Source organism: Juglans microcarpa x Juglans regia, chromosome 5D, assembly GCF_004785595.1.
Source record: "Juglans microcarpa x Juglans regia isolate MS1-56 chromosome 5D, Jm3101_v1.0, whole genome shotgun sequence".
NCBI lineage: Eukaryota > Viridiplantae > Streptophyta > Magnoliopsida > Fagales > Juglandaceae > Juglans > Juglans microcarpa x Juglans regia.
Window position 1 is genome coordinate 22,037,946 of NC_054602.1, and position 72,089 is coordinate 22,110,034.

Below are 72,089 nucleotides of genomic sequence, written 5' to 3' on the forward strand. Positions count from 1 at the left end.
AAAGGTTTCACAACATGATAATGCCTGATTTGACCACCGGGGATAGCACAACCCTACTACGGGGGTTAAACATGGTATATAACATACTATGATACGATATGACATGATACGATGGAGATGTGCAGTTATGTTATGCCAAAGCGGTTTTTTTTTTTTTTTTTTAATATGAAAATGGTTTATGAATATGAAAAGATTGAAAAGTTGCTCTGATTTTTCTGGTAACACATTTCGAGATGTGCATGTAAAAATGAAATGTTTTATTTATGCATACCAAATCTTCTAAAAATGGCTCATGTTTACATATTAGTATATGTTCTCTGCTTATTGAGTTGTGGATAACTTACTCCTTATTTTCATATATTTTCATATGACATTGATTACCCAGCTGGGGGTCAGGATTCGAAATCGAAGCTTGGTTAGATATGGATAGAAGGTCGAGTCTCATTGTTAGTAGAAGGGTATAACTTAAGTATTTGAAGTACTTTGAGTTGTTTGGACCTATTGAGATTTAAAGATGTATCGTTTAATTTCGTTGAGATTATTGAAAATTTGTGGACCCCTTGATTTATGTTATTTTGAAATGATGACTTATGAAGTTTGTATTATAATTTTTTTGAAAATAGATTGTGTGCTATATTTATGATGCCCTTGGAGTTTTAGGTGCTTGGAAAGGCAAGTTTGCAAGTTACAGGTAGTAATTCTCCGACGCTTCCGGGTACGGGGGGGCGTTACATCTAGTCTCTTAACATTTCATTTATATATATATATATATATATATATGTGTGTGTGTGTGTGTACACGAAACCATATACGTGAATAAGTACGAAAGATAGCTCTAGCACGTGTTACAAAATGCAAATTTAAACGAACCCATCATGGCTTAGGCTATTTAAACCTCAACACATCCCATGCTGAAATTAATTTAAGGGCAGTCCAAAACACTCCTTTCCTTATCAAGGGCAGGACAGCTTTGTTAAAAATTTCATCCTCCTATTGTTCTTGGACATAGATAAATTAACGTTCTCGCTTGATTTATTATTCACTTTGTTTCAAGAAAAACCGAGTTCCTTAAATGCACTTAGTCTGCAGAACCAATTTCAACCTCAAAAAAAAAAAAAAAAAAAAAATGGAACTGGATTTGTTTATTTGATAACATTAACTACAACATGATGCTCGGCTCGAGCTCAAAAGTAAATAAGTGCCAGACAAATTGATCAAATAATTAGGAGTCAGAAATAAATGGGAACTATAAATATCTCTGGCAGATATTGGATCCAATCAGATCAGAATTTCACTAATAAGTTCCGATTGCATCAGTCTCTCAACAGATAAAAAATTGAACCATTTACAGGCCTAATTGGTAGAAAGAAATGTTAAGAGTTCCTTTGCTACGCTTTAGATCATCCTTCATCCATCTCAGTATCCACATTTTGCTGCTAATGTTCCAATAACGACGGACTTTTTTTTTCTACAAATGTGGGGATTAGAACCCACGACCTCATCTTCCCTTTTTGAGAACATACCAGTTGAACTACAAGTCAACCAATATGCATAAACAATACTTAAAAAATTGTTCTTGGAGTAAAATGAAAAGGCAAAAATGAATACAAAATGCAAGGCCAAGCGAAAAATCCAAAAGAAAAGTTCAAGAGTAATTTGGTGTAAATTCAGCCGACCCTTGCATTGCTATAAACCTAGCCTCCCATCACTGTGCCTTCAAAGAAAAATTGCTTCAGCAAAAGGATTAAAAAATTAATTGACCTAGGAATTCCGACTTAAAATCCAACTTTTCTATTTTTTCTTTTTTGGATGATTGAGTATACTTGATCAGTGTAACCAAGAAAAGTATTTACCTATTACAAGAATACGGTTGCATCTTTTCCATTCCGCTGTATTAGAATACTCAATTCTCCGGTAGGCTCAATTTCTGGAACAGTTTCAAGCTATCTCTGTGGCATGTTTTTTACTTCTTCATGGATAGAATGAAAAAGAACAGTGGGAATGTACCTCTCACCAAAGCTTGGAAATATAACCTTCAATGGACATGTCATGATAAAATAAAAGTGTTAAAAATGTATCTCCAACTCATGAGCTCGTGAGAAGATTGGTGATGCTGAATGATTCTATATATACTGAATGTTCCATACCATACTTCTAGTAACATTAGTAGTGAGGAGGAGGACTTGTCATATGGAGGCCACATTATTGAGGATATCAAAGCAATACTGAAAGGAAGAAATGTCTGGGAAGTGCAGTATATAGGATGAGAAGGAAATAGGGTGGCTCATTTGCTTGCTAAAAATGCTCCAAGTATAGAACAAGATCAGATACGGATAGATGAATGTCCAGAATTTATTTTTTTACAAGTTTGTAAGGATTTAAATTGTACTGGTTATTCTCTTGATAGATGAAATATACGAAGTTCTTTGATTCAAAAAACAAAAAAAAAAAAAGTAACATTAGTAATATGTTCAATCACTGCCAAATAATTTTTATAAGCACTCACTGTAATAAGTTTTCCAGCATTCTCAGGCCTTCTTGCTAAACTTATTGCAGCCGCTGCAGCAGCTCCTGATGATATACCAACCTGGGTAAAGGTAGTAAATATTAAATTATCAAACCAGGTTAAAGATTAAAGAGAGGAGAGAGGATGTCATTTCACAATTGCAGTGACATTGTGATAGCCAGCTAGCTTAAAAAAAAGAACAGAAGATGAAGTTTAAATCTACATGGCACCTTAGAAATAGGCTTCCCACAAGTGAAAAAATTAATAATTATAAAAAAAAGGAAAAATCACTGGAGATCAATTCTTTTGCCTGAAGTTAATCTCCTAGCCATTAAATAAAAAAGATAGTTTATGGCCCAGTAAATGTAGAATTTATCAAAAAAACAACTAAAAGACATTTCCCAAGTACATGGGAATATACAAAGATGAACACCAATCAAGAAATAAAAAGAGAGAAACAAATCCATTAAAATCTATAGAAGCTGCCCAAAGGAAGAAAGTATTGGGAAAAAAAAAATTTAAGATCCATTCACTCGTGATCATCAAATCTCTATATCTCTTCTCCTTGGAAGATAGCAAATTAGACCAAGGCTCGAAAAATCGGAATCGGGTAAGGACAGATTCAATGAATAAGGCAATTCATGAAAATTTTGAATCAGATATTTCAATGTTGATAAGTATTAAAAATCATATTTGATGCAATTCAAGTATTTTATATCATGTATAAAAGAGTATAAAATATAAATTTATTGACTAGTTTCAATAAAAATATGATAGGAATCTAAATAGTTTCATAGAATGTAATTTATGTATTTAACCTCAATAGTCGACTTTTTTTTGCCTTATATACGAAAAATATAAAGACCATTAAGTTATAAACACATGGAAAATGTAGTATTTTATGCACAACCATAAATTTAATATAAAATACTCATTCATCTCCTTAATTTTTTGTTCAACTAAAAAAAATAAAGAACTAAATGTTTTATTTTTCAATTTTTCTACAATTCTTATTGAATAAAATGATGAAAAAGTTAATATATATATTTAGTTCTGTCATATTTTTGTACAAAAAATTAAAAGAAAAACCCAGTTGCTAGACAACTTAAAAATAAATACAATTTTGAATCGGTTCAAATCGGTCTGAATCGATTGATTGAACCGGCTCAGTGAACAATTCAAAGTGTTCACTAAAATCGGTTCGTATTTGAATCAGCTTGAATCAAATTGTTTTTTCAAGCCTTGAATTAGACAAATGGGTAGCATCATCACTTTTGCGTATAACACTCTCGAATTGGAAAAATAGTCTACTATTTGTATGGCACAACCCAAATCATGCCAAGCCAACCAACTGAAAAAATCACTCTATTAAGGCACTAGAAATCTCATGATGAAGTAAAAAGTGGTCAACAGAATCTCCCACTCTTTCTGTACATATAACACGACTCTGTCACAATATATGATGTTTCTTGAATTATCCATAATAAGGGTCTTCCCTGAGGAAACTTTCTAATCAAAGAAAGCTGCTCTCAAAGTGCTTTATTCAGCCAAACCCCCATCCAAAGGAAGGAGTTACTATCCTAAGCTATAAGGAAAAACTATGGGCCACGCAAGAAAAGCTAATATTCTAACTAGGGAAGCCACTGGGTAAGTCCAATAAAAGAGTCACTGATGCCTCCTACGCATTGCAGTACTATAGGAATAATGCTAGATACAACTCCAGCGTGTATAAGACCCGCACAGTCCCTTTTAAAAAAAAAAAAAAGTTAAGACCCACCCATGAAAAAGTGGGCTTTTTTATATGGGGTCCCAAGTGTGCCCCACTTTTTTTCAAAGGGACTGCTCGAGACTTGCACATCTTAGGATTGTACAAATCATTTACCACATACTATATACACCATAGGACTGTACAAATCATTTTTCATAACGCCACCTCATTTTGCCTTTCTACCTCATTAGAACATCACTCGCCCCAAGCACAACCAAATTTAGAGTTCTTTACGGCCTTTCAAATGGCCTCCCTCTCATGTGGAAACGCCATAGCTACTTCCATATAAGGGCCGATTAAACAAAAACAAGTTTTAAACTCCCAAACCTCCCTTGCAAATCGAATAGCACACCCTGGCTCAGATTACTAGGTGAAATTTGAACTCTATGCCCAGGTTGCTCCAGAAGAAGTCCTGCTATAGCTTCTCTTCTCGAATGGCCATGCTAATCGGAAGAGGGAACAAGGATAGGAAATATGCAGGAACAAACGATGAAAGAAGAAAACTTTTTAGGGGATATTTGCTAACTTACCCTGCTATAAATAATATAATTTTCTTTAACTTTTTAGGCTTGTCAAAGTTTGTATAACATTAAGACGGTTCCTGATTTGCAGTTTTTGCATTGAAATTAGGGCAAACATACGAGCAGAACAGACAAATGTAATTAGTGTTCAGTTTATAAAAACTGCTTTTTTCTTTTTCTTTTTTTTTTTTGATAAGTGTCATAAAAACTGCATATAAACCAAAACTAGTTCAAAAGTGAACTGGTCCATATTTCAAATTGGTTTGAAACTAGACTGAAGTAGTTCTGTGGATTGGTACTTTTCTAAATGTTCTACAGTGACAAATATTCATATATTACCAGCAAACCTTCCTCCAATGCCAATTTCCTTGCCATTTCAACAGCTTCAACATTGGTAACCTACAAGTTTGTTCAAGAAATTTCATATGAGATAATTCATGTGACTAAGATTTGAAAACAAATAACTTCACAATAGGAGACTGTCATATTAAGAATGAGACGAATCTGACATATTTCTCATTTCCATTATATTCCTTTTTTAACCTATTAGGTATTTAATCTTGCACCCCATAGCTCGCTGTTATGAGCCTTAGTTGCAGGAAAAGACCTGCAGGAGACAAGTTGCAGGAGCTGCAGAAGAACATGCTGGTAAAGATTAAGACCTTAAAGTTCAATGCCATAGATCCAATGCTATTTGGATCCATCACCTCATAACCGCCGATTAAATCTGGGTAATCTTTACCGGTATATATATATATATATATATATATATATATATATATATATATGTTATTTGACAAATGGCTCCTGAGAAAATGATTTTTAAAAAGCAGCTAATGAGGCAAATTACTTTAGTATTTTAGAATCTATTTGGAAATGTTAAAAGACAAGTCTTCACATCCATAACGGTAAGGGTGAACGAAGACAGAAGATAGATGCTAGTCCCCTTGCTTCTAGTGATCAAAAGCATAAAATAATATTTAAAATAGGTGTTACAATAAGTTAAAAGGACTGAACAATAATAGAAGGATTCCATTTAATAGTGGCAAAGAGCTGGTAGATTTATATATATCTATATATTTATATATATATATATATATAAAGAGCTGGTAGATTTTTAACCATCTGAAAGCACTAATAAAAATAAATAAAAATAAAAAAACAACAACATTTTTCTGCAAGGTGTAGAGTACTTCCAAACTATAATCCAGGAAAAATCATGTATCTCAGTAAGTGATCAGAAAGACAGACTATTATTATAAAATGAATGGGAACACTCCATTAAGCTGGTGATAACTCAAATCTAGCAAGACATAGTAAACGTTTTCCAGTCAATTATAAACTGTTTTGATGACAAAATCAACTCAAGGAATACTTAAGGTGCAAAATGAAAAGCACAACTGATATCAATCACAACCATATAATAAATAAATACAACATATATATATATGTTCGTACTTTATCCAAAGTAAGATAATTTTTTTTCTTTTTTTTTTTTTTTTATGTCGGGGAACCTCTCCAAGGCAAGGCCCTTCGGACCCACCCTTGCAGAGTAAACCCCAGTCTCATGCACCGCACCCTCGGAAGTTTTCCTACATGGAACTGGTTAAATCGCTGGCTTTTCACCAGGGAGTGTGGCCCCAAAGGATTGTTTGCACCCATGAGGTGTCGAATCTTGGACCTTGAAGGGAATGATACCCCAAGGCCAAGGCCCCAAAGTATGATAATTAGTATGAATGAACAAAAAGATGTGGTTCCTAAGCTTTGGGTCATGCAGGTTGGAGAGTTTTATTACTCTAATTACCTCAATAGTTAAGAGTAATAAAACACAATATCAATAAATCAACAAAATACATAAATTTAGGAAATTTTGGTCAAACCCCCTTGTGCTATGGGGCACTATGTTTAAGATCCCATAGAGTTTTGTGAGAAATAATCCCATGTGGCGTGAATTAATTAGAAAGAGGACCCTTTGTTGATTCTGCTGTCCATTAATGCTAAACAAAATAAGTGACAGCTTCACAAAATTCCACGTGCCAACTTAAATTTTTAAAAAGAATTAAAACATATTTTTTAAATAATCATAATTAAATTTTGTTAATAAAAAATATTTTTATTTAGATTTATCGAACTTAAAAGAACAAATCAAAAACAAAAGACTGGAATGGCCACCATAGCGTGGCCAAAACTAGGCTACCCACATGGTGGCCGAGCTTTACTTAAACAGGGCATTTTTACATAATTCTCTTGTGCTTTGCTTGATATACACAATGATACTTGATAGCCACTCATCAAAAATATAATAATAACAATAATTATTTAATACCCACAATCAAATTAAAGTACATGGTTGAATCAAAATATACCGAAGAGGCCATGACCAAAAAAGCTCAAGAATTGTAGGTAGTGACTTCTATTCTAACGTAATCAATTATCAATCCATCTAGAAAGCCAACTTGGACTATTATATCAAGTTCAAAGCATATACATCACATCTGACAACATGTGGCGCCATGGTATGTAAATGATCTTCAACATCTCAACTATAAATATTTAAGAATATTTGCTTACATCATTTTCTGGGTCTTGAAATGATATTTTATAATTTTTTTAATCTAATTACGAAATCATGCTTTTTTGCACTTCGAGCTCACACAAAAAGCGTCAAAAAGCACACTTCAAGTAGCTTTTGAATATGCAGTTTTGGTAAGCAAAGCGCTTCATCCTTGGCACTATACACTTTGCACTTAAGCACACTTTTAAGTGCACTTTTATCAACACTATCAGCTGGATTGTGGGGGTATCCATGAGGGCCACAGATATTTCAAGTTTAAAAATGTGGTTAAAAGCTGATGGATTTATGGAAAATGTGAGACAATGGTGGTAATGTTATCAGATTGAGGGCCCTATGAGTTTTATATTTGGCTGGTAAGCTCAAAGCTATGAAAAGGACCAAAAGACGTGGAATGTGGATGTCTTTGGGAATGTAGATAGTCAAACAAAGGCTCTATTTGAGGAATTGCGAGGTTTGGAGGGTACGGAGGAGATTGGTGCACTTTCGGTTTAGGAGATTCAAGGAAAATTTATATTACTTTAGAGTTAGAGAAGGTGCTCTTACTGAAGATTTTGTGGAGACAGAAATCTGAAACTCTATTGCTGGAAGAAGGGGATATGTGCTCCAAGATCTTTCATTGGGTCACCAATTCTCATTGGAGGAACCCGTAGGGGTTGGATCAAGTGGTAAGAAGAGCCTTGCTTTTGGTGGTTTGCTCCCTCCAGGTCTAAGATTCGAATTCTTGGGTGCAAACAATTTCTAAGGGCCATCGGACTGGGGGAATTCCTCCTTGACTTACCCAATGTACGCTTGCAAGAAACTCCTTGCCGAGGCCTGAGTCGGGACTTTGTTCTGGGCACCCAGTGCCAATAAAAAAAAATCTCATCGGAGTAGCAATGCCGTTAAGATGCTTCACATTGACAATCATGCTCCTATCAAATCATGCCGAGATCAAGAACCATATCACCCAAAAGGACTACTTAGAGTAATTTACTTGGAGGCCTAAATTTGATGGTTTAGCCTTCAAGTCTATTGAACTTTTTTTTATGTAAGTAAACGATAGTATTAATAGGAATAGGCATAGCCCAACTACACAAGGTAGTATACAAGAGATAAAACCTATCTAGTTTGCTATAAAAGAAACAAGAAAATCATGTACATTTAGGCCATTAAAATCTATAGCAATAGCCAAAGAAATAAGGTGCGGAAAAATAAAGCTCTAAGTTCCTTTATTGTCCGATCCTTGTCTTCAAATGTTCGCTCGTTACGCTCTCGCCATACACACCACATAATGCAGATAGGAACCATCTTCCACACAGCTTTGATATGTGGCGCACCACCCGGCATTACCCAACTAGCCAATGACTCTACCACTATAGCAGGCATCACCCAGTTTAACCCGAGTCAACTAAACACTTCGCTCCGTAAGGCTCTAGCTGTCTCACAATGTAACAAAAGATGATCCACCGTCTCTCCAGCTTTCTTGCACATACAACACCATTCTAGAATAATTACTCGGCGCTTCCGCAGATTATCAGTAGTCAGGATCTTACCCAGGGCCGCTGTCCAAGTGAAAAATAGTGCTTTGGGAGGCGCATTATTCCTCCACAATCTTCTCCAAGGGAAATGAGTGTTTGGGAGCAAAGTAAGGGACTTATAGAAGGAGCGAACCGAAAAGGTACCCTTACCTGCAGGTGTCCATCACAGCTTATCTTCACGCAAACCAGGTGGTGGACACCTGTGGTGGACTCAGCTTATGGTGGACACCTCAAACAACCTTTCCAACTAATTGGGACTCAACCTTTGAGTCTATTGAACTTCTGAGTCCCAATTGGTTGGAAAGACTGTTTGAGGTGGAAGAAGTTCAAAATGTGATTGGTGGGATGGCTAAGGACAAAGCTCCTAGTTTGGAACTTTGGATGGTTTCTCCACGGCTTTTTTCCAGGCTTGTTGAGACATTGTGAGGGAGTAATTTTTCATTAACTTCATTATTACCAGAAGTTTGAGAAAAGCCTTAATACAACTTTTATAGCTCTTATCCCAAAGAGAATTAGGGCTTTGGATGTGAAGGATTATCGCCTCACTAGTTTTTTTAATGTATAAGTTTATATCCAAGTCCTTGCCAATTTGCATGAGCACAGTTATGGAGAAAATTATTTTGAAGCCCCGGAATGATTTCGTGCTTTCGTCAAAGGGAGACCAATTCTGGACTCATTCTCATTACCAATGAATGTTTGGATAGTAGAATCAAAGCTAGAATGTTAGGTATATTATACAAATTAGATAGGGAGAATGCATATGATCATGTAAATTGTGATTTTTTGTATTACCTTCTTGGGAGATGTGGACTCAGGAAGAGATGGTGTTCTTGTATTAAGAATTGCATATCCACAGTATGATTCTCAATTTTGGTGAATGGCTCTCTGGTGGGTTTCTTTAACAGTTCTCGGGAGCTGAGAAAATGGGACCCCCTATTCCTTTTTCTCTTTGTTATCATTATGGATACACTTAGTCACATGCTAGAAGCTGTTGTTTGAGGTGGTTTTCTTTCAGGCTTTTCAGTGGGAAGCACTAACTTTGGTTCTGTCAATATTTCTCACCTCCTTTTTGTAGATGGTACGTTGTTTTTTTGTAAGACAAATCTTGGCCACATTCAATCTTTGAGGGCACTCTTACTCTTGTTTTGCTTTGAAGCTGTGCAAATTGAAACTGAATCTTGTGAAGTCCAAATTGGTTCCGGTGGGCGCCATGAGAAATATTCCAAGCCTGGCAAGCATTTTGGGTTGCAAGGTTGCTTCACTACCCATGAAATACACCCATAAAATACTTTGGCCTCCCTTTGGGGGCTACTTATAAGGCAAAAGGTATTTGAAATGGTGTGGTGTGATAGAGCAGATTAAGAGAAGGCAGGTTGGAAAAGGGTCTATTTGTCATAAGGGGGAAGAAATCAAAAGCACACTCTCTAAACTCCCAACATGCTTTCTATCTTTATTTTCCTTACCCATAGGTGGGGCAGATCGTGTTGAAAATATTTTCCGTTCTCTTTTTGTGGGGAGGAATTAGGGACATGGCCAAGTTCCATCTTATCAATTGGGACAAGGTTGGCTTTCCAATTTCTAGTAGAGGGTTGGGAGTTCGTAAGCTGAAGGTTAAGACTGCATATGGAGTGGGGTTGTGGAAAAATATTAGAAATGAGTGTGGGCAGCATTGCTAGTTCCTAACTTGTATCTAGGTGTTCTCATTGTATGTGTCATGTGTACTTGGGCTACACCTATTTTTTCATCCGTCAATAAAATCTTATTTTACCTATAAAAAAAGACTAGAATGACCTCGCAATGAATGTGCCTAGATTCTATTCTAGAGATCTTTGTATGATTGGATATTTGCTCCTGGTAATATTTCTACCTATTTAGAATTGCTTGATTTACTAAACTTTTGCTAGCCATCTTTAGGAGAACCTATTGTATACTCCCTGGTTAAGTATTTCTCTCTCTATTAAAAGATTTTACTAAAAAAAACTTACAGAGATGCAAAAACAAAGCAAAAAAAAAATAGAAATTTTCCTTACCTTGATGACCTCATCCAGAATTTTAACATCCAAAATGCTTGGCAGATAACCTGCACAAAGGCCTTGCATTCAATAAGCAGAAAGCCACACATCTTTTTTAAAGCATAAACGAAAAAAGAAAATTGAGTTGATTAATTTTTTCTTTTTTGAAAAAAAAAAAAAAAAAGCAAGAAATTTCTATGGTTTCCACCTGGGTTTCCTCCCGATATTACACTTCTCTCTGCAGGTTCAACACCAACAATCTAAGCAAAGAAAAATATAGCATTCAGTCATCCAGAAACAAGAAATCAAGATTAAAGGAAACAGAACATTTCTGTAAAAACAATCAACAAGATAAATTAGATTTGAGAGATACATCCATGTATCCCCATAAAAAAACAACAAACAACCACTTTTTTCACTTGCACCCTAAACAACAAAAAGTTTCAATTTGCACCCTAAATGACATATTTTTCAATTTACACCCTTGCTTAAGATCTAATCGTTAAGATGAAGGAAAAGATTGACCACGCGAAAAAAACTTAGTGTATAGATTTGAATGGGAGTGCAAAGTGAAAGCAATTAGTAGTGTTGCAAACTGGAACTTGTAAATAAGGGGGCAAAGTGAAAAACGGGTGGATGTGGTGAAAAGTGTAATTTCCAGTGATAATTATACCACATTTCAAACGATAGCAGTTACAAATTTTAGAATTTGAGTTCCGGTTTGTGAAATATAACACTCTGAACTTCGAGTTAAAGCAAAATGCAGATATATCTGAGTGCAGATGCTTTATTTATCATCAAGTAGAGATGAATGCTATATTGTGGTGTCAGAAAATTCTTTTATATATATTTAATCTGTTAAGGTTAGAGCTACAATTGTCTTACTGATAAAGTTTGTGATGGTCATTCTGTACTTTTAATACGCCAATTCTTTTAAATGTAAAAAGATTTAGTAGACATTGATTCATGTTCTTGGCAAGGCCAAATCTTCCCTTTGAATAAGAAAGCACAGTTGCAAACATGCTTTTAAGAAACTAAATTAACTGTTTCAGCCAATCACCACTATGTTCATTTTCTATTTGCTTCAACCATTATATGTTTAGAGAAAACTTATCTGCTTCAGCTAAATTTCACTTGCTGATTGAATAGGCATATGATGAAGCCATTCAAATTTAAAGGTCCTGCAAGACGTGCCACTTAAAAATTCCATTATAGTTGTGTGACTTTAATTGACTTAGTAAAAGCACTTACTCACTTTAGTATATTTCTTAAATAAACGAATCCAGACTAGAATGTCTTGGCCATTTCCTGTTTACAATAACAATGTCACTAAATGACCCATTTCCCTTGTGATGAAGTAAATCTACCAAAAACAATGAAAACTCTCAACTTAACCATCAAACAGAGGATCTGTTTTTCAGAAAAATATATGTCTCTGCTAATTTGTTTGGATAGTGAATCACCCAGTCCAAAATCCCATATTGTCCAAGAGCGCGCATGCATACACACACGTTTAACCTAGCTCCTTTTTATTTTGAGCCAAAAGCTCTTATATCCTTCAAATAAATATCAATAAAGTTACTCAAGGAAGAGATGATACTGGAAGTCAAGTCTAATGATATTCCTATTAAGATGGATCATAAAGTTGGAAAGAGAGGAGTTATGCAGGCTAATTTAGGGGAGGTTTGGATAGTGAGTTGAGATTAAATGAAAGTTGAAAGTTGAATAAAATATTGTTAGGATATTATTTTTTAATATTATTTTTGTTTTGGGATTTGAAAAAGTTGAATTGTTTATTATATTTTGTATGGGAGTTTGAGAAAGTTGTAATAATTAGATGAGATGAGATAAGATGTGTTGAGAGGCTCTCTCAATCCAAACAACCCCTTATTCATACTAGTGTGGAGAACTACATAAATTTAGAAAAGTTAGACATGGTCTGAGTGATAAATGCTCCTAATGTGGAGAACTTGGCTCTCATTCTAAGGTGTAAAGCTTTATCCTTGCCAATGAAGTATCTTGGCCTCCCTATGGGTGCTTCTTTCAAGTTAAAGGCTATATGGGATGAGGCTCTTGAAAAAAATGGAGCAAAGGTTGGCTAGTTGGAAGAGAATGTACTTGTCCATAGACGAAAGGATAATTTTGATCAAAAGCACCCTTTTCCAACTTGCCTACTTATTTCTTGTCCCCATTCCTTCTTCCCACGAAGGTGGCTCACCGTATGGAAAAGCTAAAATGTGACTTTATGGGGAGGGATGAATGATGATTTTAAATTCCATATGGTTAAATGGTCCACGGTATGCTTTCCAATCTTAGAAGGAGGCTTGGGAATTCGCAATATCTTGGCTTTTAATAGGGCTTTATTGGGAAAATGGTTATGGAAGCACCAATTAGAAAGGGGGGCCTTATGAAGGACCATCATCGATTCAAGATTTGGTGAGGATTGGGGTTGATGGTGCACAGATGAGGTGAGTGGACCATATGGGGTGGGGCTTTGGAAGCACATAAGAAGAGGGGTAGCGGACATTCTCTAGATACACTCGGTTTGAGGTGGGCGATGGGTCTAGAATCAAGTTTTGGTATGACCTATGGTCCGATACAAGCCCCTCAGAATTTCTCAAAAATAAAATTGAAGGAGATGAGAGTCGCTGAAAATAACAGAGTCAACAGCAAAAAGGAGATGAGAGACCTTTACGCTACCATGAGAGTCCCCCACCGAAAAACCTGACAAAAAACTTCCATCAACAGTTGTTTCAATCACTCTACTCAAAGCATCCATGACAAGTATGAAGAGAAAAGGAGACAAGGGATTTCCTTGCCTCAAACCTCGAGAGCTATTAAAGAAACCAGCCGGGGAGCCATTCACCAAAATGGAGAATCTGACCGTCGAGATGCAATGTCTGATCCACGCACACCATTTCTCTCCAAAACCATATCTCCCAAGTAAATATAAAAGAAACTGCCCATTAATATGATCAAAAGCCTCTTCCATGTCCAGCTTGACAAGAATGCCAGGAACTCCCTCTCTAATTTTGCTTTCCAAGCATTCATTAGCAATTAAAACCGAATTAAGGATTTGTCTCCCCCTAATGAATGCATTCTGAGACTTCAATATAATTTTCTCCATCACCACACTCAAACGGTTGGCAAGAACCTTCAAAATGATCTTGTAGACCCCACTGACCAAACTGATAGGACAGAAGTCCATCTCCACCGCCCCTGCCTTTTTGGCAGGAAACATGTAATGCAAGATTCTGTTGTTTACAATGTAGATAAATCCAAATACAGACCCCTCTAGCATATGTTATATAAATTTTGGCTACTGCATCTTGGAGATAGGAAGGACTTGGTATATAATATGTGCCTTCGTTCAGGCTGTAGTCCATTGGCAAGCAAGTAGAAAAGTAGTGCAGAGTTCATGAAAATTGGTGTGATTTTCTCACCAACAGTCACCATAAACCAACAAATTTTAACAATCTACTTACTGTGCAAGCAATATCTGTCAGTATGATATCATAAGATTTGTCAGTGCAAGCAAGATTATTATTTTTCTGTGTATCTTTGCATGTGTATATATCCAGAAACCATGAACTAGAGTAGAGTGAAAAATGAAGAGAGAAAAACCAAAGAAAAAGCAGAAAACAGGGAAAAAATGAGGAAACAAACAATGTAACAGAACAGAATGAGAAGAAGTCTGCATAAGTTATTTTGGCCTATATATATAACACATAATTTTATTAACACGCGAATCATTTTCCAATTTCTTCAGAAAAGACTAATCCAACCTTTATGCTTTTGCTCATCATTTTCAGGTAACGCCCAGTGCCTGTAACAGTGCCACCAGTGCCAATCCCAGCAACAAAGATGTCAACACTACCCATAGTATCCTCCCATATCTCGGGCCCTGTGGTTTCATAGTGTACCTGTAATTCATGCATGAGGATTTTAATAAAATCTCAATCATATTATATTGCATTACATTTGCATATATGCCTATCACCTCACCCTAGTATATGAGGGAGGAGATGCCATTTGGTGTAAGACCATTGCATATCTAATATATGTTTTTTGACCTCACCCTGATCAAAAATATATACACAAAGAAGCGTAAGGTCTTAGGAACAATCCTGTATTGACATATTTTTTTAGGTTTACCTATAAAATAAGGGGGAAACCTTTCACCCACAAAACTACCACATGTTTTTCACTTTGCATCCCAAACTACTAAAAGTTTCAATTTGCACCCTTGATAAAGTTTCGACAGTTAAAATTGTGCCAGGTGCCCAATTTTATTCATCTTAATGGTCAGATTTTCACCAATGGTACAAATTGAGACCTTCGGTAGTTTGGGGTGCAAGTTAAAAAACATTAGTATATGGCTGAAAATGTAATTTTATGAAAGGAATACTACATATAAATTTGTAAAAGTAATTATGTTCAACAAAATCTTTAAATGTCATCTTTCAGGTTAAGAAACAGAAGAAAACCTTGGTATTAGCAGTATTATCAAACTGTTGAAACATATAAGCATCTGGCATGCTGAGAACAATCTGTTCGGCTTTATCTACAGCCCCTTTCAGACCCTTCTCTGGGTCAGTCAAAACAACATCCGCACCAAATGCACGTAAAAGAACCCTCCTTTCAACATTTATGGATGCAGGCATTGTTGCTATAAGTTTATATCCCTTAGTTGCAGCAACAAAAGCAATACCAAGTCCTGTATTTCCACTAGTTGGTTCAACTAATATAGTCTGCATAATTACAGAAACAAAAATAAGACGAACTGAAAGGAAACTTCAGAATAACAGGAGACATATTGATCGATATACCAAAAATTTTCATATTACAGCTGTGAGCCAGGACAATACTTACCTTCCCAGGAGTGATTGCCCCTCTATCCTCAGCATCAGATATCATACTATAACCAATTCTGAAATGTCGACATATAACACTAAAGTCAGTTTGTTGGTTGTGTATCTTCAGTTATCAGATGATAAGGAACTGTCGGAAACATGCAGAACAAAGTTTTTCGTAAAGCATCTATTACTTATTAACAGGAGCCTTTGGTTCCATTAATAATTTGATTAGCTACCAGATGACCGACTTTACTTGTAAAGAAAACTGCTACAGGACCAGCCATGTCCCTAAGTTGTATGGATAAAAAAAGAATCCAATCCTCTGATGGATGGTGTACCATCAGATGATTGGATTGAAGAGTACATAATCCAACAAAGAGTTTGGACACAGCATGAAATGCCATTACCTGTCCTTCACACTTCGGCAAGGTTCCATAGATTCAAGTTTTGCCGCTATATTAGCTACACAGCCTTGTGTAACTTTGTTGAGGTACACCATTGGCGTTCTCCCAATCAACTATTAAACAAATTTACTCACATTAGTAAAAACTTGAAACGTGATTAGTTTTTCCTAACATTAAGGGCATGTTTGGACAGGCAAAGAGTTCTCAAAATACTCAAAATTTTCAAAACTTTTCATAATTTCATTCCCAAGCATCACTCAAGCACAAAACACATTTTAATTTTAAATTTTCAGCTTTTCAAATTTTTCATCTAATCATTACCTAATCATTATCCAAACAAAAAAAACTAATACAACTTTTACAACCTTAAAAACAAAACACAAAAATCAATACAACTGTTACAAACTCCAAAACAAAAATAATATTAAAAACCTATATTCAAACAATTTTTAACTTTATAATATTTGTATTCAACTTTTTCTCTCATTGCCCAAACCCCAATAAAACATCTTTACTCAAACCATTTCATTACTATTCACAAAATCTGAAATACTCCGAGTGTCCAAACATACCCTAACACTTCAAAACTAGTTACATATTAAGAATTAATTGATAACAACAACATTTTCTTGTCTGAGCAAACTGTTACTGAATTTCCAATACCAGAAACATTTTTTACAGCACTTCACTGATATTATTCCCGACCCATGAGTACAGAATTTGAACTTGTTTCAAAAAATACATAAACAGAACACATTTTTCAGAATAGGAAAAATTGAAGAAAAAAAAATTAATCTATCAAGATTAATTGAGGAGCAAAGCCAATGACGTTGATAGTTTTGAATGTTCGACAAATACAAGTACTATGGTAAAAAAAAGTAGAGTTTTCAAACAAAAAGAATATTAAGCCGTAAACGAAGAAGCTCCACTTTTCTGAGCACAAATATTATCAATTCCAAGGACACATTCATTCCTTCAAATGGAAATGTTCCCACCAAAAGGGATAACCCTGTTAAACTAGTGGGGAAAAAGGTAACCTGGGTGACGTCTTCGGCGATGTTGACGGAGTCGAGGTCACTTTTGACGGTGTAGAAGGAGGAAGCTTTGGTGCCTATCATTCTTCTGCGAGCAAAAGCGCCGGTAACGAGTGAAACGCTTAAAGCTTTGAAGGAAAGAAAACGGCGACATTGGGGCGGAGTAAGGAACAAGGAATGAGGAGGGAGAAGCAGAGGAGATGATAGCATTATCGTCATTGGTGTCGCAGAACATAGAAATAGATTGTCCGAATGGGGAGGGGAGGTTTTAGATGGGTTTTGTTCTCATTTTTCGAGTTTTTTCTTAATATTTGTTTCTAACTTACAAATTTATTTATCTTTATCAATGGTAGGCAGGTTATACGTAGTAATGATATTGTAGATTTTTAAGCAAAAGGTTAATTAAAAATTTTCAATTCGTAATAAACTTGATTGATAAATCACATTTAAGATCATTTTTATAAATAGAATTTTTGTGGGAATCAAGTAATTCTCATTTTTCTTAACATATTTATATAACCACACCAAATAATCGTGCTATGTTTTTCATTTAAATTTCTTTTTTATAAGGACAATGTTAGGGAGACCAATGATGGTGCCCCTCCATTGTACCAATAAGTGCAAATATAATTTTTTATTTTTCTTTCAATTATTTTTTAAATATCTTTTAACAATTTTTAAAAAAATTAATTCATTAATAATCATTTTTTTAACTATTAAATAAAAAAAATTACAATCGTTCAATTTTATCAATCTAAGTAGCATTTTCTTTTTTATAAATATATCTTTTAATTTAAAACTTTAATTTTAGAAAAAAAAAAAAAAAGGAAGATAAGTTTTATTGTATTTTTATTTCTTTTTTGAGGTTTTTGTGAAAGCAAATAAATAATAACATATATGTTTAAGCGTGATTTTATGGGAATTTGAAAAGGCAACAGACTCCACAGAAAAATATATGAATTAAAAGTTCTCTTAAGTTGTTGCCCCAAGTTGAAAGTCTTAAATGGAAGAAAAATAGATAGACACCTTGTGTCACGACCCAATACCATTAAAAAAAATAAAAAATAAAAAAAATAATGATAAATACATAATACTTTATATAATAATATTTTAAAATGAGAGGTATTTTTGTAAAATACCTTATAAAACTAACATTATTTTACAAAAATATCCTTATTTTATAACATGTGTTGTAAAAAGTATTGTATAAAATGTTGTGTGTTTATCACTATTTAAAAAAATTAGAACCCACGCCTAGTGGCGATCGCTTTGTTCTCTGTATTACTCACCTACCGCTCGTACTTAGTCCCTATTTACATTCCTCGTCGAGGTGTTCAACCAGAGCGACCATTATTCCTCCCCATGTTGTATCATGTAATTCTCGCCTAGCGATAACAAATTTACAAGAATCCATCACGAGGCCATACCAAAATAAAATAAAATGATAACAATGACAAGATGATCAAGGTTAAGGTAATTAGATTATCAAATAAAAATAAAGGTTAGGCGTTAGTCAAGGTTATAATAAACTGTTGAACGGTTAGTCGAGGCTGGCAAATTAACAAATAAATAACTTTTAGGAATATGATAAAATGGAATAACAATTGGATTAGCCAATATTAGCAAACTAAATAACAATTAGGCCGTTACTCACAGTTGACAAAAATAATGAATAAATAGCTTGTTAGCCTACTTGCCCAGTTTTCAGTTTTCACTAAACACAACTTGTTACACGTGTCCCCCTTGCTAGCCTACTGCCTAGTTAAACATTCTCGATGGCTTACGTATTATACCAGAAATGTAAATTATTTAAAGAATTATTCAAAAAATGAGTTCAATCTGTTTATGTAAAAGGAAATTAAAATACAATTTGCTACAGTAACCGTCACATGTAGTAGGTACTGTTTATCTTGTAAATATTTTTTTATTATTTATATTTCATTTACTCTCTTTTTTTTTTTTTACTTTGATTTTCACCATGTAAGCAAATTTTTTTTATTGTTCATTATTTAAATCACCTTTATTTCATTTTCTTCTAAAAATATTTTGGAAATATTTTTTATCTAATTTTTTCATATTTTGATTTTATTTTCAATTTTTATTTGGCTTATATGTTTTTATTTTGTGTGTATAGGATTAAATTATATTACATTCTATATAAAATTATATTGCAAATATAAAAAGAAATATGAATTTTGTAAATTTATTGGTAGAAATGAAATATTTAAAAATAATAAAAAATATTATTTAAATAATATGAAGAAAAAATAGATAAATTAATGTATGATATATTATAAAAATTAAAAAAAAAATTGATGATATTTTTTAAATAATAAGATAAAAAAAATCTATTGTGAATGTTATTCTGACGTTCTATGTTTAAGCTGGCAGCATTTCAACCGTCTGCCTCTTTATCTCTGTTCTCATGTCGATACTCACACTTCTGTTACTCTTCATTGCTTTTACTTTTGAGCCGTAGTCCGACAAAATGTCCCGGTAAGGCTAAATGCTTTTCTTTTTTTTCAATTTTTTATATTTTTAAATATTTTAAAAAAATTATAATATCATTAAAAAAAATTTACTTAACCACTGACTAAAAAATAAAAAATTATCGCTGGGACCCAAGATGAGACCCCAAGCATTCTTTTTACTTTTACCAATGGAACGTCCTTCACCCTTGCTCCACCTCTCTTAAATAAATAAATAAATAAATATGTATGTAAATAATAAGATATATAAAGGGAGAAACTTTTTTTCATAAAAAAAAATAATATTTATAATTATAAAATATATAAATATTATACAATTTATTTGAAAAAAAAGTAAGTAAATATAAGATTTATATGAAAAAAAAATAATTTTTTAATAATAGACTCAACTTTTTTTTTAAAATAATTGCATAATACTTATACACTCCACGATTATACGTAGCATTACTCTTCAAAAAATAACATTAAAGCCTAATTTGGATAGAAAGATACTTACATTTCATCTCATCATATTTCATCTCATATCCAAAAATCAGAGACACAAATACTTTTTAATTACAAATTTTCATCTAATCATTACCTAATTATTATAATTTTTCTAAACTTTTAAACAAAACACAAAAAATAAGTCAATTTTTTCTAATTTCAAAACAAAAATAATATTAAAAACTTATATTCTAGCAATACTTTAATTTTATAATATTTTTATTCAACTTTTTTTCTCTCATTTCTCAAAATTTTTTATAAAACATTTTAAGAAGGGTCGAATGAGTGAATTTCTTTGTTTTACACCCACCAATAATCACATGACACGTAAGGATTCTACCAAATTGAATAATAGAACAACTGTATGTAGAGAATCTCAATTAATTTCATCCTCTCTCTCCCCCAACCCATCTCTCTTCTCCCCCTTTCTCTCTCTCCTTCCTCCCCCTATCCTGTCGATCTCCATTTCTCCCTCGTCTCTCTCTCTCTCTAAAATACTCTATCTCTCTCTCTTTCAAAGGCCTGAATTGAAGCCCTCATCTCTCCCTCTCCTCCAAATGTCCGATTCTCACGCCCCTCCCCCCTCTCTATCTCTCACTCAAGCATCTCAACTCTCTTTCTCACCACTCAGCCGCTCAATCTCTGTCGGCCAACGGGTTACTCTATAAGTACGGTTAATATTTGATGCTATGGTGTATTTTAGTGTCGGCTGTGTATTTGTTGCTCTATAAGTAGTTGATTGGGTGTATTGTACGGGCTGGGTGGGTGAATTTGTTGCTTAGAGGTTCTAATTGGATGAATTTTTTGGTGTCTTTCTTGCTTAAAGGTGAACTTGTTGCTTATGATAACTCATGTTTGGCTGCAATACAGGGAGAGAGAAAATGGAGGGTTCCAGAGAAATGGGAGGGAGGAGTCTGAAGGGGAGAGGAGTCGGTCGAAAGAGTAAGGGGAGAAGGGAGAAATAATTCCCAGCCATCGCACTGACTAATTTTTATGTAAATTCCCTATGTGTTGGCTTATAATTGGAGGGTGTAAAACATGAATAAGCACCCCATCTTGTTTGAAGTTAACTCAACATTATAATTGGTCGTTTCGGTCTGTATCGGATCAGACTTAGACTGAAACCGGTCGGTCTCGGTCCATATTTTAGAGGACCGAAAATTTTTGGTCCGGTCCCGATCCAGGATTTTTCTACCTTGGACCGGACCAGACCGAATAAAAAATAAAAATAAAAAATATATTTTATACATATCATTTATGTAATAAATGTATAATTTATTATGTAATTTTCACATAACCTATCACCATTAACAATATAAAATTTTAAATATGTTATAAACACTTGTTAATATTCTATCAATTAACTAATATATTATATCAATCAGCTAATTATATAGTAATTATATAAATTAATAATGTAATTTTCATCTAATTTATTATCATTGACCATATAAAATATTTTTTTATTGAGTTAGTTACATAATCCACATTAATAAGTCACTTAATTTTAATTTAGTATTCTAAATAAAATTTTTTATTAATTGATTTAAAATAAAAAAATAAAAAATAATTAGGCTGGATCGATAGCTACCAGTCCAGTCCCTATAGGTGTTCGGTCGGGTCCGGACCGAGAAAATGATGGACCGAAAATGTTCAGTCCATCTCCAGATCGGACCGGATCAGACCGACTGATTTTCACCCATATCTAAACTTAAATATCTCACTATTATTCACAAATCATTTCAACTCTTCTCATCTCAACTCACTATCCAAACTAAACCTAAATTTCAGCAAAACTTATAGAGTAAACTAGATATATTATTATATATGCGTGTTATTAGCTTCAAAATAATATTTAAGATGCATGTCTATGTTTTTAATGAAGTTAATCGATCAGCACCTATTTATTAAATTATATTTATTAAGTTAGTGATTAATGTACTGGATATCACACTTCAACTAGTCCCCCAAGGGCTAACGTGGCAGGGGATCTTTTTTGCTCTGCTAGGGCTAGATAGAACTTCAAGTGTGGCATGACAACCGCCAAGGCACCATAGGGCACCTCAGCTCCAGCAGGAGGGCACAGATCTTTTGGAGAAATGGTGAATCAAATCCCTCAACCAATCCCAGAGGTAGAGATACCGTTAAGACCGTTGAAATTTTTCGATGGGGTGCCGTATGTTTTTTTCTCAAAAGAGGAGATAGATTGTTCTGCTCAACCCTTTAAGTTTTCTCTAGTAATGAAATTCTTGAGGCAAAGACCTTCACTGGACACTATTAGAGCTTTCATCTGAAGCAGGTGGGGTTTGGAGTCTCAGTCGGTGATGTCTGCAATGCTCAAGGCCAGGTATGTTTTTATCCATTTTTCTAATGAAACTAATTACATTAAAGCTTTTTCGAGAGAAACTTGTGATGTAGTGAGGGTGCCTTACCGAATCTTCCAATGGTATCCTGAGTTTGAAGAAGAAAACGAGCCCTCCGTGGTTCCGGTTTGGATCACTTTACCAGGTCTACCTTCGAATTTTTATCATGAGGCTTTCCTACGGAATATCACACTACCGCTGGGACAGTTTATTAGACGGGACAATAACAAAAGATGTGCAACCTAAACAAATGGAGCACGCGTTTGCATTCATATTGATGTTGCTAAAACTCCACTTGAGTCGTTCTAGATAGGTATGCCCCATCAAGCTTCTAGTCGATTACAAGAGGTAATCTATGAAAATCTCCCAACTTACTGCTGTCGATGCGGAACGCAAGGCCATAATGAGTTTACGTATAAAAGAGATGAAGGTTTGAACTGGCAGCAAGAAGAACAGAAGAAGAAAGTTTGGGTAAAGAAAGAAGCTGGAAAAAAAAAAAAAAAAAAGAAGGATCAGCATGACAGGGCGAAGACAAGTAGACCAATCGAGTTGGTGTTTCTTGAGGGTTGCATTGGTATTGTGGAAAAAAAGGATAGTATTGTGGAGGAAACATGGAATGAAAATTCAGAAAACAAAAACCAGAAACACAAGGGAGGAAGAGATGGAACTGCAGAAGAATTAGTTTCAGAGAAAGGCAGTGGTATGGTGTTAGAGAAGGATCGAGTATGCTCTGAACCGTTATTACAATAGCAAGTTACCAATGCTGATGGTACAAATGCGGCAGAAACAAATACCAAAAAATTTGTTGAAGCAGGAGAAGGAAGTTGGTGGTAGAACAATCGTTTCGACCTGGGAGGGATTTAAAATGGCAGGGGTATTAGAAGATAATGCCGGCCTAGGGCTTATGTCCGAAGAAGAGGTTTGTGAAGAGATTTTGTGTGATGTAGTGCCGACTATAAGTCCTACTCTGGTAATATCATATGTCCAACATGTAGAGAAGCATCTAGCAGCTGCAAGCTCTACCGCAGTACTGGGACAATGTAAGGGTGTCAATGAAAACTTGGGAGCGGAAGGTGGGGTGGCTCAAAGTAATGTGCAAGAGAGGATGTCAGATTTGGCAAAAGAAAAGGCTTATGAATCTGATGGGGAAACCCAAGGTAGGTCAAGAAATCACTTCAATGTGCCAGTGAGAAAATATGTGTGGGTGTCTACCTGTCCTAAAAAATTATTCTATGATTGACACCTTTTTAGTATGGAATATAAGGGAGTTAAGGAGCTCTAAAAGAAGGCTTAGGAGTCTAATTCGAAAGCATAACACCGCTATGGTTGCCATTTCTGAGCCTTTTGCTCAGGAAGATAAAATGTATAATCTGAGATGTTTTTTGGGTTTTCCAAAGTTTTGTTGTAATGAAGCTAAAGGTGGCAAGCTTTGGTTGTTTTGGAAGGAATCACTTACCTTTGAGGAGAAATGCATTTCTTCTCAAATGATATCTGGTTATGTTGTGATTGACAATAAAAAAACTCTACTCACTTTCGTTTATGCGAAATGTACTCTAGTTGAATGTCGGGATCTTTGGAGGGAGTTGGAGGGTATGCAGATTGTGGACCCTTGGCTAGTTGTGGGGGACTTCAATGCTATTTGCAGGGATAAGGAAAGGATTGGTGGAAATCCTATACCCTTGGCCTCTATGGAGGATTTCAACAGATGCTTGGACAGGTGCAGCATAGTAGATCTTTCCAGCAGTGGTCAACGCATGTCTTGGTGCAATGGGCATAAGGGATAGTCTCATAGTTGGGCAAAGTTGGATAGGGCTTTGATAAATACTGAGTTTCATTCCTACTTTCATTCAGCCCACTTTGAGTATTTGGAGAGGAAAACCTCGGACCATTGCCCCATGGTGATTCATTTTACGAGAATGGAGGAATTGTTTGGGCTGCATCCTTTCAAGTTTCAGAATATGTGGATTTCTCATACAGATTTTGAGTCTTGTGTTGAAGAGGTGTGGATGTCTCTCATTCACTCGAGTGGTCTTGGGAAGCTTGCTGAAAAATTAAAGAAAACAAAATTGGTGCTGAGGACTTGGAACAAATCTGTTTTCAGACCAGCGGACTCTCACATTCGGGCTATGGAGGAATGTGTGGAAATTTTGGAACATCAACTTCATGAGGGTTATTCGCAAGAGGTGGAAGCGGATTTTCTTATATCTAAAATTGAACTTGAAGTCTGGGAGGGTAGAGAAGAAACAATGTTAGATCAAATTGCAAAGAAGAAATGGTTACTTGAAGGTGATCAAAATAGCAAGTTCTATCATGTAGTTGTTAATCAAAAAGATCTAAAAGTGTGATTTCTCACATGAAGCTCACCGATGGTCGTGTTTTGGGAAGTTCGGAAGAGGTTCACTTGGGTGTTGTTGAGTATTTCAGGGAGTTTCTTACCGATAGCCCAGTCTTGGACCAGGTGGATCTTACACCTTTATTGGGTTGCAATGTGTCGATGGTAGAGAATAATGCCCTTTGTAAGGCTCCTTCTGAGGAAGAGGTTAAAGAAGCCCTCAACTCCATCCCAAGACACAACAGTCCTAGTCTCGACGGTTTCGGCTCTGCTTTCTTTATTGCATGTTGGGACATTGTTAAAGCTGACCTTGTGGAGGCGACAACAGATTTCTTTCATGGTGCACCTTTGCCCATGTATTTTTCTTCCTCTTGTATAATTTTAATTCTTAAAGTGCAGGACCCTACTAGTTTTGATAAATTCCGCCCGATTAGTCTTTGCTCGGTGGCTTATAAAATTTTCTCGAAGATCATAGTCAACCGACTGACGCGGATTCTTCACAAGTTGATCTCTATGGAACAAGGTGCGTTTGTATCTGGGAGGAGCATTTGTGAAAATATTACTCTCGCCTAAGAAATGGTTCACTCTCTTGACAGGAAGACTTGTGGGGGCAATATTATGGTGAAAATTGATATGGCTAAGGCCTACGATCAGGTAAACTGAAGCTTTCTTTCGAAGGTTTTGGATTGTTTCAGTTTCTCGAATAATTTTTGTAGATTGGTTAGGTGGTGATAATGCATGAGACTTATAAAGGTTTCTTTAAACCTTCCCGTGGTTTGTGTCAGAGCGATCCTCTATCTCCTTACTTGTTTATTTTAATGGAGGCAAGGTGTTGACTAGGCTTTTACGGGAGAATTTCAATGAGGGACGTATTAAAAGGTTTTACCATCCTACAGGAGCTCCTCTTATTTCTCACTTATTATATGCTGACGACATTTTAGTCTTTGTAAATGCCAGCAAGAGATCGGTGAAAGGGCTTATGAATACTGTAGGGATGTACGAGAAGTGGTCTGGTCAATTAATGAGCAAGGAAAAATCAGCCTTTTTTCCTTCCAAGTTGATAAATGCTACTAGGGTGCACAGCCTGGTGAGAGTTACGGGTTTTAAGGTTGGCCAATTTCCTTTATCTTATTTGGGGGTGCCTCTGGTCTCTGGTAGAATTACAGCTAGAATTCTGGATCCTCTTGTGGAAAAAGTTCGGAAAAAAATGGCTGGTTGGAAGTTCAAGTTACTATCGCAGGGAGGGCGCCTTATATTATTGTGTCATGTTTTATCTTCTATGGCGATCCATATTCTTGCAGTGATGAATGTCCTTTTGGTCACTATCCAAAATATTAATTCAATCTTGTCGGCCTTCTTTTGGGGGGAACTGTAGGTGGTTCGCCTAGATCTAAATGGAGAGATTGGAGTAAGATTTGCAAACCCACTAGTGAGGGAAGCCTGGGCGTTAGAGATTTAAAAGAGGTCCAACGTGCGCTACATATGAAAATGGCTTGACGCCTCCTTTCGGTGGACAATTTATGGACTTCTTTTCTTCGTGCTAAGTATATCAAGCGGAAACATGTGTCAACTGCTAGTCCAAAGGGATCAAATTTCTGGAGAGCTATGGTTTCTATTTTACCTTAGGTTTGTGAGAATGCTAAAGTGTTGATTCGAGGCGGAAACTCCTCATTCTGGTATGATCGCTGGTTAGCTTCAGGACCCCTTTCGGATATGGTGGATATGGTCCAAAATCAAGATCTTAAAATTAAGGATTGTTGGCTAAATAATAATTGGGATTTTGACATGTTGGTTGACTTGGTTGGGGAGAACATGGCAGCCCACATTGCTTCCAATATAGTGGCTAGGAAGGGGGGGAGAGGATATTTCTATTTGGAAGCCTAATACTGATGGTAATTTCTCTTTTTCTAGTGCTTGGGCGATTATTCGGGTTAAGGGTGAGTCGGTTCTTTGGATGGATTGGATATGACATAATAGCATTCCTAAGAAGATTTCTATTTGTACTTGGAATGCGAGGTTTAAATGCCTTGTCGTTGATGACAAAGTACAACATAGGGGGATCTCTTTAGCTTCTAGTTGCGATTGCTGCAAGAGAAAATAGTGAGACTTTAGACTATGTGCTTTGCTCTGGGGATCTGGCCAGACAAGTTTGGGAGTTTGCTAGTATAGCTTTCGGAGTCTCGTGCATGCAGATGGTCACTTGGTGGGCTCGTACTTCATCTTGGTTTGCTTGTGCAAAAAAATCATCTATTAAAGGGATTTTGGTTGGTATGGTGCCATGTCTAATTACTTGGAAACTTTGGCATAGTAGGTATAAGGCTAGGATGGAGGGACAACCTCAGAGTGCTTAGAGTGTTTGGTTTGCAATTAAGTTCTGGTTACATAGGCTAGCGGGTGCATTAAAAAAGACAGGCACTTTGTCATTGGCTGAGGAGCAATTTCTCTTGTCTCTTGACTTTAAGGTTACACCTGTTTCGGTTAGGCGTCATAAACGAGTGACCTGGCAAAAACCACCTGAGGGATGGTCCAAGTTAAACTGTGATGGCAGTTGTTGTGGTAATTCAGGGAGAAGTCGTGGAGGGGGTGTGATCCAAGATGAGAAGGGGAGAGTTAAGGGGGCCTTTTCAGCGCATTTTGGAATTGGCACTAGTAATGCAGCCAAAGTTAGGGTAGTCAGAGAAGGTATTGCTCTTTGTAAGAAGCTTAACTTAGCTAACATTATTATCGAGAGTGATTCCAAGTTGGTTGTAGATTGGCTTCGTAGTGGTAAGTGTATTGTGTGGTATTTATGGGATTTTTGGGAGGAAATGCTTAAAGATCTTGAGGGCTTAACTTTACGGGTAGAATATTTGTTATCAGGATGATCGGGACTTCCCCGTCTTTTGAAGGGTTTTATTCGGCTTGACAAACTGGGTTTACCACGTATATGTTTTGATGCACCTTTGGCTTTATTTGGTTGTTTGTATGTACTAACTTTGGTTTGCAGGTTGTTTTATGTCGTTTGTTTCTTTATAGTGTTTTTTTCATTTCATTTCTAGTTTAGATTGTATTAAGGTTAAAGGATGTTTAGTCTTCTTGATGCTTGGGTTGGGGTCTTCTTTAAAAAAAAAAAAAAAAAAAAAAAAAAAAAAAGGTCTCTATGTAACACCCCTAGCTTCCCATTTCCTATCTTTCAAGGTTACAAAGACATTCAACTATATCATGGTCTTGCCGTATCATGAAATCTTATGAAAATTTGTGGTATGATTTTTTTCCTTGCAAATTCGTTTTCGATATAGCGGGAGCATTGCTATTAATTAAATTAGACATGTCATTGCATTGAGTTTTGCACTTCTTTATTTTTATGCATAAACTTTAAAACGAAAAAAATAAATATTTATAATGGGAAACGAATTAAGTTCACAATAATTGTAAAAGCAATAAACATAATGCATCAATTCACAATTAATTTCAATTCTAAACTTTATTATATACTTTATTAATAAAACATTATTTTCATAAAGTATAATATCTTTGTTTCATTTTCTTGCATTCACACAAATCATCACCTCTCATGACGCCCAAGTATTTTGGTGTGTGACAGTATGTCTATCATTCGAGGATGACAACTTGTTATTTAATCTAGTTCTAGCCCATGGTACGCTCACCCCATCCAAAAATAAAAGTATGGCCCTTCCCCAACGAAAAGGGTAAGTCATCAACCCAAGATCTGATCATTCCATTCGAAGATATTGATTATTTGTCATGAACATAAGGTAGGGGTGCTACCCATGCAACTTGAGGCGGGGGTGCCCACTTTGATGGGAACCAAGGTGGGCCTACTTTTAAAGATCATTTGTAAGTTCCAGATGGGCTAATTACAAGATCAAGGGTCAAGAAGATTAAGGAAGTAATGCACGGATTGGTGCAATCCACTTGGGATGAAGCTAGCAAGAGCCCAACACTCAAGATGGGCTTGAAAGAAGGAGAATCAGTTTTGATCCACTTGATGCAAGCTGTGAAATATATGACTTAGAGATCGGGCCTATTGTTATTCGAAGCTTCCAATTTGGTTAAATGATTTATTTTATTAGCTTAGAATAAGTGGGCTTGAAGATGCTTGGCCCACACGTCTTATTTTTAATGAACTAGTGTTTTCGGGAAGGCCTTGTATCTTGGCCAAGGGCTTATTTGGAAAGTTACTTTTTAGGAACTAGGGTTTCAAGAGGTTACTGTAGCGTTACTGTAGCCGCGACATTGTTCATCCAGGGGCATTTTGGATAAAAAGGGCTTTATTTTGGATAGGATTTTAATTAGGTTTCGTTTAAATACTCATTGTAGCCTCATTTGAAGGTTAGACAATATTGAATTTTATTTGTGAGTTGAGTTTTCTCCTCTTGTTCTTGATTGAACTCTTGAACTTATCAAAGGTAAATCACAACATTTGTGGCGTTCCTCCTTTGTAATCTAGATTCTTAAGACGGGTTCTTCAACGGGTCTAGATTTTGATATAATCTAGGTTCTTGAAACGAGTTCTCATAGGGTCTAGGTTCTCCATCCATCGACTCGATTTTGGCTTTCTTGTGGAGTTTTCAAATTGATTGCTGGTTCAAAGGATTTCATTCCCGCGGGTTCATATCACACTTCCTGCACCTCGCCCCACCTTGGTGGGGGGCGCATCTGAGTGCCGGAATTAGATTTGGATCCTTGGTCTATCCGCCCCTGTCTGGCCCAAATGGGCTCAGGACTCACTGTGCCCAGAACTTGTTCTAGGCCATTTTGAGCTCAGATTTAAGAAAGAAAATCTTCTAAAAAAACTAAAATAAAAAACTAAAAACTATATTTTACATATAACATAAAATGAAACAAAGGTTGTTAAACCATATAACATAAAAATATAAGTATTTTAAGCTATTAAAATAATACAAATTAATATAAAATTTTACAAATTATCAAATAATTTAAATGAATAATATTACAATATTACAAATTGTAAGTATCAAGATGACTTTGTGTCTTGATGTTGGAATTGGTTGGGGGGGGGGGGGGGGGGGGGGGGGTTGCTTGCCACTTAGATTATAAAATCTGAAATATTAATAAGAAAAAATATTAGAACTACAATCAATATATACATAATACGTAAAAAAGTTAAAAACATAAAACTACAAGTACAAACCAAGTGAGACTATCAGGGATTGCAGATTAGATCATTAGAAAATTTGGATTATGGTTGGGCAAGTGAGGTTGTGAGACTATAAAACATGAAAAACAAAATAAGAAAAAAAATCATAAATATAAATATTATATAAATATGTGAAAAAGTTCAAATTACAAACTAAGATGAGACTGAGATCATTGTGATTGAGCGTGTGACAATGAGACTGTAAAAGTTGAAAAGAAATTCAAGAAAACTAATTAGAATTACAAAGATTATATACATACTAAGAATAAATAAGAGAACCATTATACAAACCAATGGTAATGGTGGATCAAACTATGAAGTCATATTGTGGTTGATGTAGGCGTAGGGGCATGATGCAATATAAGTTAGAGTATAAGTATAAGTAATATCATTGGAAAGTAAAAACAATATTATAGTAAAAACAATATTATACTAAATTAGAGTATAAGTAATAACACAATATATTACAAGCAAAAACAATATTATAGTAATATCATTGGAAAGTAAAAACCTGACATGATGGCATGATGCAAAATCACAAAATAATTAAAATCATACAGTCATGAACATTAAGGAGCTTCAACATTAAAACCCCAAAACAGATTGGGGTTTCAATATAATATTGAAATCCCAAATTTAATTTAGAGGTTTCAATATTTAAACTCCAAAACGGATTACAAATTTAAATTAGGGGTTTCAAAACTGAAATCTCAATTATTCAATGTTGTAATCCCAAACATAATTTAGGGTTTTAGATTGAAATCCTAAAATAATTAAGGATTTCAATCTGAAACCGTAAACTAATTTAGGGGTTCAGATTAAACCCCAAGATACTCAGTAATAGATCCCACAATCACACAAGTCATACAAATCTCCACAACACACAAATCACAATCGCATCCTCCAACTCCATTCATCAATCACATTCTCCACATTAAGACACAATTTGAAATATATACAAAAAATGGCTTGAGATTGGAGATACTTACAAAAACGTAGTAGAGGACACTTGGCAATGATGTTGGCGACGACGAGGGTGCGAGAGTGTGAGAGAGGGTGTGAGAGTGAGGAGGGTCTGAGAGAAAGAGAGAGGGGTATGGGAGAGTGAGAGTCGAGGAGCGGGGCGGGGCGGGGAGTTTATATTACCCAAAACGGTGTTGTTTTACTGTGTATAATTATATATATATATATATATATATATGAGGTGCGGGCCTGGGGAAAGGCGGATGGGGGCCCAACCCATTGCCCCAAGGGTGCCCAAATGCAGGTGGGGCATCCTACCCACTGCATCCGGCGGACTGGGCTGCCGGCCTGCCTAGGCGTAGGCGGGGGCAGGGGCGGGGCGAGGTGGCGGGGGATGGGGTCTTGCTGCCCTCTCCTAACATAAGGGGATGTTATGTTTGAATTTTTATATATATATATATATTCAAATATATATTTGAATATACAAGAAAATATCCAAGTTATGCAATATCCAAATTGAATATTTGATAAACATAGATGGATTGAGATATAAATTGCGTATTGTGTATGTTGATGATGTGTTTCGCATACCTTCAATCGCCGCTAGGACCTGCAACCAAAAGGAGGAAGAATGGCTCGGGGTTTTGGCGGGTGTCATCGTCTATACCTAAGTCAGTTTTCACTGGGTCCTTTTTATTGCTTAATCTCTTCTTTTTCTTGGAAGAAGAGAGAGGGAGAGAGAGAGGGTGTGTGTGTACCCCTTTTGACTCTTTTTTCCCTTTTTGTATCTCGTATGGAGGTTGGCATAGCCTCCCCTGCTCTAGGTAGTCTGACAGCGGCACCCCCTTTGAGGAGGCACGTCGCAACACTTAATGCGGTAACTCTCCTAAGCTTCCTGGTCAGCACGACCTGACATGAGCATGTCCATTGAGAGGGCATTTCAGTGTAGTTAGAGCATTAATAGTGGGCTCAACAAAGCTAAATCTTAGTCAAAAAATAGGTAGGATGCACAATTAATGCACTTTAATAGACTCAACAAATGAATAATGTTTATAGCCAAAGATTAATTCACTGGCTAAATTTGGCCAGCCACTTGGGCTGACTAAATATTATTTTGTGACTAAAAAGTTCCTTCCCGCTACCTTACTCCCATGCTGCTACCTATTGCTTCTCTCTCACACACAAGCAGCGCACATACAGAGACATATGTTAAGGAATGCTGCATTTTCTAAAATTCGGTCTGACAATATTCTAACAATACACAATATATTTATAATTAGAAAAAGATGAGAGGTCCTGGAAAGCTTGGTGATGTAGCATTTGGATATGTATTAATGTAGTTATTGATTATGCAATTGGGTGAATTTCGAGTACTGACTTTATTTTTTTATATTTTTTTATTTTAAGATAAAAGTAGTTCTTGATTATGAACATTAGAAAATTAATGTGTATTTTTTTAATAATAAATAAATATTCAAATTATAATTAGAATTAAAATAAATAAAAAGTTCAAAATTAATATTTTAATAGAATAGTGATAGATTTGTTGAGTATATTATTTGATGTTATTAAAAAGTAGTTAGCTAAATTTGTAAAAATGAATTTTTTAATTAAATTTTGATAGAGTTTATTGAAGTCACTACTAGTGCTCTTAATGTGGTAACCCCATCTAGCATGAGGTATGAAGTGCTGCTCCGACCTGACTTGATTCCCAACCGAGTTAGCCAGAATGTGTTGGTCTACTTTGACGGTGTTAGTTCCCTCTAGCTATACCCCGCTAGGGCGTGGCCGAACGACCACCTTGGTTCACCGCTTCGTCCCCAATCTTTGCCTTGGAAAGAAAGGGTCTCTGGGCCTGTCACCCATTCTAGATGGCACCTAACTTAGTTGAGGCTTGTACGGGTCAATCGGCCTGATAGAGGTAGGCCCCTTTTTATGGTGAGAATTGGGCCTAACAATATAAATAAGATTTTATAACGAGTGAGCTCACTTATAATGTCCACTAAGAATGATAATTATTCAACCCTACTCTTTTAAGGGCGATCTCTTGAATGAATTTAAAGGCTCCAACTCTTATAAGTAGAAGAATAAATTTAAATCAAAAAATCGGTTCGGATTGGATTGAATTGGATCGGTTAGATCGGTTTTGAACCAATTCTGTCTGGAACCGATCCGATTCCAGTTCTATGATTTTCGAAATCGGATCGGTTGGAAAAAAAATATAAAAATTAATATTTTATATATAATATATATAATTATATATCATATATGAAATAATTTCATATTATAATTTATAAATTATAACATAAAATGTTAATCTTAAATATGAACATTTGTAATTTGTTTGATTATATGTTATTAATATAATTATATATAAGATGATGTTATTATAATTTATAAAATAAAAGTTTAATCTTGAAGATAGAAATTTAATTGATCATATGCTTTAAACATAAAATATATATATTAAATTATATTATATATAGTCTAATATATTATATAGCTATACTAATATGTAAGTTTATGCCTAATGCTAATATATAACTATACTAATAGTATAATATTAGTACTATTATATAGTCTAATATATTATATAGCTATACTAGTTTATAACTAATACTAATTTTTTTACTAAAACAGATTTTTTTACTAAAACAGATCTTTTGAAGCAGTTTTTTTTTTTTATTAACAGATTTTTATTTTTTAATGATAAACTTACATTTTAAAAAATCGAAAAACCGGACCGGACTGGACCGGAAATCGATAAAACCGGAGATACCGGTTTAGGAGAGTAACCGGTACGTAATCGATTTTGAAAAATATAAAACTGGTACATACCGGTTCGGTCCTAAATTTTATTCAAAACCGGACCGGACCGGTTACACCCCTACCTGCAAGTGACGAGTATTTATAGAACCCATTCACAAGAATCCATTGGAAGGACACACCCTCTATGAAAGGAGGTAACTAAGTACTCATGCTTAAAACTCTATTAATTGAATTTCTCTCCATGAATGAAATTATATGAACTAATTATCAAAGTATCCTCGATCTTCTGGGACCTAAGGGATTTTAGTGACCACTTTTTATTTTTGCAAGATGAGCTCTTCACCGTGTAAAAAATGCCGCAGCATGCATTTTTATGTTTCTAGTATTTGACTTTTTCTGTTAGATTCTCTTTCTTACGGCATGGCCAAAAGACGAGCTCATTTACCGCATTCCACAATTTCGTCACTTATGATGGGATTAAATCATATTTAGGACATGTTTGAACATTTAGAGTATTTCAGAATTTTGTAAATAATAGTAAAATAATTTGAATAAAAATATTTTTTGAAAAGTTTTATATGTTTGAGTGGTATTTAGAAATGAAATTATGAGAAATTATGAGAACTCTTTTATTTTTCCAAACATGCCCTTATAGTCCATCACTAAAAAGCTCACCAAAAGAAAAATAGAGTAAAAAAGAGAAAGGGTATATACCATAAAGACTTTAAAGTTGAAAAAAAAAAAAAAAAAAACTTAAAAGTGGAGAAGTGACATAAAATAAATTAATAAAGGAGTAGTTTGATAAGATGACGGTATTTTATTGTTGTATTTTATTTTTTCAATATGAGGATGAAATTGATTAAATACAAATGAAGTTGTGATAATCAAAATATTTTAGGTGTACCACAACATCCTAATTTATTTTCGTGATCACGTGAGGATTATTTAAGAAAACTTCATAAAGATTGGTATTGTAGCTTGCGCTCAAATCATAAATTGAATGACTCAACCCCCACATGGAAGTTAATATTTTTATTATTAATTAGTCTCACAATCTGGAGAATCTATTTAGCAGTGCTCAGACTTCCTAGTCTTACTAAGATTATTTAGGTCTTGGATTACGCAGTTGAGATAAAATATGATATTTTGTTAATAATTAAATAAAATATTATTATAAAGAGATTCATCAAACAACGGGATGGCAACCATACGTGGACTGAACCACTATATTTTTTCAGACGCATGACGGCGATGAGATCTCCCTCTTTGGTTTTGCACTCTCTTGCAAGCTTCCTCAAGCAATTTATTTTTTGTTTTGATTTCCTTCTTTTCGCATACAATATGTTTCCTCCTTTTTTTTTTTTTTTTTTTTAACTATTGATATTGCCATGTCAGCCTGTTCCGCATCAGGGACGCAGGGGCGGTTGTCCCTGGCATTTTTGGTTTACAATATGCTAAGAACTATTTCATAGGCATTATAGCGAATGGTCTTCTAATTGTCAAGTTCTGATAATTGATTTTGAAAATCCTCTACAGTTTTTTTCTCTAATAAATGCAAGTATTGTAATGAAACTTAGACCCGTTTGAATATTTAGAATATCTCAGTATATCTGTGAACAATAGTAAAATGATTTGAGTTAAAATGTTTTATTAGATTTTAGGAAATGAGAGAGAAAAAGTTGAATAAAAATATTTTAAATTTAAAAAATTGTTTGAATATAATTTTTGTTTTAAAATTTGAAAAAGTTGTATTATTTTATGTATTTTGTTTGAGAGTTTGGAAAAGTTGTAATGATTAGGTAACGATTAGATGAAAAAGTTAAAAATTTGAAATTAAAAAGTATTTTATATTTGAGTCATGTTTATGAAGGAAATATCTAAAAATATCTAAGAATAGAATATTTGACAATAATTGTATTGCCAAACAGACCATTCTTACAATATTTATGCCCATAAAATAAATCATCACTATGTTTATGATTGCAGTTTAACGAAGGTATCCAAGGAATTTTGGTCTTATGTCTACAACATAAATCATGTATCATGTAAACCCTCTCGAGGGCTTACTTAAGATTAAAAGGGATTCATTGTAAATACCATGTAATAATGTTTGAATCTATTTATAAAAATTTTGTAAATACTCATTCAGAAAAATATAAAGTTCAAAACAACTGGGCTTTTTGTTGGAGATTGGATATTGCACTTAATTCATGATCAAATTTGTGAATAATGAAATTTCAATCTCTAATGAGTTGAGATGAAAGTTGAAACTTAAAAATTAAATAAAATATTATTAAAATATATTTTTTTTAATATTATTTTTATTTTGGGATTTGAAAAAATTGAATTGTTTATTTTATTTTGTGTGAGAATTTGAACATTTTATAATGATTAAATAAGATGAGTTATAAAAACAAACGATGCCTAAAAGAATTTTTATGAGCACCTTTCATTTGTTTTCTTCTTTTTTTCCTAAGCAAACTTGGATATTATAAATAAAATATAAATTATTACAAACGACTAAGGAGGATCTTTCCCACTATCGATACACAAAATAGTAGAAGGAATAATTTCTAATGAAATGCTACCAAATAAAGAGTTTGTAGCTGCGAGTTTGTAGCTATCCATTGTGCGACCGAGTGCACAAATCGATTTTGGGATCGATCAATCTTGTGAAAACTCCAGCCCATGTGAGATTTTAAAGAGTTTGCAATATCATCTGAAATTGGTGCTATTTGCCAGATCTGTTCCTCTTTATAAATAGAAGAAATCACCAACTGAGAGTCTCCATCTAGAGAGATAAAAGGATGGTTGAGGTGTTCTGCCATTTTAAGAGCTAACTTTGCCGCAAGTGCCTCTGCAATCGCCGGGGTATTAGTAAAATTTGTCTCGGTCCAGATTTCGATGACTTCTCCTGTTGAGTTTCTACTTACAGCTGAAGCCAAGGAGAAAGAATGCCTGATTGCTGCATCGAATGATATGCATATTTGATTTGTGAGAGGTTTTTGCCATTCCTTCTCCACTTTGGATTCAAACTTTTCTTTCCATGCATGAAGATTTTCTTGATAAGAGAGATTCAGCTGTTGTGAAAGATTGTGAAGAGAGAGTTTCTTGTGATTATGGACTTGGTCATTTCGAAGCCTCCAGATAAAAGTTAGAACCAGACCAGCAAAAATTTTGAATGAGTGTTCTTCCTGAGATGTAAGACCGAGTTTTTTTTTGGGGTATAAAATAAATTGGAACCAATCCTTAATTGAATTTACCGCCAAGGAAGATAGATTAAGGCCATCTGCTACAACTCCAGAGAATTCTGGTTATAGGGCATTCAATGAATAGGTGCAAGAGAGTCTCTTCTTTTTCATCACAGTGCAGGCAATTTATGGAAGGAATGCTCGAAATGAACCTTTTAAGGCGCTCTCTTGTTGATAAAATATCCCAAACTATCTTCCATAAAATGAGCTTGTGGCGGTCATGGATCCTGAGTTTCCAAATTTTTCCCCATGAAATATCCTGGATTGCTTCTCTGGATTAGTTGGCAATAGTTGATGCAAGATGGTGGGCACTTTTAACTGAAAAAATCTCATTTTGGGTTTTAGTCCAAATAGCACAATCTGAATTTTTATCGGAGTTGAGTAAAGGAATTTTAAGAATCTCCTTTATGCTTCCTTGTTGGAACAGGGATGTTAACATTGGGAGATTCCAAGATTTGTTATTCTAAATGATCAGGTCTAAGACCTTGAGGGTAGTCGAGAGATCAGCTGTGTGGGTGAGAGGGAGAGGTTTAAAGTTTTCCAGATCTAGGGATCTAGCCAAGCTCTCACAGACAAACCATTTGCAATTTTGAAACATGTACATTTTTCCAGTAATGGTCTTGTCTTTAGAATTCCTTTCCAGAGACTCGAGTCAGTTACCTTTTTGGTTGCTAATTCGAAGACGCTTGATTTCAAATATTTCTTGGATAGAAGCTTGTGTCACATATTGTTGCTTGGTTGGCTCATTTCCCATCCTGTCTTCGCTAACAAAGCCACATTCATATTTTCCATCAGTCTTAATCCCAATCCACTATCTTTTTTCAGTTGACAAATAGATTTCCATGATTTTAGGCAGAGCTTGTGCTTTTGGTTATTTGCTTTTCCCTACTAAAAATTTTTGAAACTAGTGTTCAGTTTCTTGCAGATTGATTTTGGAAGCATGTGCGTTGACATTTGATATGTGGGGATGGTGCTTGCTACTGATCTAATGAGCATAGTTCTACCTGCTTGAGAGATCATTTTTTATTTCCAACCATCCAGCCTTTTATTAATTTTACCCAACAAATCTTTGTAGTCCTCTTTCCTGGATCGACCAAATGTTGTCAGCATGCCCGAGTGTTTTATTTTTGAGGTCGACTCTTTGTATGGCATATTCTATGAGATTACTCTTCTTATTGCTTGACTAGAATTTTGAGTAATGTAGATAGAGGATTTGCTTTGATTGATGCGCTGGCCAGACCAACCTTGATATTTATCTAGAGTATTGTTGATCGCCTGAATTGACCTTCCTTTTGATTTTGTAAATATAATTGAATCATCTGCAAAAAGAATGTGAGATATTAGGGGACTATCTCTGTTGATTTTAATACCTTCTAGCTTTTGCAATGCTTCTGATATGGCCAATAGCCTTGAGAGTACCTTCGTACATACGATGAACAGAAATGGTGAGATGGGGTCGCCTTGCCAAAGACTCCTTTGTGTCTTGAAGAGAACTTTTGGGGATCCATTGATGAGAATAGAGAAAGAAGCCGTAGAAGTGCATTCTTTAATGAGATTTATCCAAGTTGAGTTGAAACCCAAAACTCTCATAACAACATAAAGAAAATTCCATTCAATAAAGTCGAAAGCTTTTTCCATGTCTAGCTCTAAAGCTATCTGACCTTTCTTCCCCTTGTGATGCTTTACGAGATGAAACATGCCATGAGCTATTATAGAATTTTTCTTGATATTGCGACCAGGTACAAAAGGCTATTTAGAAAGGAGAAATTATGGATGGAAGGGATTTTTTTAGTTGATTTGCCAAAAATTTTGTGATGATTTTATAAATGACATTTGTCAGGTTTATTGGCTGAAAATGTTGAGGGGAAACAAGATTTACTATTTTTGGGAAGAGGGCTATGTGGGTGTAGTTTATTTGTTTCAGAAGTTTCCCGCTTTTAAAGAAATTTTGAACCGCCGCGACTGACTCACTCAAAAATGAGTAGCACAAAGGCTATCCCAAGTGCAGGAGGGTGTCGCGTAATAATTAGGAATAAATTCTTAAATCGTCTCCTCAAGAAAAATTACTTAAAATCAAATTCGTTTAAAAATGTGAAAATATTCACAAAGAGAAAATAAAAGTAGTGGTATGTGCAATGAATGGAAGAGTGCACCGGGAATGAAAAGGGCATTAGTCATGGACTAGATTCATATTTTTGAATTTTTGAGTGTCAAAATGAAATGTAAAAGACTAACAAATTGAAATTAACAATAAAATAATCAACTAAACTAAACAATCTTAATTAATCTGAAAATTAAATAACAAAATTGAAATTATTTAAATTCTAAATAAGCTTTAATTAATCTAGTATGCAATGGAACTAAGAGATTAATAAAATTACGCTAAGAATTAAACTAAATTAGAAAGTAATTGACAAAATACGAACTGAGAATTGAAAAGCCCCAAAATCAAGATTCTAGATTTCATCCTTGTATTCAAATCACAAATTCTCAAAATCAATTCATAGATATTATAATCACTATTAAATGAAAGCTTAAAGAAGCGAGAAAAATAAATAACACGAAGTAAATAAACAGTAATGGAGCAAGGCTGGAGCAACAGTTGGACCCCAAATGAGTTCTTCAAGCGGCGCTACGTTCTTTTTCTCTTTTGTGTGTTTTCGTCCCTTTCTTCCCAAAAAGTAAGAATAAAATAGTTCCCAATGAATAATGAATTTTAAAACTCTATCCTCTTTACGTCACACAATCAAAAAAGGCAAAAAGTGAAAGAAAATTATTAATTCCTGCTGTGTCCTTACTCCTTAGGTTTCTCTCTATTCAAAACCGAAAAGTTACTTTTTTTCTTTTCTTTTCCGTGCGTGCATGCGTTTTGGCTGCACCCTTCTACGCAGACATTTTCTTCTTGTGCATCTTTCTTCAAACTTTTTTTCTTCTTTTTCTTTAAGCATCAGTGCATCTTGGCCTATATATATATAAAAAAAAGAAATTAGAAAAAAATAAAAAAATAAATAAAAAGAAAAAATAGAATATCAAAAATGTGTTGTGCATGTGAAGAAATATTTCTCAATTAAATCACAAGTTATAAAATTAAGCATAAACTATGATATAAATCAATTTAAATCACAACTCGGATTTATTCATCTTAAACATTTTTCCATCTAAAACCAATAATGTAATGAAATAAATAAAATATATTGGTTCTAAATGTATAAAATATGCAATAACTCAGCTCAATCAGCGACCACATCTTTTTGGATAATATGCCAGCAATGTTTATAGAAAAGAGCTGTCATCCCATCTGGTCCTTGTGCTTTATGATTTGGAATTTGTTTGAGTATACAAAAAATTTCCAATTCCAAAGGCATAGCTATCAGGAGTTTATTTTCATCCTCTGAAATCTGTCTTTCAAAAATGTTTTCTAGATGCTCCGGGAAAATAGGATTTGTAGAGGTATAAATGGATTTAAAATAATCTATGAAAGTAGATTCAATGATATCTTGATCCATTGTCCAAATACCTAGACTTAGCTTGATTGAGTCGATCTCATTTCTTCTTTGACAGATAGTTGTTGACATATGATAAAACTTTGTGTTTAGGTCAGTTGTGGTGAGCCAGTTGATTCTTGATTTTTGTCGCCTAAGAGTTTCTTCATTTTTAGTTGTTCTTGAAGCTTATAGTGAAGAAATTTCTCTCTATAAGCTCCACTGGTTCAGCGGATTACTCTGGAGATTGCTTAGCTCTAACTCAAGATGCTGGATGTTGGTCTGGATCTTCCAGAAGTGGATTTTATTCCAATGCTTGAGTGCCTTTTTTGTTTCCTTAATTTTATTGCACAGAATAAAAGCTAGATTCCCGTAGAATTGATGGTTCCATACCTCTTGAATTATAACATTGCTGAGTGGCTCTCGAGTCCAGAATTCCTCAAATTTAAAAGGAGAGAGATTCTTCCTTATCTTCATAGTGTTAAGCAAGAGGGGATTATGATAAGAGGTTGAAGAAACTATGTGTTGGATATTGGCATCTGGAAAAAGTATGCGCCAATTTGCATTGGCTATACCATGGTCCAGTCATTCTCTAATGATTGCCTTTTCCCATTCGATTATTTGTCCATGTGAAAATAGGTCCCGAGAAGCCAATATCGATAAGGCCATGAGAATCCATTAAACTTTGTAGGCCGCCTATGGATGAGGATGTTACTGGTCTACCACCACATTTATCTTGTTGGCCTAATAAGTCATTGAAATCACCTATGCAGAGCCATGGACCATTAAAGGAGCCGTGAGTTGAATCCAAATGAGTCCAGAATTTTGTTTTTTGTTGCCATTGTGCTGGGGCATAAACAAAAGTTACTAACAAAGGACTATTGAGAGGATCAAAATAAACCAAAATATAAATAGCATTAGCATTAATATGAACCGGTTCTATATCCACACCCGGTCGCCATAATAACAAAATGCCTCCTTTTTTTTTCAGAGGCTGGGGACGTGTACAAAATGGTGGAAACCCAGTCTATTTACAATAATAGAGGTGCTATCATTAGACACCATGGTTTTTGACAAAAAGATAATATCCGAATTAAACTTATTTATAAAAGCCCTTAAACTTCTGATTGCTTTTGGGCGGGCTAGACCCTTGCAATTCCAAACCAGGGACTTCATAGAAGAGCTGGAGGCATGGTAGAGCCCACCTCGTCAGCTTTCTTGGATTTTTCGGGTAGTGATGCCTTGGATGAAGCTCTAGTATATGGTTTTGATCTTGCAGCTTCCTTTCTTTTTATAACCTTACCAGATGATGCTCCTTTTGTTTTAATAGAAAGTAACAAACCAGCTGCTTCTTTTTCCTCATCTTCAGCTTCTTTGATAATGTTGCCTATCTATGGGTTATCAACCTCAAGTATTTTCTGCATTTTAGTTCTCGGTGGGTTGGAACCTTGGTCAGAAAGAGGAGCCACCCTTTTGATAGGGATTAGTGAAGTTGAGCTGTCCTGACCACTAGCTTGAGAACCAACTTGTAGCGAAGACTCAACAAATCGTATGTTGGGCCTTGAGTCTGCCGAGGGAGCACTTAGTATAACTGGGTGATAAGAGATGGAAGGCACAAAATTTAATTGTTTTGGTTTTGGATCCAACGGGCTTGATGCATTGAAATGGGGATCGGACTTCCATTTGTTATTTTGGGCCATACCTTCCAGTGGGTTTTTCATGCTCTCTGTCGTCTCTCTTGGGCCTTGTAGAGAAAGTCTAGTTAAAATCTGCTGTGAAATATTATTTCTCACCAACAAGAAATCAGTCAGTTTAGTTTGCATAAAAACTTCCGCATTTGTCTTCAACCAACTAGAGACCCATTCTTCAGTGTTTATAGATGGGAAAATGATAATATTCTTCGAGTCCGTCCTCGTGAGATTACTGCAAATGACCTATGGAGCGATTGATTGAGAACCCTGTGCCTCTTGAGTGATTGATCGAACAAAGTTTGTTGGAGGAGAGTTAACACCCGGAGTGAATAAGGGAGTTTTGGTTGTTGGAGGGCCATTTATTACATTTAAGGGGCTACTGTAGACTACAATCGATGAGGCCATCCTCACCATCCAATCCAGAGGGAGTTCGCCCACTGGAATGCTGCTGTGAGCGCCACTAAGAACGCTGCTGTGAGGGCCACTATGAATGCCGCTACAAGGGGCTGGGAACATCTGTGGAGACGTCAATTTTGGCCCGATTTCCTTCTGCCTTGTTGAAATTTGGGAGGTGAGTTGATTTTTCGCTGGGTTTTCCGCTAGGTTGCCTTTAGATTTTCCACTGGGTTTGTAGCTTGCATCTGCTTGAAATTTGAATTGATACTCATTTGGGTTTGGCTGGAAATAAGCTCATAGGTAGAATTAACTCTAATCGGAGGTTTGAGTGAGTAATCTTTGTGTAAGGTCCGATTATTTGCTTGATGAAAATCTCAATTTTTTTCCAACTTTCATCTAACGAAAGAATTTCCTCTTACAGAGAGGTCTTCTTCTATTATAACAACTTTTCCTTTCCCTTGTAAATCATCTGTTATTGGTTCGTTTAAAGGAAACATAGGTAGAATGAGGGCCGATGAACCAAAACCCCTATTTTCTAGCATTTCAATGTCTGGAAGGCTCTCTCTTTCTTGAGTCCTTTCTTCTTCCTATGGAGAAAAATCTATAGAGATTCTAGGGACTCTTTCTTGACCTCGTTGAATAGGATTAGCTGACATGAAAATAGGAGATTCTACACGAAGCCAAGGCCCAAATGGCATCTATTCTGAGTTGGACTTTAGAGAATTACAAAAATTTGAGAGTGCCTGATCCTTCCACAGGCATAACAAAATCAGAAAGACGTTCATATTTAAACGAGACCCATGTGTTAAAGTTGTTGTCCCCAGGTTCCCATAGTCCTTGCTTCAGAGGATTGGTGATGTCTAAGTCCACCTTTATTCTGATAAATTTCTTACAAGGTAAACCAAAAAGAGGATCAACATCCACACCTAGGAAGGTTCCCAGCGCATTCCCTATTTTATAAGTATTTTTTTCTGTCATATGGTTTCTGGTAAGCCCATGGATTTGAATATGGAAGGGTGATGTATTGAGATGAATCTCTTTTCATGTAGTTTCTGCAGGACAGTTTTTGAGGATGAGAAGATGCCCTTTGAAGTTCCAAGAGATTTGGCTCAAGATTCTCTTTTTATCACCGGCATTTTGAAAAGTAAAGAGAAATGTGTTTACATCAAGATCTTCAATGTGAAACTTACTTAGGAAGCTCCAAGTGGCTCTAAAGAAAGCATGTAAGGAAATTATGTTCAGCGGACGAGTTGCAACTATTCTACCGATAAGAGTTAATTCAGGGTCACTATTAGAAAGTGTATTTTCAGAGGAAAGATTTAAACCTTCCTAAGAAAGGGCTTTTGTTTGGTGAATCAGCTGCTCCATATCCATAAAGGGAATGACAAGAAACTGTGAGAGTTTGTAGAAAGTTGTCGAGGATCACTACTGAGAGAGGCAGAGAGAACTCTAGGAGAGAGAGCGGGAACGAACACCTTTCATTTCATTTGATTCTCTTTGAAGGTAATTTTATTTTTCGAAAATGTTTTTTTGCCTGATTCTTCTTTTGATGATCAATTTAGCCCATTATTTATAAAAAAAAAATAAAAATAAAAATAAAAAAGAAAAAAGAAAAAAAAAAAAAAAAAAGGATGTACTCAAACATGGCAGAATCCGCACGGTTGCACTTGAACATTTATAAAATGTGAAGTAGGTTGTCATAAACAAGCCAAATACAATGATTTCTACTCCTTTAGGCAAAGCTTGAAGCAGCTAGAGAAAAGGTAATGCCTTTACAAAACATGATGCCGACATTTGGCAAGTTTGTTTATTGATATTATAACATGAAAGAATAAAAGAATAAACAAAGAAATGTTATGAAAATGAATAGCCATCCATATGTATTGAAGCTGAATTAATGCCTTTACAAGAAAGTTATAAAGTCGGTATCAAAATTTGAAATGAGAATATACTCTATATTTCTCTCTTTGCGGCAATGGCACAGCCTAATATCCCGCCGTGTCAAGTAAAAAAATGCTAAAAGATGCGAAGCCTCACCAAAAATTGTTTGGTGATGGTACCGATCTTACCCCCCTATCAGAGCGGACAGCATAACTTGAGAATCGCCTGTACTTGTTTAACTTCAATCTAATAGCAGGAACCTTACGTGAAACAGCCTGCCATATCATTTGGACAGCGTCACCCTCTTTTGATGGGTACTGAAACTCGTAGAAATTTTCAACTTCTTTCAACTTCTGCCACATTCTGATCCACTCGTCCTTCCCAATATTCCTGATGAGATTTATTAGGAATTTTTCTTTAAGAGCATCGCTCGAGCGAACAAATACACAGAATTGAGAATAGTCAAGAACATCCTCGTATGGGAGTTCGATATCATCACTAATAATGACCGGAACACAGCGGCTAGCAATGGCATCAAACAGACGGTTTGATGACGGGGTGTCGCCTGCTATATTGAGGCAGAATTTTGAAGAATGCATTCCCTGGGTAGCTTTCTTAATTCCATCTTTTTGCACACTTCCAAATGCAAAGTGCACATCTTGCTCGCCCTTCAAAAGATAAAATAACTCTTGCCGAATATAGCCTCCCTGAATATGGGAAATTAGAGAATCTTGATTAAGTTGGAAACAATCAAACCCAAATTCACATGAAGAATACAATACAGACAGCTGAAACCAAAGACAAATTAATCAACCAATTGATCATACAAGCTTCAGGAATCCAATAGACATTAGGATTTTACAAAAAAGTGGGCCAACCACACAAAACTTCATTAGAAAGCACTTCTAAGGCCCATTTAGGATGGTGAAAGTATTTCATTTTATCTCATCTCATCGTTACAACTTTCTCAAATTCTCACACAGAATATAATAAATAATTCAACTTTTTCAAATTCCAAAACAATAATAATATTAAAAAATAATATTATAACAATATTTTATTCAATTTTCAACTTTTATCTAAAACTATCTCATCTCATCTCACTATCCAAACCTCACCTAAATGAAAAATCTATCAAATCTGTGCATTCATGTACGAAAATAATTACCTATGTGATAGAATATTAAGCCCACTCGAAGAGTTGCAGTGATTCAAACAATAACAAAAAAATTATAAATTCATCAACTAGAGTAGATTCAACTAATTCTTCATTAAAAAAAAATTGAATTTCAGTAAGATAGTGTCTAACTTGGCTTAAATATAATAATGAAAATTAATTGAGGTGCTGAGCTAAAGCTTAAGGTTTCGAAAACATAGTTTTTAGCAAATTTAATTACCCAACTTTACAACTGCTGAAACGAAAAGAAACAACTAGCTAAAAGAATTTAAAGAGGAAGATCACATACATCCTTTCTATAGATTGCTCCTTGGAAGTATAGCAAAGTTGGACGGCTATCAAAATCAGGTGAGTCATTGACATTCGAACCGATTACATGTTTGTAAGGTGCAATCACATCTTTATCAACATTTGCTATATTTGGAGGATATCTTCCGAAGTCTGAAAGTATAAACATGGCACGCCAGAGCTTCATCCTTGCATCTAAAAGGCTATTTGGATGATGGGCCACAATCAAGTGGTCACGTCCTCTTGACCTCTTCCATTCCTTTTGGGCTGTTAAAAATCTCACTAGCTTCTCCTGTTGCAACTTATTCATGCTCTTTCTCTGGTGTGGGTCAGCCTTGGAGTACCGGTTATAGCATAAGGAAGAAAAAAATGGTACAAAAATAATATCAGCGTCACTGGAGTTGTGGACTCTTATTGCACTACGAGGAGCATTTGGAGCATCAGGAAGTTCGGAAGCCAGGAGATCCAAAGTAAGCCAATATTCTATACTGTGTTGCAAGTTCAATCCACCGGGATAATCGGGTATCTTACTTCGAATATCTGGCCAAACACTACCACCTTGAGCCTTCCAATCCAAAAGTCCAAAATGAAATTCCGGGGGTAAATCATACATAAAAACCTTAAGAACTACTTTGTTTTCTTTTTGCTGAGCTAGAAGTACTATATCATTGGTATTGCATTTCACATCTGTTTTTGCATTTTCTTGGGATGTTTCTTCTTCTTGTTCTTCTGCATCGACAAGGATTGACCGATTTCCGATTGAGGGTTCAACTTCATTCTGACTATGGGTTGCAGAACCCCGATTGTCGCTCGTAGCCAGAAACTTGGAATTGGGTAACAAATTATGGTCAATGAAATTAGGACGACCAGTTGAACGCAGCACAAAGAACCAAGATAGTATGAACAAGATCGATACTATTGTGAACAAACAAAACAGATAGTTCCGAGAAGTGATTCCAAGAGACAAGGCATTCCTCTCAGCCATTGTAATAAGAATCCCGTAAAAGTTCAACAATCTCGCGTTAGAACTATCATTACATATCGGAAGAAGGACAACCAACCTGGAATGTGTCAAATGGGTAACAATGAAAATGAAGGATAATTAAACTTGAGCATTTATAGGAGAAATTATAGATAAAAAAAGATGGCAGCACTAAGCCAAGCGAATCCTGCTCAAATTGAGGAACGATTACTCACAACGATTACATAGATAGAACCTGTATCACTTCATGGACCACCCTGCTAGCACAACTTACTTCAAACATTGGGCATAAATAACCTCTGGATAAATCCCAATGCAAGAATCAGATTCAAAATGAAGAAATAGCTCATCTCCCAATGTGTAAATCTGCCAAAGAAGAAGGACCAACGAAAAAGAAAGCAAACTCAGAGGAAATAAAAATCCAATCCAACAAAACCCGCCAAGAAAGCAGCGCCCAAAAAGAGTCGAGAAAACCAAGAAAAGAAGATAAAGATGTTTAATGGTGGTTAGATTTGATGAATGAAGAGTGAAAGAAGAATATATGATGGAATCATGCCGTACTGTTGGAATGGTGGTGATGTTATCGAAGGAAAAGTCTCTCTATCATACCCTCAAGGACTTGTTTGCTAGCAAGAAGAAGAAGAAGAAGCGCGAGAATAGGGTCTTATCGATGGAAGCGGACCTCCTTGGCTCTTCTTTGGTGGGACTGCCTTCTGCTATTTCTTTGGCTATTCTTTTGTACTTTGAGCAAATTGGTTACAATATTTACTACATAGTTTCAACTCAAAACGATAGTTATATAAGACCTACTATTTTCTAGGGAAAAGAACAGCAATCGCTCATGACAGCTTCCATTTCTGCCGCATACTTGAAAATAATTTTGGTAGGAATTCATTTGTTATAGAATTTTTAATATCAATGAATTAAAATGCCTAAACCCCTCATGAAAACGAAAATAATTTTCATAAATATATAATCTCATAAATAGATTTTCTTTATGGTTTGTGTCGTGGATGTGTATCGCAACCCTGTGAACACCCTTGGCGAACCTGCACTAGAAAACCTAGAAAATGCCTATTACAGGTCTCCGATGTCTAGGCCTATAAAACCTAAGAATTTTTCAGTATTAAAAATTGAGAAATATTATATCTATAAAGAAATTTCATAAAAATAAATAAATAAAATAACATGACTTCATATGATACATTAGATCTATTTTATAATAAAAGTAATTTTATATCTAACATATCACGTCAAATATATCAGTTTGTATGCTTATTTTTAAAGAATTTTTTTGTGACTAAAACATTTCTTTTAAAAATTATTAATGTCACCCATAATGTTTTATAAATCTAGAAATCTAAGAGTTTCTCCGTTTAGTTATTTGCATAATATTTTTATAAATATTAAACACGTACGCAAGATTATGTTTCATTTACAGGCCGGTGTGTTTGGTTCTTACTTTAGATTATGTTGATGCAGAGCATCCCGGCCAGCAGTTTGCTTTGTTTTTGTCTGCATAATTATTTATAAATATTAAATACATACGCAAGTCTTTAATAGACAGTTACCAATGTAATAATTTCCGAAAGAGCGTTTGAACTTCATAAATATATTGAGTGTTAATACAGAATAGTATAAGGTATAGACACGGTCCTAAATGTGATTATCTTCTAGTATTCTTTGCGTTAAATATGGGCTAGAAATTATGAAAAAAAATTATACAATCTTTCTATGTTCTTATGTTCCTCTGCATATTAGGACGATGCCATTAAAAAAAACTATAACAAATTTGTTTAAATAGGATTTAAAAATCTCATTCACAAGACTTTGGAATGTTAAAGGGACATTAGTCGGCCCAAATGACATATCTAAGAATTCATAGTAGCATCAATGTTTCCTGAATACAGATTTAGGAATGAGTTTTGTTATACAACTACCCACTGTTTACTCAACCTCCGCATTCCAGACTACGTGGTTTTTTTTTTTAAATGAAAACGTGCATCCCCCTCCCCCGACGTTCTTCATTTCTTCATAAATCCTTCCCATGCTTTCTCTCCTTCACTCTCCTAGCTCGTGTCCTTTCGCCTACCTCACCCTTTGCCCGCCCCATGTGGCTCCATCACTCCAGCACCGTGTAACAGAAGTTCTCCTCTGGGTTCGCCATTTCCATACGGCTTCTCCAGCTTCACCATTTCTGCACGGCTTCAGTCTTACATTGGTATTGTAGATGCCGAGACCCACCGTCTGTCGTCTTACAAGGGTAAAAAATTAAAGAAAAGGGTTTTTATTTTTCTCCTTTTGTTTCATCTCTCCATTTCTAGCATTACTCATATTGTGTGTTTATGCCTTTATGGATTTGCGATTTGATGTTTGTTTGATCTGTGTTTTGTAGATTTTTTGGGTTGCTGATATTGTATGTATGTCAATGATTTTTTTGTTGTTGATAACATTTGAAATGAGCGAGATTTATTGGCTGGGACTGGTTGGAAGGTGAAAACATAGAGGGAATATACCATAAAGAGTTTTACAGGCTTGATATACAACATGGTATAAGGTTCATAAGCATGGTCTCAAATTCTTGAAGAACTAAAATTTATACTTTTTACTAGCTCCTTTAAACAAAACCATACATCTAAGATAGCAAAAAGATCTAGAAGTGGCTTGACCCTGCTGTTTTCATAACTATCTAGAGGCATGGTGACATCGCAACTCTTTCCTATGTTCATAAATGGAAAACTAGTTTATAAATCAGAAAAACTATAGGCAAGTATGTAAGACAAGATGACTTAAAATCACATCATCAAAGAAATAATTCTTTAGAGGTAAACAAACCTAAGCGATAATAAATCAGGGTAGAAAAGATGGTGTTATTCTCACCAAACCAATTGCAGATCCATTTCTTAGGCCCTTTGTATCATCTTCATTCTCCAAATTGGAGGTTGCTCTGTTGGAAAGGGAGAGCATCTTTCTTTTGCAAATGGCAAATATCTTAGACATGATGGAAGCAGCTTTCAATTTTAAACAATCATAAAACACTTTGGAGTCATTTCAGTTGCACCAAAATGGCAACATTAACTTATCTTAGAAACTTGGTTACACACCATGGTGCCATTCCATGCTTCTTTTAAAATCAACCACGAAATGCATCTACATTTGTTCTGTGACATACATAACTTTACTTCGCTTATTCTTTAACACTCCAATTCAATTTGCTTTAATCTCATAAAAGAAATAAACGTTGCACGTACAAGGATAAATGATCAAAATTTCTCTTCAAAAAAATGATAAAGAAGTACATCTGAGTAAAAGAAAGCTGCTCACATTTTGTTGATCTATTTTCATGCAAGGATACAGTTGTTATCTCAAATGTAGCTAAGAACTATCATTTTTCTATTTATTTATTAATTTTCTGGTTAGCATTTTTCTTTCTTTTCTTTTCTTGGGTATACAATAATTTGTGATCATGACCATCACTATCAAACTTGAATCCAATGCATCAAGGAGAGCAGAGAGAACTCCTTCATGTAAATCAAGAACATGTCCTTCCTGTAATGGAGAGAATGCAGCACCAAATAATTTGGTCCCCAGAAAAATCAAATCACAGTATAGATAACTAAATGAACTATAAAGATTGGTGGCACTTATAGACCAGCACCACCTTTTTAAACCCATGCTTTCTACACCATTCACATTGGTTATTTGAAACTGTCGTAGTGTCTGATATTCTTGTCATTTAGTTAATACATTGTTTATGTATGTAAATAGGTAGTACATTTTGGCCGAGTAATTCTCTATATGTTATAGTGCATGCTTATTAATTTGTAATGAAAGTGTATTTTTGTTTTGTCAAATTTGACGTGAAGGAAAATATTTGATGAAGACTCACAATATGGTGAGAACCTGAAAGCACAACTTGGTCCTATTGTTGACAACATTGTTATCCCAACCTAGTGTAGTACTATCACACGATCAATGCCACCTGGCAATGATGAGGTGTGATATGTTTCACGTTTTTAGATCTTTCTTCTCGTTGTTCCATTTTTAATGTCTTTGTTTAATTTTTTAGAAATTTTAAAGTATTCAGGATGGGTCGTGCATGCCCAATGGGACTTAATATCTTTAGAAATTGGTTGAAGTATTTTTTATGGCCGTGCATTTATATTTCTGTTAGTTAATTATACTCGTTCAATTAGCATTTTATTTTAGATGGTCGTGCATTTGATTTTTGCACTGTTGGTACAGGTATAAACCACATATGAGCAACGAGAGGAGGGATGCTTTCAGCATACATGAGGGAAGATCGGGCGTGTAGCATTTTTGTGAAAATGGAAGTGTTCCATTTAAATCAAGTGTAATAATTTCAAGAAGTGTAAATCATGATATGTAAAAGGGTAATCTATATGTAAATGGGTACTATTTTTTGAAGTGTAAAAAAATAGGACTTCATTGAACTTTATAAATATTTTTTGTTCAATTGTGAAATGCAATGAGGAGTGCATCTTATTGTTCAGGATTTTTGGAATGCATCATGCTTAGGTACCTGATGCCTTTTGCCTTTCTACTTTAGAATGCCTTGATGTTTTACCTTTCTGATTTTCAACGTCATTTATTCTATTTTAGAATGCATTCTTTACGGGAGAAACTCCAGCTAATGAGATCAAACAATCCCATGCCTCTTGTCATGGTCTTTGGATAAATATATGCTAAGTCATGAATTGGTGAGCAAATAGGTAGTTGGCAACCATAAGATGAGACCAGCTATCTAAAACTTGATCAATATCAATGAATCTAACCAAATAAATAGAGACAACTTGCCACAGGTATAAAAAAAGAAGAAAAATGTGTCACAGGTTTGTCCTCTAGTTACATCCCTCATTTCATTCAAATCCAATAATCAGAAGATTCAGAACCTCATTTCATTGCATATAAATAAAGCCCACAAAACCTCATTCCATTGCATATAATCAAAACCCTATCACATTCAAATCCCTCATTTAACTGTAATAAAATATAGTTTGGGCTGTCCAAGCAGCACCTCATTCAAATATAAATAACATACTCCCTAATTCACAAGTATTAATTAATACTTACAACTCAACATACAACTGTGGAAGGAAATACACCAGTTCAATTTTCAAAATAAAACAACAAGAATGTATTGTACTTCTCTAACTTGAGTTTAAACAAATACAACAACAAAGACAAAACCAGCAGCTAAAGCCATTATTTGGCTGCAATGATTTCCATAAATCTTCAGTCCTGCAAGTGTCAAAAGTGCTGTCCAATCCCATTTTTGGAAATACATCATTATTTATGTAGAAAAAACAAAGAAACATATAAATGAGACTGAACTAAATTTCCAGTAACAAACAAAAGCATGTCCTAAACATATAAATGAGATTGAATTAAATTTCCAGTAACAAACAAAAGTTGAGTGCCAGAATAACAAGAAAATGTATTAGAGAATGGAAATCATTGCAAGAGAGTAGTCGGCAACCACTACTTTGTATAGACAGGAATAGATTTAACATAAAACTTTAATAGCAATGAAACACATAGGGGAAACAAATTTTTCTAGACAAGTAATGTACAAAAGAAAACTTCTTAACTTGAATGGTATCGTGTCATGGGAATCTCTTGCAGTTCCCATCTAATGCATAGATATTCACCTAGCAAAGCCATCACTGCAATTCCAGTACTAAAATACCAACTAATACACACATAAGATTTAGCTACAACTAACAAAACATATCTGGAATAAAATATTTTGGCAAATTGCTAACTGTTTAATAGGCAATTATTTTACATTCAACACTTAACATAGTTCATAACAGAGAGCTTTTACAAAAACAAAATGTAATTTACAAGGGATGTAACCTAATTTCTAAAGGGCTTTTTATTTGGAGTAAAAGAAATACTAGGTTTTTCAGTTGGCTTTTGCTTTTGTGCATTATACCATAGAAATGATACATGGCCCTTAACATTGGAATTCAGACGCAGAGCATAAAAATAAAAATCTTGAATTTAATGTGTAAACATGTGCGACTGAGAAGTGAGTCCCATTAAAGTGTTAAAAAAAAAATGCAGACACTCTGAGAGAGAGAGAGAGAGAGATGCAACATTGACACAAAGGTAGACATTTAAAATGAATTGAAAAAAAAAATTACCTTTGACGAAGATTTCTTCTACTGAAGGGGTGAAGGAGATGGGTCTTCAAAGGTTGTAATGAATCAGTCCAGTTGTGTCTCCAAAAAAAATGCAGAAACTCTGAGAGAGACGGACGCAACATTCACACAAAGGTAGACATTTAAAACGAATTGGGAAAAAAAAAAAACTTTGATGAAGATTTCTTATACTAAAGGGGGTGAAGGAGATGGGTCTTCAAAGGTTGTGGTGAATCGTTCCAGCGGCTTGGGGCTAAAGGGGGGAGAGAGAAGGGTTTCGAGTTAGATGTTCCGAGGAGAGGTTGCTGAATTTTTCTAGGGTTCGAGATTGAATGGGGTGAGGGCATCGGGGTGAGAAAGAAGGCGTGAGAGAGAAGAGTCTGAGGTTCGAGAGGGAGAAAAGGGAGAGTTGAGAGGTCTGAGGGAGAACGAAGGTGAGAGGTCTGAAGGAGAACGAGGATGAGAGGTCTGAGGGAGAAGAGGGAGAATGAAGCAGCTCGGGAGGGGTGTTTGATAAACCGTGACGTGAGGAAGAACGGGGTTCGGCCACGTTAGGAGTGTGGCGTGCGGTTAGGAAACCGGAGGTTGAGTAGATTTTTTGATTTAGGAATATCCTCAGCCCACCCTAATTTGGTGGTACAGTTTCTCTCTAGAATGGATGTGATGTTATTTGGACTTTAACACCCTCCAATAAGAAAGGGCCACCTCGGCATTCCACAGTTTAATTCTATAAGCCCCATCACAATTGATACCTACTAAGATCAAAAGACTTATGTGAAGAAAAAATTGGGGAGCCTCATTTGGTACTAGACCACCAGACACTACTAGACCTCCGTCATCCTTCTTGTGTACATCGTCGTTGTTTTCTCCGCCACTTACATGGTTTGGTTTGGAAACATTATAATAGCTGGAAATTTTTAAAGAAATTATAGTGTTGGTAGCAAATTGTGAAGGCAATTCTCCCATGGTGCGGCAGACTAAGGTGGGGTTTGGAGACCCTCCTAAGTTCATGGTGATACTGCCCTATGTACTCAAAGAAAGACAATGAGTTGCCTTGGTTAATTTTTGGTAAAATTAACTCACTTTGTAACCAAAGAAAGATAATGAATTGCCTTGTATAGAAGCAAAGTGCAGAATCCTCTTGTTACAAATGTAGTCTATAGTTGATCACTTGAGCTCGCAACTAAGATCAAATAAAATGCCTTTCTTCATGACCATTCTTGTACCTAGAACGCATATAGAACATATCCTTTATATCAGTTAAGTTTCTCAAATACCCTATAGAAGAATCCCTCTAGGAATCCTTCCTCAAGATCTACATCAGGAACTTAAGCTCAACCGTATCAACTTATTTCACAGGATACACAACATGTACATTTCCCTCCCTCGCAACATCAGAAGAGTGGGCCATTAATAAAACATCAACATGGCTTTAGTTTGTGAAGAATCACGAGAACTGTTAACTCTGCTTATAATAGTCGCTTAAGACCTTCTCCACCTAGACTCAGCTAAGGATGGGATGGCTTCTTCTAGTCTCATTGCGAATATTTAGATCTACTGATATGAGAATATTCAAGATAAAAACTAGAGTTTGTAGGGTCACAGAGTGAAGAAAGATGGCAATGGGTCATGGCAACGGTGATGTCGTCAGCTTCGATGGTCATGGCAACGATGATCTTCATTGCAATGGAAGCATGGGTCGTCAGAGAGAGGGTCATGGCCATGGGTCTGGGAGATTGAAGGGTATTGGACGATGATCTTGGGAGATAGGGTCTCTGTATGAAGGTCTTCATTCTGTGTTGTACGATCCCATTCTTAGACCCATGGGAGGATGAGGTGGGGTGCATTTGAGAGTGTTATTTGAGGTTTAACACCAGGACCTGTGCAAAGATTTTCTCTTGGTGGTAAGCTGAGTGCAAGTCTAGTTTGGAAAATAATTGGGCACCACTTAACTCATCCAGTGGCTCCTCAATCAAGCTGAAAAATCCCAAGAAACTAAGCACCAAGACTCTTTCCAAATCTCACTCGGTTTGCCCTCAGGGAAGGGAAAATGAAAAACTCCAAGTGAGGGAATAAAGAGAGAGGGTATGGGGCTATAGGGGACGGATGAGGGCTGACCTTGGGTGGCTAATGGTGTGACCAATTGAAGGGAGAGGTTGCTTGTAAAAGTGGTGGAGTTTTTTAGCTGAAATGGGTTGGAAATGTGTTGGCCAAATGGTGACTTTGTGTGTAGGAAAAGCTTGTTTATTTGACATTCTATAAGTACACTATCTGGGGATAAATCAAGGTACAAGTTCAGCCATGGGGGAAACTCGTGTGAGAAGTTTGGGTAAAATAGAAGCAATTCGGCTGGAATTAAAACCTCAAAACCGAGTGACTCTAATTAGGGTATAGATAGGGTTTCACTTAGGGCTTCAAGTCCACATGTAATTTTTTGGTCTAATGAAAGCATCATGGTGTAAGGGAGTGGATGAGGATGTAAGAGAAAGTACATGAGTGGATGGTTGCTTGTAAAAGTAGTTTAAACCAAAGAGAGAAGCAAGATTGTCAAAACCAAGTGGTACACTTTTGGGGTTTGGATTTTGGGCTTTCGGTTACCCTAAGGGATTTGGGGTTTCATTTAGGGTCTCAAACCCTTTTTGGTGGTTGACCATAGTTGTACTTGAGTGATTGGAATAGTGTAGTGAGTGTAAGAAAGGCATGGTGTTGTAAGAATGCATGTAGGTTGCTTGATTGCACTCTATCCACCTTACACATTTATACTCCACTTGACAAGTGTAAAGTGTGTTGCGAATGAAGGGTTATGATGATGCCATGTGTCCAAAGAAATCTCCTAGTGATCCTAGGTTGATTTGGATATCTCACTTGGTGATGTGACAGCTATTTGATCTAGGTGCCACGTGGCACTCTCTGGTTGACCTATTTTTCATCTAAAAAGTTCAAAACTTTTTATTACACCATAAAATCTTATATATTCCTACAAGGCTAATGATGTAATTCGTTTTGCCAAATGATACTCCTAAGTGCCTTACATAAATCAAAAAGGAAAATTCATCTCCATAGTGGATCACAATCCAATTACGTTAACGGACTAAAACTTAATTGATCGCTCGATTCATGAAATCTTGAAAGGATTTCAAGGGATTTTTAAGGTCTAAAGGAATTCTTTCCATCAAATTTCTTTTGCCCTTTACAATAACAGCAAAGGGAATCCACATGCCAGACCTTCTCTGCACTCGACCAATTACAATGCAAAAGAAATAACAGAAAGCATGAACCAAAATATGGGCCTCTAATGAACCTAATGTCCTGAGTAAAATAACAAGTAAATAAAAAAATAGCCAGTAATTGGACTAGAGGCCCATAACACCTAAACTATTTCAATCCATTCAAGCCTTGTAACATGAACCAACATGTCGGTCCATGAACGAGCCCATCAGCTAATGACTTCCTCAAGCTCACATGTGACAAATGTTTCAAGAAAATTTGAGGTTCTTGTTATTATTATTTGATTGAATATACTATTAGTTGTTTTTAGTCGATTAGATTAACACAACTAGTTATATAAACCATATTTTCTTTGAATAGTGCTAATGATAATTACCTAGTTATACATATTTTCTCTATCAAGTAGTTTGAACCAATTCTTGTATTTTATATATATTTGTGGAATATTGATTCATTATTAAACATGAGTAAATAAACTATTTATGTAAAAATATATGTTTTGTATGAATTGTGCACACACATTTTAAGGACTCAATAAGAGTCAAATTCTGAAAAAATTAAATGGAGGAACGACAATCTTATGGATCGAGGAGTCAATTAGGCAATTTGAGAGATGGACACGTAGATGCCCTTCTACAAAAAGAATGAGGACTGTCTTGGGCTCAAGGATAAATTGCACAAAAATAGAAGAATTTTGATTCAATCTTAGTAGAAAAGTTGTACCTTGATGGTTGAAGTTTCAAAACTAAATCTAGAGGTGTACAGAATTCGGTTTGGACCTAACCAGACTGAAAATTTTGGTCCGGACTGGATAATGTACCGGTTGATTTCGGTCCCAAACATTATGGACTGAAGAAATTCGGTCCGGTCTCGGAGTCTATACATTTTGGGCCAGACCGGACCAAACCCCTATATACATATTTTAAAAATATTTTTAATAATTTAATATATTATTTTTATATAGTAATTTTATAAGTTAATGATGTAATTTTCATCTAATTTATTATCATTAACCATATAAAATATGAAGTAATATATGCTATCAATTAATAATAAATAATAAATCATGTGATAATTTATGTCATTATATGTAAATAGGCTAATACATCATTCATTCATACATACTCTACTATTTACACTTAATTAAAGTAATTAGATAGTTTTGTTTTTTTAAATACCTAAGTTGCAAGCATACATGAATAATCTATGTACAATGAACTTATTTGATATTCATTAACCATATATAAAATGTATGACATTATTAATAATTATGCATATTAAAGAGTAAAGTCTAAGTTAGTCAGTAGTAACTATCAACATCATAAATATAATTACAGTTAAATATTTTTTTAATGATTTAGTTACATAATCCACATTAATAATTCACTTAATTTTAATTCTAGTAATTTAAATAATTTTTTAATTTATTTTTTTGCAAAAAAAAAAAAGATGAAACAAAATAACAAAATAATTGGGTCGGACCGAATGAACCAGATCGATAGCTACCGGTTTGGTTCGATCCCTATGGGTGTTCGGTCCGGTCCGAAAATTTCATTTCATCACCCCCCCACTCCAGACCGGACTGGACCGAACCGGATCGATTTACACCCGTAAGTCTAAATCTATAATCCTATACAAATATAATGATACTAAAATAAATTATCAAAACATGATAAAATGAGGATCAAAAGTTTTCAATGAACAGCTTATGATATTAACACCAAGTTAGCTGGTTGAGTGCTTTATGGAGCAATACAGCTTGTGTAAGGTTTTCCGCTTTAACAGATGTGATTTAGAAAGTTTTTTGATAGCTTAGCAAGTTCTATATTTAAACTTAGGAGAGAGATGAGAAAAATGTTGAAATGGTGGGGCTATGTTGCTGGTTGCGTGAGGAACAGGGAATATGCAGAAATTATGGCCGGATAGGTAGTTCTGTGGGGGGAGGAAAGGAATGGTCATGGGTCAATATCAAAGGTAAATATCCAAATTACTTTTGGGTATTTTTTTATGCAAGTAATGATGAGCTTGACATGTGGCCAACTTAAGAACCACTGGATTGAAAAGATTATTTTATTCTAGACCATACACATAAAGTGACAAAATCAGTTGGATAAGCATTGGAATGAAACTAGAGGTGAAGATGATGCTCAAACGTTGGCCATTCGAATTCTCATCCAAAGAACTCGTGCATGCTTCAGACAGAACTTTTAAAAAATGAGATGATATGAAATGAATTAAAATGAGAGTTATAAAATATTATTAAAATATTAATTTTTAATAATAATAATATTATTTTAAAATTTAAAAAAATTAAATTATTTATTATATTATATGAAAATTTGAAAAAATTATAATGATGAGATGTAACATTTCTTGCATTCAAATTGAGTTTTAATGTTTTATGAGATTTTGATAAATAAAAAATAAAAAGTTAAATAAAAAATATTATAAAGTTAAAATATTGTTAGAATATAATTTTTTAATATTATTTTTATTTAAAAATTTAAAAAATTTGAATTATTATTATTTTTTATTTAAAAGTTTTGAAAAGTTGTAATGATTAATATAAAAATATTGTAATAATTAGTTTAAAAGTATTTGTATTTTAGTAATATTTTAGAAGAAGAGGAGATGAGAATATAATTTTGGGATGAAAATCTTTTCCAAACAAACCCTAAAAATCAAAGAACCTATTAAATATTATCGTTAAAATTAACTAGATGGTCGGTAATTAGATAATATGAATTTGGTCCAAACAAACCCTAAAAATCAAAGAACCTATTAAATATTATCGTTAAAATTAACTAGATGGTCGGTAATTAGATAATATGAATTTGGGGTATTACACCTAATGAAATTAAGGCTACTAATTTAGATAAAGTAGAAGAAGATGATGAGAATTGCAAATCATTCGATAAAAATGTTGACGGACTTGTGCATAATCATGAGGATGATTTTCCACTTTAGAATTGGATTGTCTTGCTTATGTTTGCATACAAAATCAACACGAAAAGTTCTATCTATTGCCTTTTGGGTATATCTCGTTGCTTTAGTTTGTGCGTACTTCAAATTATTAGCAGTGTACCACATGTAGAGCGTCATGACAATATCTCAACCATTGATCAGAATTGGAACTGCATCTCAGAGGTATATCCAAGGTCGTCGAGGTGTGCAGCCATTGCCTTGTTCATGGGTGGTGGTCCACACCTAAGCATCTACAGATCAAGGATCAAAATCAGTACTAGTGAATTTTACATCAAAGATTTAAGCAGCAATATATTATCTAAATTAAATCTAAAATAAAACCTGATCAAATTTCACCTTACTCTATTTTTTCTAAAGTTTGTCCAACTTAAATCACAACTAGTTTGGATTGATATGTCTTTGTCTAAAGTCAATTTGCATCTTGTTTAAGTTTGTACTCATTTGTTTAAATCTTTTCAGGTGTGTGTCCGCTCATGTGAATGTATGCATATCATCACACGTGTACTATATCAACTACGCCATTCTTCCCACATTCAAAATTCACCAGTACTGACTTAAATTTTGAAGCCACTTTGTGATGACATTTGCAAATATTACGTGCCTTGACTTGTCTATCAAATCCTGAGATTCCTTCATTCTGTTGGGATAACTTTATCAGTATTTTTTTTTTTTCAATTTTCTGTTTCAGACTTCAAGGCCGCGCACGTGTACGCGCATGTGTGTAAGCACACATGCGAGTGAGAGGAAGAAGAGAAATGCCTATAGCAAATTAGACAGTTCCAACTATTTCAAAGAGAGAAAAAGAAACAAGTTTGGAACTAAATTTTGGGGGAACATATTTGGAAGGAAATAAAACTAGTTTTTAGGAGTATATAGTTGGAAAGGTGGAAGAGTCAAGTCCCTTACCTTAATATCAACCGCTGGTGCAGGGCAGTGGTTTTGAATCATCTCCTTTGATATAAAGCCAACACCACCATGCCATACTTCAGGAGGCTAAGGAAGTAACATTTATTTGAGCAGTTAGTCACAACAGGGAAAAATGACATACAACATCAGCTGGGTTGCCATAGTACAAGCTAGAATGTTGCAACATTGATCATATGAAGGCTTACCGACAGTATTACTTAACTAACAGTCCGTCAAGCAAACTATTTTGAATAAAGAAAACATCCATTGGACAATTCCAATAAGTTTAAATGACAGGCAAGATACAGTGGTGAGTACGCTTATAATCAAAGAAATGGATTTTCTTTTCAGTAAAATGACAGAAGAAATGGGTTTTGGGAACTTTATTTAATTATTCATTGAAAGATTCCATGCTTTGTTTTTGGTGGGGGGAAGCATTGTGTGTTATACATTCTAAGTTAACGGTCCTAAAATTTCAAAACCGTGCATAACAATTTGAAGCGCATGGAGGAAGAATACTTGGGAGACAAGATGCATGATAAAGGAAACTAACCTGATTCAAGACATAGTAGACTTTAAAGCGATCAGGGTAGTTAGTAGCAAGACCATCCAATTCTTCCTGCATATATTTAAGAAGGGATTAATCATTTAAGAACTTAATCCAATGAACTGATAGAAAGCACCTTTCTACGGGGAATGCGAAAAGAGAATTAAGCATTTATATAACTTTAAATTAATCATTCAAAGTAGAATCCTAAAACAAATAGCCATCATATTAATGAAGATAATAATTGCAATTTTCTTTTTCAGTTAAAAAAAAAAAAAGATGCAAATCTAAGTGCATAATTCTATTTTGGGGCTTGGGATAAGAATGAGTAGATATCATTGTTACATTGTCCCAAAAGTCATAGCTAAGTCCATTTAACGTTCAAGATCATCCTTGAATAAAATGTCAAAACTATTCAGTTCTTCTCATTCCCAATCCTGTAATAAAATTACTCTATGCATGTACAACATCTAACAGAGTTTGAATAAACTGCAAACCCCTTTACAAAGTGGGCATTGTCTCAAAAGGATTCATTTATTGCAACGTCCTTGGGGGACTGAGCATGCCTAACTTCAAAAGCACAAGTTAAAGGAAATGATAGTTTGGTTTATGTGGACCCCATTGAGCCTCAAAAGCTCAAATACTTAAATCCAATTAGAAAAATGATAAAGATGAACATACAAGGACACATAATGGTGAAAGTAATAGCAATTACCTTTAAAAGAATATCCTCTTGTGTAACATTCGCATAAATAAGGTGCACCTTTGTCCTGTCTTTGGGGTTTTCCAATATGGCTCTAGCAACCTAGAGTGTGGTCAGAAAGAAATGAAATATGCCACTAACACCAAAACCTTATCAAAGATACTATGTCTATAACTTAAAATGAACAAAGTATTCAGTAAAAATTAATTTCTACTCGTACTTGGAACATTGGAGTAATTCCAGAGCCTCCAGCAAGCATGCCAAATGCTCTAACTTGACCAGGTTGATACTTGAAACGGCCCTGGTAGCAGTATTATTTGTTAGCCCACTTATAGAATTATAAACAAGGAAACAGCCTTCTATAAAGAAGACAAACACAGAAGCAGCCAAAACCAATTTTCAATATTCCCAGGGAGTTGTACCTTGGGACCCTTCACAGCAAGATAATCTCCAACCCGCATCTCACGAAAATGGTGTGACATCCTTCCTTGTGGATACATCTATTTACAGGAAAATTCAAAGCAGAAGACCAATTCAAAAGGGCCAAAACCCAAAATTGTGGGACATAGATTAACTGAATAAAGTCAAATCTCAAATAAAAAATTCAAGTACAAACCTTTATAACTAGTTCAAAGTAACCAACATCAGAATCCAAAGTAGTTGGCGTATATGGCTTTATGACCTCCTCTCCTTGGCCATCTTTGCCACTGTTTAAGAACAAAGCTAGTGAAATGAGACAAAACCAGTAAAAAATATGATCCATCCAATGAATCGAATTTGCTGATACAAGTGCCAACAAACATTTAGGTGTGGTTTGGATAGTGAGATGAGATGAGATGGTTTTAGATGAAAGTTGAATAAAATATTGTTAGAATATTATTTTTAATATTATTCTTGCTTTGAAATTTGGAAAAATTGAATTGTTTAATATATTTTGTATGAGAATTTGGGAAAGTTATGATGATGAGATAAAATGAAACACTTTCACTATCCAAACAGGGCCTAGAAAACATTTCATACACAGCTAATAAATAAGTGTAGAAAATAATTTGAACTTGCTGCATAAATAGTAACACAAATAAACCTGCAACTTATATGTTGTCCAATTGGAAGACCCAGAACTGAAGTTGGTGCAGGAAGTTCAAATGTGAACTTTGCCACATTGTGGCTCAATTGTTTGCGCTTTACAAGTTTAAACTTCTTGAAGTTCTCAGGATCCAAGCATCCTGTAAGTGCAAGCCGTGATGTGAGACAGTTTGCAGAGAAAAGAAATAAATAGATATAGTTTGCATGGATGCAGAGCCAATTAGTATTTCAAAAGGGAAAAAGTAAAAATAAGGGAAAACGAAGTTTTTATGTCAATGTCAATGAATAGATGCATGCACAGACAAGCAGGAACCAACAATTACGATGGTGATTTTAAAGAATGATAGAAATATTTGCAATGATTAGCTTCTACAGCATGGAACCTTTGCTCCATGCATCTAAAATGTAAATAACTAGATACATGTAATTAAATTGTTAACTTTTTATCAATTAATTTTGAAAAGACAAAAAATAAAGACAGCAAAAATAAAAAAAAAAACTAATGAAGGATAGAATATATTTTTTGATAGGTAATTTTCAAAGGATAGAGGATATACGAAAAAGTCTGCCAGCCCAATCTTTTTATTTATTCCTTTTTCTTTTCTTTCTTATTTTGATAAATAGCTTTCCCAGGTTTCTTTGGAAGACTGCAACTTAGGATAATTTAAGGAGGCGGCGGGTGTCAGGAGGTAGATGGGGAAACCATAGACCATTTGTTACCTCATTATGATGTTGCTAGTGCATTATGGCTGGCTGTCTTTAACCTTCTGAAGATGGAATGGGTAATGCCACACTGGGTGATGGACTTTCTATTGTGCTGGAACGGACGATTTGATAACCAACAAAGTAAAGCTCCATGAAAAATGAAATAGATTTGTCTAATGTGGCACATATGCAGGGAGAGAAAAAATAGAAGCTTTGAGGATTGTGAGAAGACTGTGGAGGAGCTTAAGAGTCTCTTTTTAAGAGCATTTTTCAGCTGTTGTCGACATGCATATGTTCTTCCAACTCAAGGTTTTAGGACTTCTTTAATCTCTTTACTCTTTCTAATTAGGTGTATCTGTCGTATGCATCATGTGTACTTAGATTCACTCATGAATAAGCTCTTATTTCTTAAAAAAGAAAAAATTCCCTCCAAGGCAATCATTGAGTTGATAAAGCATGAAGAAACATGGACTGATATTGACACTTAACACAAGCTGGAGTTTGATCGTCTCTCAAGATCAACAGAGCTCTCCATGCCATTACATACAGGTATCTTATAAATTTCATTCCATTTGTTGCTATATCTAACTTACAAGTATTTCTGCCATAGATATGCAGAAATGACCGTGCAGTACATATACCTCAAATGTCAAATGCATAAACTAATAAGTGATCAGAGTAGGTTTGTGCAAAATCAAGCCAGAAGCTTTTAAACACAGCACATCTTATTGGTAACTCGGCCAGAATGAGACTCCTAACAAGAAGCCTAGGGTGCTCACATGTGGCATAGTTGATCAGTCATCCTTCCAAAGATCATGATACATATTAAACATGACTCACCACAATTCCGCTTCTTTCAGGTAAATGGAACTGGCAGAGTTGAAATTATTTCTCACCAAGTAATTGGGGTAGCTCAATGTTTCCAGTATATAAAAGATCACTAATAATTGGGGTAGCTCAATGTTTCCAGTATATAAAAGATCACTAATAGCAATCTCCAACTAACCAGAATGAGACAAACAATAATATGTGTACTAAAGTTAAAATAATTAAATTCAGGAGGGATAATTCACTTTGCACCTTCAAATTACAGAATGGGTACCTTTATAGGAAAACTCTCAGACGTGAAAACTCTCTCCGTACGTAAGGAAAACTCTCTCATATGTAAGACCCTAAGGAAGCCGCCGCCACCCTTGCCGGTGAGTGACCTCTCACCGTCGTCACAGACAAAGCGCCCCGGCGACTTCCTTGAGGGCCGTCCGGCGTCGGTCCAGAGGAGAGAGAAAACAATACGAAGCGTGAAATCCCTAAGGAACCAGATCTGCCGCCACCCACCCTTCGCCGGCGAGACACACCGCACCTTCGGCACAAATAAAGCCGATGGACCTCGGCGACTTCGCTGAGGACCATCCGGCGTCGGTTCAACCTCCGGCGTCTTAGATTTGCCTCTCAGAGTACTCCGGCGATCCTCCCGAAGGCTCCATTTGGTCGTGCCGTCAACCCTGAAGGCTCCGGCGAGTGCTCCGGCGACTTCTGTGAGCACGATTTGCAGCTGGAAACAACTCTGCAGTGCTTGCAGTGAGCACGACCTGGAGTCCACAACTTCGCATTGCTTCTTTGAGATGATGAATGGTTGTTGAAGAAGGGGAGTGGGTCAGTATGGGTTCTTCTATGGAGTTGGCCATAGAATCCAAATCATTTACATTGGTAAAGGAGGGGAGCATGTTGGCCATTACTGAAAGGAGTCGAAGGGTGATATCTAAGTTGGTCCTAGGTTCGACAACAGAGCAGTGGCTGGCCAAGGCCATAGAAGCGTGTACTAACGATAAGAAACAAGATTTTTTTCTCTACTGTCCGGGAAGGTCGACACAGTTTCACAGCGCATTGCTGCTTGAATGCTCGCGGACGGTATATGGCGGTGGAGGAGTATGGTGGTGGGGGAGGAGGAATTTTATTTTCATTCCTGAAGAGGGGGGCAGTGGTTGGAGAAGGATGGGGGAGGTGCTGCATCATTTTTCCTTCGGCAAGAGAGGGAGTGACGGCTTGGAAGGACAAGGTGGTGTGGCAGGGAGGGAGAACATGGAGAAAGACCCAAGTACATCCTCGGTGGCGAGGCAATCCTATGCGGCAACTCTAAAGACGGGACATGCTTCGAGGGTTCAGAGTGTGGGGGGTCTGTCAATCACGCCTCAAGAACAGCTTGTCGAGATGCACAATTCTCTAAAGGAGATGGAAACCCAACTTGTCGAGTTGAAGACAGCGATAACTTTCTTGTCTACGAAAATAGATCGGCTTTCAGCTGGAGGCAACAGGGTGGTAAGAAACATGATAGGCCCGAATCCTTTAAACTTAGAAAAAGGAAAACGGAAGATCGGATTCGGTCCTGTCCCTATAACCAGATCCAGGAGAGTATGGCAAGTCAAAAGGAAATCTGGGTTATTTGAAATGGGGTCTACATCTGGTATTGGCGTAGAGACATCAGTAATGGAATGTCATTCGCCTCGTGTAACACAGGATAGATCGATAGTCGGTATTACACCCTTGGTCCTTGAAGAAACTATGGCTCCCTCGTCAGAGTTAAAGGAAAAAGGTGTACTGCCAAGGTCTAAAGGAGATGTAGGATCCGCTATCACCCCAGAGGTAAAGGGACTTGTTATCACCCCAGAATCTCCAATGGGGACCCCGATACCATTGGAGAGAACCAATGGAGTTACTGGAGAACCAATGGGTTTGGCGTTGGTGCCTTGTGTAGAGGAATGTCTAGAGTCGGGAGTGCAGGTTGATGGGGATATTGTGGCTCCCCTAGTCTCTCTTCCTCCAATAGCGGATTGGATTCTGCCTAAAGTTAACGAGATTCAGCAGTTTGTGAAAATTTCACATGGAGGATGTGAAGACCAATTTAACGAACTAATTACTGCGATCGAGGCAAGCTGCACACTTGAAACCAAATCAAACTTCAAGAAAAGCAGGGAGTTATAGCGTCTCTTTTCGACAATCAACTACGACGCTAAGAGTGGTAGTTCAACTAGAGGGAAGTCTAAAGGGAGGGTATTGTGAATACGAGAATCAAGGTGTTGGGGTTGGTGTTCGGGTAGAGTTTTAGTTATACGGGAAACAAGGATTGGGGTCGGGCCTGATGTACTTTAGGTTGGTTTTTTTATGGGCTTTTTGGGGAATTAGGGGCTTGTTGGGTCATTTTGGGCAAGGTGTTTTCTTGTATACATTCAGTGTACTTGGTTTCTCCTTTTGATATATACAATATTTTTACTTATAAAAAAAAAAAAAAAAAATTACAGAATGCTTAGCAATCTATATCCCAAGCCACCAAAACTGACATTGCACCCTCAAACTACAAAAAGCAAACACTTTGCACTTTGCTTCATTCCGGACATCAAGATGGATGAAAAAATAAATTGCACCTTCAAACTACAAAAACCAAATACTTTGTACCACGTTTAATTCTGGACATCAACATGGATGAAAAATAGGTGAAGTGGCACAATTTTATGGTCTGATCTTAATAGAGGGTGCAAAGTGTCTGTTTTTTTGTAATTGGGGGGTGTAACATGCCTGTTTTGGTAGTCTAGAGTGCAAAGTGCGAAACTTCAAGTAATTTGAGAGCTCAATGCATACTATTTCCAATTCATGAAGCTATTTATTTCAAACAATCCAAAAGACCAACTTCAACCACATTCAAAATTTTGTTTGATAAGTAAAAAATGATGATGATAAAAAAAATAAATAAATAACAATTAAGAGTTATTAAGTCATAAAGGTGTACGTAACGATGATCAAATGAAAATGACAAACCGTCAAATTAAGATTTCAAATAAACAGAAAATTAATTGTAAATAATTACATAAAAATAGAAAGAAGGATCTATTAAATCATCTATTAAATCTTTACATCTAGTACCTTCAAAAATATTCTTCACCCTGTCATCCACCTATAAGATCACCAGGAGAACAAAATTTCGAAAGCATATCATAGCAGAAACAGCCAATCACCAAACAATTTTTTTTTTCTTTACAAAAGTACCTCCCGTGAATTAGGATATAGAAAAAGTGTGACAATAAAAGTGATCATGCACTCCCATGGTTAAAACGAGGGCGTGCCAATAAAATCCAAATATATTAGTTCCTCCAATCAAGAAACGTACAAGGAAAAATACGGTCTATAGTCGACAATTAGCAATCTAAGCATACAATCAACACATTCGATTTGATCACACGGAAAGATGATTGAGAACTATACAACCATGCAAGACACTGCAACAAATGCGACGAAGACTAAACTATCAGCCTTTTGATAACGAACATATACCAAATCCAAATTGCACATGACAGAAACAAAATAAGAGACCAGACCTTTGGATTTTTTGGAGGAATAGAAATAGAAAGCACCAGCCCCAATGGCTGCAAGAGCCACTGCCACACCCACAATGATCTGGGTATCTAGTGTCTGCAGGAATTCCATGAACCTTCCAGTTGTAGAGAGCAGATTTATGAGAAATATTCCTTATTTTTTAACCAAAACCCAACTCAACCAAGAAATGGGTAGAGAGATCAGTTGGTTGGGCGCATTTTCTCCCCCTTTTGGTCTCTCCTATTAAGCGTTGCTGGTCTTGGTAGTAACGACGACAGAAAGAGGAGAGGGTTGATAAAGAATGAGAAGTTAGGAGGGCATGATGGACAACTGTGTGGTTGTACCTTCGGAGAGGCGACCTTAGCACCGGGCACGCCGCACGGAGTCTGGTCCACCTACCAACCCGTTCGGCTTCGTGCGGTGCCCTATCAATTCAAAACGCTCGTGCTTTTATTTTTTTAATATTATTATTATTTTAAAATTTAAAAAAATTAAATTATTTATTATATTTTATGTTAAAATTTAAAAAAATTACAATGATGAATTAAGATAAAATGATAATTTAAACAAAACCTTAATATTAAGAGAAAGTAACGTTTGGAAAAAGAAATCATTACATCCCATCTTTATCTTTTTTTTTTTCAAATATAATTAAAAAACAAATATTTTAGATGCGAGTTAGATAATAAAATAAAAATAAAATATTTTTAAATGTATTAAAATATTATTATTATTTTAAGATTTAAAAAAATTAAATTATTTATTATATTTTATGTAAAAATTTTAAAAAAATTATAATAATAAATAAGATAAGATGAAACACTTTTATTATCCAAATAAACCAAACTAATCATTTCAATTTTTTTAAAATAATAATTACAGTTGTTTTAAACTCTTTTTTTTTTTTTTTTTTTTAGGCCGTGGTACCATCCGTTTATTTTGAAATAAACAATATTCAGACAACGAATATTCCTGCCCGCAACCCATTATATAAAATATTAAAAATGTATTTTAAATAATCTTATATCTTAAATAATTAAACATTTAACATGTATATGATCAAAATAATAAAATTGAATCTAAAGAATAATAACATTCATGTAATTATAAAAATAAAGAATTCTGATTAATATCAATATATTTATCTAAAAAACTTATATTTATAAGTGCGATATATCCTATTGTAAAATATGTATATTCCATGACTACTTATAATATATACTATTCTTTTATTTATGGAAAATGTCAGTATAATTTGTGATTTTGTTCTCTCATTTTAATTTTATATATATATATATATATATTTTTTTAAAAATAATAATAAATGAAGTATCGATATTTTTCTAAAAATAATTAAAATATCTAAATATATTTAAAAAAAAACAATTTACAGCACACAAGAAAAAGTTGGGCGGCGCAGTACCTATCATTTATTTATTTATTTATTTAAGACTTTCTTCCTTTTATTGTTTATCGGTCATAATCAGAGTATGGAATTCGTCGTGTTCACGGTTTGGAAGCTGGGGTCCAGCCTGGGAAGAGTTGGGGATTTGACATCTACCCGAGTTTTGTTTTTTTCAAAAGGAAGTAGGCGTAGCCTACGGTTTTGTGCAGGCGCACTTGGTTTTCAACTAATTAAAAAATAAAAAAAAAAAAGGAAAAGGTTATCTTGAGGTACAGATTGAATGACATGTTTGGTTGTCGATCTCGCTTCGTCAACGTAGGCAGAAAGCCGCCACGAATGAAAAACTTTATTTACAACTTTACAAGTGTAGATAGTTGACCTAATAAAATATAGAAAATTTTATAATTTAAATTTTATAAATTAAGGTTTATAAGCAAATAGTGTATTTTAAATAAATATCTATTATGATTTGAGAATAAAATAATTTCCATAATAAAGCAGGTGCAGCTAGAAGCGCTCATTTTTAGATTGTAGAAATGTTTTTTGATTTTTTTATTTTTTTTTTTAATATTTGAAACCAAAAGTAGCAGCCATACTAGTATTTTTACTATTTTATAATATTCTTCCTCTAATTTTTATAACATATAATTATTTTGAAAACATTACAGACATAATCAATCCAATTTCACTAAGCTTGGTGTGGTAATCCGTTTGAATAATGAGATGAGATAAGATGGTTTTAAATGAGTTAAATAAAATATTATTTTTTAATATTATTATTGTTAGAAAATTTGAAAATGTTAAATTGTTTATTATTTTTTGTGTGAAAATTTAGAAAAATTATAATCATAAGTTGAAATAAGATGAAACCGTTTCTGTATCTATAAACCGAGCCAAGTCATTGTGTCATAATGTCATTACAAAATTAATCATATTTTTCAAATCTATAAATAATAGTTTGACCAAAATAAAAAGAGACTAATGAGAGTACCTCAGGTATTCTATGAATAGTAGTGAAAAAGTAATGATAGATATTGAATAATAGTGAATAATAATAAAAAGTAAGTAAAAAGTAATAATAAAATAATAAATAGTAGTAAAATATTCTGAAGTATTCTTAGTACCCAAACCTAACCTAGCCCCGTTTAGATAGTGAAAGTGTTTCATGTCATGTTATGTCATCTCATCATTATAATTTTTTCAAATTTTCACACAATATAATAAACAATTCAACTTTTTCAAATCTCAAAACAATAATAATATTAAAAAATAATATTCTAACTATTAATACCTTAAATTGCACCCAGACCAGAAGGGAGAAAAGAATCATCTCTAGCTCACGATGATGATTCGGGTTTCGATACGATGCTCTTCGGATTCATCTATATGATAAAAAATAAATAAGTGAATAAAAGTAAATAAATAGAAACACAGGGATTTACGTGGTTCGGCATAATGCCCTCCAAGGGTTATTTGGGGGTGAAATCTACTATGATTGATAATTTTACAATCTCTCATAGCTCCCTTATCACTTAATACAATAGAGAAATTTAGTGGAGATCCTTTAGAGTCGCTATATGTAGTGAAGGTTGTACGTATGGAACTTCTATGGAGAGATCTTGTGCGAGTGGCGAACTTGTAGATCGCAGGCGGGGAGCTCCCGTGGCGTGAAACCTTGGTTGCCATGGGGCAGCAAGATGTTGTCTGCACCAGTGTGAGGCTGGCGAGATGTTGCTCCCTATGGGGTTGGCGAGGTTCCCTTGTAGATCGCAAGCGGGGAGCTCTCATGGCGTGAAACCTTAGTGCCCCCATGGGGAGCAACGAGATGCTGCCCCGAGGCAGGCTGGCGAGACACTGGCCGCCATGAGGGTGGCAAGGTGCTGGTGAGCCATTGTCTGCCAGGAGGCAGAAGCTGCTGCATGAACTCGCAATTGAGCTCCGTGAGCGTAGACAAGCATGGTTGATGTGGGCGCAACGATTTCAAGTTCATTGTGTACAGGGAACATCGTGGTGGTCGCAGACTCCACATATGAGCCAGACACCGGCGACAGAAAACACCATCACGTGGCTGGCGAGTTGTTGGTGGCCTTACTTGAAAGTCCTTTGAATTTGACTGGGCTTTGACTTGCTCTTTTATAGACCCTGAAATTAAATATAAAAATCTGTTTAGGAGTATTCCAAAGTAAATAAAAACTCAATTTAAGAATACACATTAATTCCTATAATTTCTATTTATATTTTAGCATTTTAGTCCAATTATAGGGTATTTTTAGAGTGCACTTTCGTACACTCATCAGTGGCCTTACTTGGCTATGGGCGAGGAACTCTCGCGGTTGGCTGATGTTGAGTTGGCGACCTCTAATGCTAGGAGCAACACCCTGTTGGTGACAAAAATCACCAACAAGCCAGGTGGGGGCCGCTGGAGGCCTGAGCTAGCAAGTGGCTAGAGGGGGGGCACTACTCACAACTCGTATGTCATACGGGTCGTTGGACTGCTTTCAAGTCGTCCATTTTTGGGCCCGTCGCGAGGCGTCATACTGGCGATAGACAATGCTGACAGGCCCAATAACGGCATGCCATTGGGCCCGCCGACAGCCTTAATAGACCCTGAGTAGATGAGTGGTTTTCTCGCATGCTTTAGAGTTCATGGCGGCGAGATATTGGAAGGGAAACCCCTGTCAGCTCTGTCTTGTGCTCGGCCTAGTGGCTGGTACTATGCCACGCCACACATGGAGGTGGCGGGCATCAAGTCCACTATATTCAGTGATCCTCATAGTTCTGGTGCATGGGGCTATGCACATTACATGCATGTGCATGGCGTATGTCGCGGACGTACCCTGTGCATGGTGCATGTTCATATCGTATGGCCCCCTTTCCCTGGGTCCCTCCATATATATATATATATAAAATATTTTCTAACAGTATTGACGAAAATAAAGTAATAGGTGTAAGGTTGATGAACTTATCTAATATTCTCTGGAGAAGATCTCGTGAGTCGGAGAATATCCTTCACCCAATTTCAGTGCAGAAGATTAGTCGATCCCACAGACGGTGCCATGTGTTAATGCCTTAATTTGCACAACAGACT

At 35.4% G+C, this 72,089-nt stretch overlaps 4 protein-coding genes and 1 long non-coding RNA gene across 13 annotated transcripts; 2 read left to right on the forward strand and 3 right to left on the reverse strand.

Annotated features, from left to right (window-relative positions):
- Nucleotides 1–1,271: 1,271 nt before the first annotated feature.
- On the reverse strand, nt 1,272–17,477 carry LOC121265831 (putative inactive cysteine synthase 2). Of its 6 annotated transcripts, none has more exons than XR_005940709.1 (11): nt 17,197–17,474; nt 16,163–16,272; nt 15,772–15,829; nt 15,387–15,650; nt 14,685–14,822; nt 11,108–11,159; nt 10,918–10,967; nt 5,135–5,194; nt 2,507–2,587; nt 1,854–2,033; nt 1,272–1,531 (listed from the first exon to the last, which is right to left on the reverse strand). XR_005940709.1 is itself a non-coding variant. In XM_041169497.1 (10 exons), exons 1-10 carry the CDS (start codon nt 17,410–17,412, stop codon nt 1,944–1,946), a joined length of 1,119 nt encoding a protein of 372 aa, XP_041025431.1. In that variant the 5' UTR covers nt 17,413–17,474; the 3' UTR covers nt 1,272–1,943. The 6 variants fall into 6 exon arrangements, 3 of the variants coding, with proteins under 3 accessions (XP_041025431.1, XP_041025432.1, XP_041025433.1); XR_005940708.1 differs by having other exon boundaries at nt 1,272–1,708; XR_005940707.1 differs by having other exon boundaries at nt 1,272–1,714.
- A 26,881-nt stretch (nt 17,478–44,358) lies between these two features.
- LOC121265830 (probable arabinosyltransferase ARAD1) lies at nt 44,359–47,676 on the reverse strand. Of its 4 annotated transcripts, none has more exons than XM_041169495.1 (4): nt 47,466–47,676; nt 47,120–47,270; nt 45,924–46,983; nt 44,359–45,164 (listed from the first exon to the last, which is right to left on the reverse strand). In XM_041169495.1, the coding sequence occupies exons 3-4, from the start codon at nt 46,905–46,907 to the stop codon at nt 44,610–44,612; spliced, it is 1,539 nt and encodes a 512-aa protein (XP_041025429.1). In that variant the 5' UTR covers nt 46,908–46,983; nt 47,120–47,270; nt 47,466–47,676; the 3' UTR covers nt 44,359–44,609. The 4 variants fall into 4 exon arrangements, with proteins under 4 accessions (XP_041025429.1, XP_041025430.1, XP_041025427.1 ...); XM_041169496.1 differs by having other exon boundaries at nt 47,514–47,671; XM_041169493.1 differs by having other exon boundaries at nt 47,120–47,619.
- An 11,514-nt stretch (nt 47,677–59,190) lies between these two features.
- LOC121265024 (NADH--cytochrome b5 reductase 1) lies at nt 59,191–68,044 on the reverse strand. Its single transcript, XM_041168457.1, has 9 exons — nt 67,599–68,044; nt 62,525–62,666; nt 62,057–62,147; nt 61,863–61,940; nt 61,661–61,741; nt 61,453–61,542; nt 60,744–60,809; nt 60,191–60,277; nt 59,191–59,514 (listed from the first exon to the last, which is right to left on the reverse strand). Exons 1-9 carry the CDS (start codon nt 67,705–67,707, stop codon nt 59,422–59,424), a joined length of 837 nt encoding a protein of 278 aa, XP_041024391.1. The 5' UTR covers nt 67,708–68,044; the 3' UTR covers nt 59,191–59,421.
- On the forward strand, nt 62,663–63,007 carry LOC121265025. The gene is made up of 2 exons (XR_005940596.1): nt 62,663–62,803; nt 62,866–63,007. It is a non-coding gene; the product is annotated as an uncharacterized LOC121265025 (long non-coding RNA).
- On the forward strand, nt 65,169–66,367 carry LOC121265023. Its single transcript, XM_041168456.1, has 2 exons — nt 65,169–65,203; nt 65,250–66,367. Exon 2 carries the CDS (start codon nt 65,311–65,313, stop codon nt 66,208–66,210), a length of 900 nt encoding a protein of 299 aa, XP_041024390.1. The 5' UTR covers nt 65,169–65,203; nt 65,250–65,310; the 3' UTR covers nt 66,211–66,367.
- Nucleotides 68,045–72,089: the final 4,045 nt, after the last annotated feature.

Bases quoted from the DNA above. Each gene is read 5' to 3' on its own strand.
- LOC121265831 (XM_041169497.1), bottom strand. From the start codon at position 17,412: ATGACGATAATGCTATCATCTCCTCTGCTTCTCCCTCCTCATTCCTTG. The intron at 16,273-17,196 runs GTTACCTTTTTC...TTTGTTTAATAG, and splicing joins TCGCCGAAGACGTCACCCAG to TTGATTGGGAGAACGCCAAT. The intron at 15,651-15,771 runs GTAAGTATTGTC...GTAATTATGCAG, and splicing joins GGGCAATCACTCCTGGGAAG to ACTATATTAGTTGAACCAAC.
- LOC121265830 (XM_041169495.1), bottom strand. From the start codon at position 46,907: ATGGCTGAGAGGAATGCCTTGTCTCTTGGAATCACTTCTCGGAACTAT. The intron at 45,165-45,923 runs GTATGTGATCTT...TCCCATATTCAG, and splicing joins GAGCAATCTATAGAAAGGAT to GGAGGCTATATTCGGCAAGA.
- LOC121265023 (XM_041168456.1), top strand. From the start codon at position 65,311: ATGGAGAAAGACCCAAGTACATCCTCGGTGGCGAGGCAATCCTATGCG.
- LOC121265024 (XM_041168457.1), bottom strand. From the start codon at position 67,707: ATGGAATTCCTGCAGACACTAGATACCCAGATCATTGTGGGTGTGGCA. The intron at 62,667-67,598 runs GTCTGGTCTCTT...TTGCACTTACAG, and splicing joins TTCCTCCAAAAAATCCAAAG to GATGCTTGGATCCTGAGAAC. The intron at 60,278-60,743 runs GTTAGTTTCCTT...TTACTTCCTTAG, and splicing joins TCTACTATGTCTTGAATCAG to CCTCCTGAAGTATGGCATGG.